Raw genomic sequence first — 64050 nt, forward strand, 5'->3', positions numbered from 1 at the left:
GGGATCTCCCGCTGGGGGATGTAGGTCCCCGCCTCCAGCCGGCGGCACAGGCCCGAGTTCCAAAAAACCCGGGCGTCGTGGGTGCTGCCAGGCCAGCCCACGTAAATGTCCTGGAAACGTCCCCGGCTGTCCACCAAGGCCTGCAGGACGACAGAATGGTAGCCCTTCCGACTGAGGTATCGTCCTCCACTGTGATGCGGGGCGCGGATGGGGATGTGAGTCCCATCCAGAGCCCCGAAGCAGTTGGGGAAGCCCAGGGTGGCAAAGGCGGCGACAGTGGCATGTGGGTCCCCCAGCCTCACGAGCCTGTGCAGGAGCATGGTGTTGATTGCACGCACAACCTGCAGAGAAAGCACATGGGACAGCCCCAGTGAGGGGTGAGCAGGGTGTGCGTGGCCCTGCCCTGCTCTGGCCCCCCTGCCCTGCCCTGCCCTGCCCTGGCCCCCCTGCCCTGCCCTGCCCTGCTCTGCCCTGCCCTGCCCTGCCCTGGCCCCCCTGCCCTGCTCTGGCCCCCCTGCCCTGCTCGGCCCTGGCCCCCCTGCTCTGCCCTGGCCCCCCTGCCCTGCTCTGGCCCCCCTGCCCTGCCCTGGCCTCCCCATGTGGGTTCTCTTACCTCCATGAAGACAGCCCCGACGGTGGCCTTTCCGACACCAAACTGCTGCCCCATGGATCGGTAGCTGTCCGGAGTGGCCAGCTTCCAGACAGCGATGCAGACCCGTTTCTGCACTGTGAGGGCACGCCGCATGGCAGTGTCCCGGTGCCTGAGTGCGGGGGTGAGCCACTGGCACAGCTCCAGGAATGTCTGCCTGCTCATCCTGAAGTTCCTGAGCCAGTGGTCGTCGTCCCACTCCCCAAGCACCAGCCGCTCCCACCAGTCGGTGCTGGTGGGGTAGCTCCACAGCTGCCGGCGTGTGAGGCGGGAGGTGGAGCGGGGTGCTGCAGGGGTAGGGGCAGAGAGAGTGAAAATGGTGTTTAAAAATTTCTGTTTCTTAGTTGTTAAAAGAATTTTATCCTTTTTTGATGTACACACACATTTCCTTTGTTACACTATGCTGCAATCTTCACGTGGGGACCTGGTTCTGCTTTTCTACACTTTTCTCCGTGGGTGGCTGAGTCTACACCACAGAGTGGTGTCATAAGGCAAACTTTCCAATGCCACCTTCTGACAGATCAGCTTTTGAAAGCGAGCGTCCACACGCCCCAAGCGAAAGGAGATTGTGAGCCGCTCTTTGAAAAGACCAGGCCCTTGGTTTGCAAGGAAGCAGCCACATGTCACCGGGTGCTCTTTTGGGAGAAAAGGGCCAGAAAATGCCGTGGCTGTGCTAGCAAGGCAGATAAGCCCTTCTGGGGGCTGCAGCCTGGTGCTCCTTTAAAGGGCTCCTCCAAAACACACTCATTCTTCACATGCCAAGGGCTGGTTTGCACCCAGAGCACAGAAAACTCAACCACATGGAGAAGCCACTTGGTGGCCCACAATGGCCCCCAAAGACTCCCTGATGCCCGACCCATCCAGCCCATGGTCAGCCTGTAGGCACTGCTCCGAGCTGCCGCCCTCCAGCAGCGAGTGATGGGACAGGCTGGTTCTGGGGGACTGGAACGACACCCGCTGGCCCCACAACTTCAGTATGACAAAGAGGCTATTTCTGGAGCTAAGTCATTGGCCCTCCCCGGCCCCCCAGCACCATGACACACATGTGCAGCCCACACTCCCCTTGCACAAGGGGGTAGCCATTGCTACGTGGAGGCTCACTACCCTGGACAGCCACCAGTCATTTGGCCACCAATTGGGGGTGGGCAGGGCCACCACTCCGGCTGTTCTGCTGGAGGTAGGGCATGCTTGGGGCACCTCCCCACCACGGGGAGGAGGGCTGCCAGGCAAGGGGGACCCTCAGAGACAGGGGAGAGGGACAGGGTGGGGTGGCTGGGACCCGGTGGGGGGAGGGGAATGGGATGCATGGAGCACTCCACCACGCACACATGGACCTGTTCTCCCCACACACCATTCAGGTCTTCTGGGCAATCAAAAACAACCTACTTTACTGGGTTGTCCATGTCTGGGATCTGCAAGTCACCCTAATGGGGGCTGAGAAGCTGGACTTCCCCAAGTGCTTCAGAGCTCTGGATGGGACCCACATTGCTATCCATGCCCCAGAATGCAGCACAGGCATCTTCATCAATTGCAAGGGGTACCATTTTGGGGTGCTCCAGACCTGCATGGACACCAAGGGGCAATTTATGGCATTCTGTGTGGGTTTGTCTGGGTGAGCCCACAATGCAGGTATCTTCCAACTCATGGCTCTGCTGCAGCAAGCAGGAGAAGACATCCATCCCAACCTGGGAACTACCAAATGGGGACACCACTAGCCCCCCGATATAATGCCCAATGCCATTTACCGCTTGCATGAGTGGCTGATGCAGCCCTACATGGGACACACTGAGTCCAGCCAGGGCGTTTTTATTTTGTTCCTAAACTGGGCTTGCAATATTAGGTGGCTGAAGGGCACGTTCAGGGCCCCCTCAGGATACTGGAGGTCATCCCACGCAATGTACCAGATGTAGTGGGTACATGCTGCTCCCTCCACAACACTGTGGAGGTAAAGCAAGAGCCGTTCATGCAGGGGTGGGTTTTGGGTCTGGCCACAGCTCCAAGCAGCTGGCTGCTTTCCCATGCTGTCAGGCACAGAGGGTCAGGCTGCAGGTCAGTAAGTTGCTCTGGGAGGCCTTTGTGCGGGGGCCCATGTGACCCCCCAACATACAGCCAGCACCACAACTCCCTTCCCACGCACCCACCTCTCATTATCAACCCCCCCCAACACTCCCATACCCTCCCGGCCTCCCAGTAGACACCAGGGACACGGGAGTGTTGCTAAATAAAGTATTTCATGAAACTCTGGCAATGGATTCCAAACTGCATAATCAGAAGTGTAAACGATTGACAAGAGGGATGGGGGACTATAGACAATGGGGTCCTGGGGTGGGCAGTGGGGTCAATGGAACTTAGAGGAGGTCTTGGAGAGGGGGTGGGGTAACAGAACTCAGAAAGGGCTCTGGGGAGCGGGTGGGAGGCCACAGTCCATATTCTCACAAGGCTGGGATGGATCTGGGACCATCAGGAGGTAGGGACAAGGAAGGGGTCCAGTGGGCTCAGGCTTGGGCTCACTGGGGCTACAGGAAGGGAGGGAGGGGATGGGGGAAGGTTGGGGGGAGCAGGGCAGCAATGTCAGGGACTGTGGGTGGAGGGGTGGGGGGAACTGTGGGACACTGTGGATACGTCTACACGTGCAGCCAACATCGAAATAGTCTATTTCGATGAATAACGTCTACACGTCCTCCAGGGCCGGCAACGTCGATGTTCAACTTCCACGTTGCGCAGCACCACATCGAAATAGGCGCAGCGAGGGAACGTCTACACGTCAAAGTAGCACACATCGAAATAGGGATGCCAGGCACAGCTGCAGACAGGGTCACAGGGCGGACTCAACAGCAAGCCGCTCCCTTAAAGGGCCCCTCCCAGACACAGTTGCACTAAGCAACACAAGATCCACAGAGCTGACAACTGGTTACAGACCCTGTGCCTGCAGCATAGATCCCCAGCTGCGGCAGCAGCAGCCAGAAACCCTGGGCTAAGGGCTGCTGCCCACGGTGACCATAGAGCCCCGCACGGGCCGGAGAGAGAGCGTCTCTCAACCCCCCAGCTGATGGCCGCCATGGAGGACCCGGCAATTTCGACGTTGCAGGATGCGGATCATCTACACGGTCCCTACTTCGACGTTGAACGTCGAAGTAGGGCGCTATTCCTATCTCCTCATGAGGTTAGCGACTTCGACGTCTCGCCGCCTAACGTCGAAGTTAACTTCGAAATAGCGCCCGACATGTGTAGCCGCGACGGGCACTATTTCGAAGTTAGTGCCGCTACTTCGAAGTAGCGTGCACGTGTAGACGCAGCTTGTGAGGGACATGTGGAGGGAGGAGCTGCAGGGGCTGTGGGAGGGACTTGTGATGGGGTGGGAGGCTGAGCCAGGCATGTGGGCACAGCCTGTGTGAGGGTGTCCAGGCTGCCTGCCACCCAACCCCAGGCTTCCTGCTCCATCACCATCCTCTCCTGCGTGACAGCAGTCACGTCCTGCAGGGGGGTGGTGTGAGCAGTGACAGCAGCAGCTTCCTCCTCCCCACAGTGGCACCAGCACATGCCCCAGCACTGGCCCCATGTGGGCGCTCTTAGGGGTGCAGTTCCAGCCCCCTCGCCCTCTGGTGTGGGCCTTTCTGGCTTGTGTACAGGCCTTGTCTGGCCCCTGGACGGTGCAGCTCTGGAGACAGAAGGGGACCCAGGGAAAGGCCATCAATACCATGACCTGGCCCTGGGGGCTGTGTGCCCCACTCCACCTTGTCCCCCCATCTGGCCCGGGGTCTCTGAGGCATATGTGTGGCTGGGGGGTCCCTGCGTGGGTGGGACATATGCAGTGTAGCTCAGCCTCCCTCCCTGGGCATGCAGCCTGTGGTGCTGTCCACAGGGGCAGGTGCTGAGTGTTGCATGAGGCCCCCATTGAGGCTGAGGGAGCACAGCCATGTGGGGTGCATCCAGACTGGAGCTGGTGGCTGTGTGAGTGGGCCACTGCTGGCCTCCCCTCCCCTTGTGCCAGGCATCCAACATGCACGAAACCGACCTTGGTGTACCTAGAGGAACTGAAGGGAGGCCCAGGTGGAGGGGGCCCAGATGGAGACCTCTGAGGACACAGAGATGATGAGGGCCCCATTGCTGGAACCCCTGTCTTGGCTCTGGGCTTCTGTTCCTGTGCCTGTTGGGTGGGAGCTGCTGCCTGCTACTGGTTCTGACACCTCCTGCAGCCCCCTGGCAAGCGCCATCTGACCTGGTGGTGTGTAGGACGTGGGGGGTCAGTGCTGCCTCCTTGCGTCCCAGGAGGCCGTTGAGCTCCTGGAAGTGGGGCAGGTAGGGGCCACTGCCCTTCGAGTGGCTGACCTCAAACTGGGCCTGGCAGTTGGCCTGCCACAGTTCCTTCACTTTTCTCCGCAGTAGTTCAGCTGTTCAGGTGGGGTGACCCTTGGAGCTTAGGCCAGAGAACAGGTGGCTGAAGGCTGCAGCATCCTGGCACCAGCCAGTCATGTGGAGCAGCAGCTCCTCATTCCCCAGAGTGTCAGAAGTCCTTAAACTCAGTCTCACTCCAGGAGGGGCCCTCGTCTGTGTCCCCTGGCTGAGCTCCTGACACACCTCAGATGGGTTGAAGGGGGCTCTGGAGGATACAGGGCTGTGGTCATTGGCCATGGATTGCCCCATGGAACTTTCAGCGGGGCAGAATGATCCCCTCCCTCACCATCTGCTGCCCCAGGGCCACAGTTCCCTCGAATGCTCCCTGGGGACGTAGAATACATTTTGCTCTGTGCACCAAGGCCTGGGCAGATGTGCACCTCCAAGCGAAACACCGGCTGCTGCCTGTGGGGCTCTGCTAATTAGCCAGGCAGCACCTGCATCTCTCCCGAGCAGCTGCCCAAGTACACAGCTTCCAGGGACACTGCCGGGGCCGGGGCTGAGGAAATCCAATCTGACCAGCCTCGGCCCACTGAGCATTCACCAGTGTGTGTGGCCTAGGAGGAGAGATGGTCTCAAAGCTGTGATGTCTGAGCGGTTAAGGTGTTGGACTAGAAATCCCGTAGGGTTTCCCTGCGCAGGTTCAAATCCTGCTCACAGCAAGGCCTCTGTTTTAGCCACATCCTGTAAGCAGGACGCTACAGCAGCACGCGCCCTGAGACACTGCCCAGGGGCTGTCTGTGACCAGTGTGTGGAAGAGGCCAGGGGAGTCTGTGCCTGGGGGAAATGCTGACCCTGGGGTGTGGTCACTGCTCTGGCTGCTGCTGGGCCCAGCCTGTCTCCTATGTCAGCCCAACAGTGCTACACTCACCTGTGTAATGCCCTGGGAAGGAGGGGGCAGCCCTGGTTCAGTTGCAGCCAGTGAGAGGGCAGCTACCTCAAAGGGAAGGGCCTGTTCCCAAGGCTGGCTCAGGGGCTCTGGTCTCTCCCAGCTCCTGAGCTGTGCAGTACACAGCTGGGAAAGGGACAGACACTTGCCCAAGGGGGAATGAATGTCACAATCTCCTCTCTGCCCCAACAGCAGTAGACTGATCTGCAGAAGCAGACACAGGCCAGCCTCCCTTCCTACGGTTCTCCCACAGGTTGTGGGGACCAGCTCAGTGCAGGGACAAAAAGGGGGCACAGCATAAAAACTGTCATCACCCCTGTTCTGGGGCAGCTGCCACAGCTGGGAGCCCCCAGCTCCTCTGCTCTCTGGGGCAGTCAGTGATGCTCCTTTGCATACCCACAATGCATTGCGTGGTGTGTCCAGAGTCCCTCATCCACACGCTGCCTTTGCTCCTGGAGCCTCTGGTTCTGGTGCTGAAATTCGGCTGGAAGCACCTGTGGGCAATGGGCTGCACAAAGGGGAGGCTTTGTGGGTTGTCTGTGTCATCACTGTGATGTGAGAAGAACTTGCTTTCCCCCCCCTCCAGCTCCTTCAGTGGGTTTGGTGTGTAATTTCTTCCTCACTCATATAATTTCTTTTTGTGTTTTTGTAAAGCTGTTTGTGCAGAGAGATATGTGAGAGTTTTTATTCCTTTTGTGGTTGATGTGTATTAACTGCTTGATTTTTATGTGTATATTCTTGAATGTTTCTTGCTGTTTAATACTTTTTTTTCCAAATGTACTTGCTGTGCTGTGTGGATGATTCTGTGATTTTATTTAACTTTTTGTTTGTTCTATAATTTTTGCCTTTTTAAGCTGAGGGTCACTGTATTCTGGAGGAGCAGCGTGGGTAGGTAGTAGGCTGAGGGCTCTATCCGTGTGAAAGGAGACACATTGTAAAAGAAGCCAGAGGGTTCAGTTTTTCTAGGAGAATGAGGCATTTTCAATCACAGAGAATGTGTCTTATGTAGAAGTGCAGCAAAAGACAGAACCATCTGCTTCCCAGCTGAGGCAACTCCCCCAGCCTTTTCCAATGTGGGCTTCTTTAACATTGTACATTCCTCTAATGCTGCCCTGACGGCACTTGTGTCCAAGGCCAAAAGGAAAAGCCCCTTTTACCAGCAAAAGTTGGATGAGCATCAGGCTCTTAATCTGGCAGTGCCGGGCTCAAGCCCTTCTCTGGGCAGCTGGCTGTTAATTTGCCTTGTGCCCCTGGAGCCCAAAGGCCGTGTCTACATGTGCCACGAGAAACTTGTTCAACATAATTTTGTAGTACAGACATAGCCAGCAGCATTTGAACCAGGCTGAATGGGATTTCTCGGGTGCCACGCAAGTCTCTGCTAAAGTGTGTCTGTGTTTGTTTGGCTTTGGTAGTGGATTCCTGTTTCTATAACTTTCTTGCTTCCTCTCGAGGGAGGTCTTGAGGCCAGAAGACCTGGCAAGGAAATGAGAAGCAGAGAAAGCCAATGGAGCTGCTGTGGAGTGCTGGTGCCCTTGGCAGAGTGATCCTGCCGCTCCTACCTGAGTAAGGAGTGCTGTGCAGTGAGGGCTGGTAGCTCTGGGAGGCTGGGTCCAGGGATGTCCAACCCTCACCTGCTCTGCTTTCTTCCTCATTGTTTTTTTTTCCCTTTCATGAAACTTTAACACTTGAGGGATAGTGGGGAATAACAGCCGAAAAGGATCTGGGAGTTGGAGTGGACGAGATGCTGGACAAGAGTCAACACTGTGCCCTTGTAGCCAAGAAAGCTAATGGCATGTTAGGTTGCGTCAAGAGGAGCGTTGCCAGTAGATCCAGAGACGTGATTATTCCTCTTTATTCGGCTTTGGTGAGGCCGCATCTGGAGGACTGTGTCCAGTTCTGGGCCCCCTTTTACAGGAAGGATGTGGATACACTGGAGAGGGTCCAGTGGAGGGTGACCAAAATAATTCGGGAGCTGGAGCAAATGACTTTTGAAGAAAGGTTGAGGGAATTGGGACTGTTTAGTCTGCAGAAGAGAAGACTGAGGGGGGACTTGATAAGAGCCTTCAGCTTACTGAAGGGAGGTTGCAAAGAGGCTGGAGAGAGGCTGTTCACAGTGGTCACGGATGGCAGAACACAGAACAATGGACTCAAGTTGCGGTTGGAAAGGTCCAGGTGGAACATTAGGAAAAACTTTTCCACTCGGAGGGTGGTGAAGCATTGGAATGGTCTCCCCAGGGAAGTCGTGGAGTCTCCATCCCTGCAGGTGTTTAAGTCTCACCTTGACAAAGCCCTGGCAGGGCTGATCTGATGGGTTTGGTCCTGCTCCAAGCAGGGGGCTGGACTCGATGATTTTTTTAGGTCTCTTCCAGCTCTTTTGTTCTACGATTCTGTGATTCTACGACCACACACACTCAGAGCCTCCTACACTCACACGTTTACCCAGATGAACCCCCACTGCTCTTAGTGACAGCTCTGTGGGAAGCTTTACGATATATTTCAACAACAGAGAACAATTTTTCTCTTCTGAGCTGTGAAAACTTCGTCTTTCTAAGGCTACGTCTGCACAAGCCAAACACTTTGAAATGGCCATGCAAATGGTCATTAACAAAATGGCCCACTCCATTAAAGTGCCGGCTGACAGCTCAGCAGCTCCAGCTCTAGCAAGAGCTTATCAGATTCACACTGGTGTGCCAGTTCGAGGGGACTGTAACTACTACCTGCTGAGTCGCATGGGAGGGAAACCGGCATCCATTGCGTCTGTGAGCTCCAGCTCAGACAGAGAACTTCTGCCTGGTTCTTCTTTCTGCTGCAAGTTGTTCAGGGACAGAGCTCATCAGCGCCCTTGGTAAGAAGCTGTAACATTTGCAAGTTCACCCTGGTTGTTGACACAACTTTTTCTTTGTGCCGCTGCCTAAAGCAGGGTCAGCCAGTCAATCAACTGCTCTGGGACGCTGCCAATAGGGCTGCAGAAAGGAGTCTCAGCTCGGGGCTGGACTTCATGGCGAAGCGGACAGGGAGCTGCACATGGGGCCTTTAAGAGGGAGTGTGACAGAGGGAGGACAATGGTGGTTAGGAAGACCCCCAACACCTGTGTCTGCACAACTCCTGTCTCCTCCACCTGCGCCTGTAGCCAGACAGACTGCCTGGCCATGGATGCCTCTGCCCAGATGCTGGTGCGGCTTTGCAGGGACTGTGGCTTGCAATTCCCACTCACTGATACCCAGGCTGGGGGCACCTTCCAGTGTGAAAGGTGCCTGCTGCTGGAATCTCTCAGGGGGCAGGTGGAGGAGCTACAGGAGGAGGTGGCCAGGTTGAGGAGTACCCGACTCCACGAGCAGCTCCTGGACAGTATTCATGTGGAGACAGCTGAGGTCACTGTCCCAGGACACAGGACGGCTGATAAACCACTGGTGGCGGAGGAGACAGATCGGGGGGACACTGGCAGCTGGTTACTGCTGGCAGTAGGCAGTGTTCCACCCCTGCTCCGAACCCTCCCGCCGTGGTACTAGGAAACCGTTACGCGCTGTACTTGATACAGGAGACAAAGAATCGCCCCACACAGCAGACGAGAAACCTCGTGCCCCCACGGCTGGGAAGTCTGCTGCCACCACTGCGAGGAGGAAGTGCAGATTAGTGGTGCTTGGGACTCTCTTCTAAGGGGGATGGAGATGCCCATCTGTCGCCCTGACATTTCATCTCGGGAGGTGAGCTGCCTGCCGGGGGCCCGGATCCAAGACATTACAGAGGTGTTGTCGAGGATTATCCGTCCCTCTGACTACAATCCTGTGCTTCTTATCCATGCGGGCCCTAATGAAACGGCAAGGTGTGTTGCTGAGCAGGTCAAGAGTGACTTCAGGGCTCTGGGGGTACGGGTGAGGGAGTTTGGGGCACAGGTGGGTTTCCTTCAGAAGATCCCCGCAGGCCGCACGTCTGCACGTGTACTTCGGAGTCAGGAAGAGCTTCTTCTGGACTCCAAACCATGTGCTGATATGCTAATGAGGTGTGGAAATTTGCATCCATGCCTCATTAGCATTTTCCAGATCACTCATGAGCCTGGGGCTTCCAGAAGATGCGGCACGTGTCGACACAGCCAAAGGCTATGTCTGCACAGCAGCATTATTCCTGAGAGAGGTATTCCAGAAGAGGTATTCCAGAATAGCCGATTCCAACATAGCACAGCTGCACATAATATGGATTTCAAAATATGGCTCAGCTATTTGGACATACAGCAGCTGCAGACACCGAAGCCTATTCTGAATACAGTCATTGGAAGGACTGTGGCTTATTTTGAACGAGGCGCTATTCCCTCTCTACACAGTCCCTTTGTCAAAAGAGCTTTTTGAAATATTCAAAATAGCTGTAGTCATGACCCCAAGACACACTCAGCCAGGGCTCTGCTCTCTCTCTGGTTCTGTTTCCTTTGACATCCTGGCTTAGGCAGGAAAAGTCTCTTCTTGTGCTCAGCTCTCGTAGAAGTGAAGAGAGGAGAAATTGGTGTTTCCATCATCCTCAGAGAGTGGAAGAGGATTTTCTTCTCTTCAGTTCTATCCCCACCTGCCCAGAGAGGAGAGAAAATAACCCTTCCCCAGCTGACTGTCCCCCTCAGCACCTCTGGGGCACCTGGCGTTGGCTACTGTCAACAGACAGGACACTGGGTTAGAGGGACCTTTGGTCTGACCCAGTATGGCCGTCCTTATGTCTTATGTCTTTCCACATCAGCTCCATCTGTGCACTGGGCCTAGACATGAATTACGTATATCCAGGGGACGGTAAGGAAATGGGGAGCTCAGCATTCGTGTTCCTCACTTACACAAGGACAAAAGATGGAGGGTCAAAAAGGTGATGGGAAAAGTGTTACTGAGAAGGGGAGGGGATGGTGTGTGTTGAAGGGCTGGATGGAGATTTCTGCTTGGAGAGTTCTGATTCTTCACACCTGACACTTGTCTAGCCAGGGCAGTCGGGGCAGGTGAGCATCAGTCACGAGATTTTTCTCACATGAAAGGGCACCAGAGGCTCTCTGTAGGTATTTGGAAATAACAGAAAGAGGGGAACTGCTGGCTGGGTATTAAATATTCAGGAGTTTTCTGCTGCCAGTTTTCTTGAGAAGCCGGCAAACACCCACAGCCTGGTGGTGACGGCATTTCTACCACTACTCCACTGGAGCAGAGCAGCCCCAGGAGGCCTTGAGTTGCCTCAGCCCCCAGGAGGCAGCTTGATTTCACTCTTCTCCTCCCACTTCTCATTTCCGTGTGGGTAGGTCTGTTTGGAGACACCTGAAGCTCCTGGTGACCAGCTGCTTTGCTCTCCCCTTGTTCTGGGCCCCTTTGACCACATTACAGGGGTTGCACAAAAGCTGCCTGAAAGCTTTGGCCAACAGATCTTAGCTCACACCAAGCACCACAGGTTAAAACTCCAACACCCCCCATCTCACCAAGGAGCAAATCATCCCTACTCTCCAATTCCAACAGAGCACTTGCTGGGGGGAGAGGAAGTAAGAAGCAAAGCTGTGAATTGAACCCAGGCCAACTGCATGGGAAGCAGCCATGCAAACCACTACGCCACCAGCACCTTTTTTTTTTTTTGGGGGGGGGGCTAAAAGGGCAACATGCAGAAATATGAATTACTGACCATGTGGTTTCCATCCCACCCTGGCTCTTTTTTCATTAGTTGTAGGCATCCTTCGATCCCAAGGGATCCTGGGTTTGCGCCCCAGCTGGACTGATCCGCGCAGTGTCTCCTGTGGCTGTGCAGTCCAAGGCGGGAGTGGCAGTCCTTTCCGCACAGTGAGCAGCAGGAGGCAGACGTCGCTCTGGGGTCACGGGCACGGACCTCTCTGAGGGCTCTCCTGCCTTCCGCTTCCTTCACCAAGGTAGTTTCATACATAACAAGCACTTCCTTCACTCCCTGTTTCCAGACATGCCTGTCTGAGGCGAGCGAATGCCAGGTGTTCGCACTGATAGAGAGAGCACTGAGGTCACACTTGCACGTGTCCTTGTAGCGCAATTGAGGTGGCCCTTTCGGCCTCTTTCCAGATGCCAGTTGGCCGAAGAGGAGGCGCTTCGGTATTCGGCCATCCGTCATGCGTGAGACGTGTCCAAGCCAGCGCATACGCCTCTGTTTGAGAATGGTGAACATGGAGGCGGCGCCCTCTCAAGCACTGCGCGACTGGGGACCTTGTCCTGCCATGAGACACCGAGTATGCGCCTAAGGCAGCGCATGTGGAATGTGTTGAGCCGCTGCTCTTGTTTTGAGTGCAAAGTCCATGTTTCACCGGCGTACAGCAGTGTGCTCAAAACACAGCTATCAAATGACAAGTTGCCCCAGGGCCAGTGAACCTCCTTCTCCCCCACCGAGCATTCACCAGGGTCTCTGGCCTTCAGAAAAAAACAGCCTTGGAGCTGTGATGGCCGAGTGGTTAAGGTGTTGGACTTAAAATCCAATAGGGTTTCCCTGCGCAGGTTCAAATCCTGCTCACAGCGAGGGCTGTGTTTTAGCCACATCCTGGAACCAGGACAATACAGCAGCACACACCCTGAGACACTGCCCAGGGGCTGTCTGTGACCAGTGTGTGGAAGAGGCCAGGGGAGACTGTGGTTGGGTCACTGCTCTGGCTGCTGCTGGGCCCAGCTGAAGGCTCAGCAGGTCGGTTTGGCCATGCCCATGCACATAACCCTGAGGCTTCCAGGTTACATGTTGGGCAGCTTGTGGCTGGGACAGAGGAAACACAAGCCACATATCACCAGGAAGGTCAGAGGGAGGCTGCACCTCTCCCAGGTTCCTGCTCCTCCCCTCTGGGGTCACCTTTTGACAAGCAGAGCTCTGAGAAAAGCACTGAATGACCCGCCCCAGCTGGGGGTGTGTTGTAGAGGGAATATCAGGCCTGCAAACTCCCCAGCACGGCGTGGAAGAAGGCTTCTGAAGGCTTTGTATGTCTGTGACCTGCCTTGTAACACCTCCCGTCCTGTTCCTTTGTTTTCTCTTGGTCACAAACTTTTCTTTCCCACACTGCAGGGGTGGGCGGCAGGGGGCCTATTGGGGTCAGAAGAGCCCTGTGTACATGCGAGTGGGGAGTTTAAATCACTTCTCTCTGCACCAGAGCCTTCAGCAGGAGAGACACGGCATTTCCAGGGAGGGCTGCCCCAGGCTCACAAGATCACACCAGCATCAGGACTCCAGGGAGCTCTGGGCACACTGCCAAGTTCCAGTGCACCAACCGATTGCCTGAACCCTTCCATCCGGCTGGGCCAAAGACCTGGCTCCAACAGGCGCCAGTCACCCCACTCACTCTCGTGCAGGACAGGAGAAGGAAGCAGCTCAGAGAGCTTTAGGGCTGTGCCTCAGTAAGGCAGCCCCAGCAGGTGCCTCTGACATTGAACTCAGACTGGAGGAAGCAGAGCCGTGAACAATGGCTCCAGCCCTCCCCACCTGCCCCTCACCCTTTGGGGCTGGCTGGCATTGCCCTCTGGACACCTCTCACCCTCATCTGTCAGCATGGACTGTGTCCTCATTGCTTCTCTGGAGATCCTGTGTCTCCCAGGACTCCCTCTCTCTGCCCAGGGCTTTCTCAGCACCTGGCCCCACAAAGCTTCCACCAGACAGATAATCTGCTTTCCAGGCCCATTCCTGTGGCTATGGGCTTAGAACCACAGAATCCTGGGGCTGGAAGGGACCTCAGGAGATCATTGAGTCCAGCCTCCTCCCCAAAGCAGGAGCAACCCCAACTAAATCATCCCAGCCAGGGCTTTTTCAAGCCAGGGCTTAAAAACCACCAGGGATGGAGATTTCACCACCTCTTCAGGTAACACATTGCGGTTCTTCACCGCCCTTTTGGGGAAAATAAAAGCAGTAGCAGCCCTGTGCTATCACTGCCATGACTTGGATTTGAACCAAGGTTTCTACAGAAACAATGCAGAGTACTAACCACTGTACGATCATGGCCAGCTAGAGAAGCCCTTAGCCCAGGGCTTCTGGCTGCTGCTGCTGCAGCGGGGGATTCATGCTGCATGCACAGGGTCTGCAAATCGTTGTCGGCTCTGTGTATCTTGTGCTGTTTAGTGCAAGTGTGTCTGGGAGGGGCCCTTTAAGGGAGCTGCTGGCTGTTGAGTCTGCCCTGTGACCCTGTGTGCAGCTGTGCCTGGCACCCTTATTTCAATGTGTGCTACTGTGGCGTGTAGACGTTCCCTCGCTGCACCTATTTCGATGTGGTGCTGCGCAACGTGGATGTTGAACATCGACGTTGCCAGCCCTGGAGGACGTGTAGATGTTATTCATCGAAATAGCCTATTTTGATGTCGCAACATCGAAATAGGCTACTTCGAAGTAGGCTTCACGTGTAGACGTAGCCAAAAATTATACAACACACAAAAAGTTTAACAAAATCACAGCATCATCCACAGAGCACAGCAAGTACATTTGAAAAAAATGGTGTTAAACAGCAAGCAATATTCAAGAAAATACACAAAAAACTGAAACTATTAACACACATCAACCACAAACTGGAAAAAAATTCTCACATGTCCTTCTGCATAGACAGCTTAAAAAACAAACAAACAAACAAAAATTATACAAGCAGGGAAGAGAAAATTACAGGGAAAATTACACACCAAACCGGCTGAAGGAGCTGGAGCGGGGGGAAAGCAAGTTCTCCTAACATCACAGTGATGACACAGACAACCCACAAAGCCTCCCCTTTGTGCAGCCCATTGCCCAGAGGTGCTTCCAGACGAATTTCGGCCCCAGAACCAGAGGCTCCAGGAGCAAAGGCAGCTTGTGGATGAGGGACTCTGGACACACCACGCAATGCATTGTGGGTATGCAAAGGAGCATCACTGACTCTGCCCCAGAGAGCAGAGGAGCCGGGGTCTCCCAGCTGTGGCGGCTGCCCCTAGAACAGGGGTGATGACAGTTTTTATGCTGTGCCCCCTTTTTGTCCCTGCACTGAGCTGGTCCCCACAACCTGTGGGAGAACCATAGGAAGGGATGCTGGCCTGTGCCTGGTTGTGTAGATCAGTCTATTGCTGTTGGGGCAGACAGGAGATTGTGACTTTCATTCCCCCTTGGGCAAGTGTCTGTCCCTTTCCCAGCTGTGTACTGCACAGCTCAGGAGCTGGGAGAGACCAGAGCCCCTGAGCCAGCCTTGGGAACAGGCCCTTCCCTCAGAGGCAGCTGCCCTATCACTGGCTGCAGCTGAACCAGGGCTGCCAAACTGCTTCCCAGGGCATTACACAGGTGAGTGTAGCACTGTTGGGCTGACATAGGAGACAGGCTGGGCCCAGCAGCAGCCAGAGCAGTGACCACACCCCAGGGTCAGCATTTCCCCCAGGCACAGACTCCCCTGACCTCTTCCACACACTGGTCACAGACAGCCCCTGGGCAGTGTCTCAGGGTGTGTGCTGCTGTACTGTCCTGGTTCCAGGATGTGGCTAAAACACAGCCCTCGCTGTGAGCAGGATTTGAACCTGCACAGGGAAACCCTATGGGATTTCTAGTCCAACACCTTAACCACTTGACCATCACAGCTGTGAAACCACCTCTGCCCCCTCAGGCCAGAGACCCTGGTGAATGCTCGGTTGGCCGAGACTGGTGAGGAACACGGCCGGACAGCTGGGGGGGTTTGCTGCCCTCCGCTTTCTTCAGCCCCGGCCACCTTCAACCCGTCTGAGGTGTGTCAGGAGCCCAGCCAGGGGACGCAGACGAGGGCCCCTCCTGGAGTGAGACTGAGTTTAAGGACTTCTGACACTCTGGGGAATGAGGAGCTGCTGCTCCACATGACTGGCTGGTGCCAGGATGCTGCAGCCTTCAGCCACCTGTTCTCTGGCCTAAGCTCCGAGGGTCACCCCACCTGAACAGCTGAACTACTGGGGAGAAAAGTGAAGGAACTGTGGCAGGCCGACTGCCAGGCCCAGGATGAGGCCAGCCACTCGAGGGGCAGTGGCCACTACCTGCCCCACTTCCAGGAGTTCAACGGCCTCCTGGGACCCAAGGAGGCAGCACTGACCCTCCATGTCCTACAAACCACCAGGTCAGATGGCGCTTGCCAGGGGGCGGCAGGAGGTGTCAGGACCTGTATCAGGCGGCAGCTCCCGCCCAACAGGCACAGGAACAGAAGCCCAGAGCCATGACAGGGGTTCCAGCAATGGGGCCCTCATCATCTCTGTGTCCTCAGAGGTCTCCATCTGGGCCCCCTCCACCTGGGCCTCCCCTGAGTTCCTCTAGGGACACCAAGGTCGGTTTCGTGCATGTTGGACGCCTGGCACAAGGGGAGGGGAGGCCAGCAGTGGCCCACTCACACAGCCACCAGCTCCAGTCTGGATGCACCCCACATGGCTGTGCTCCCTGAGCCTCAATGGGGGCCTCATGCAACACTCAGCACCTGGCCCTGAGGACAGCACCACAGGCTGCATGCCCAGGGAGGGAGGCTGAGCTACACTGCATATGTCCCACCCTCGCAGGGACCCCCCAGCCACACAGATCCCTCAGGGACAAGGTGGAGTGGGGCACACAGCCCCCAGGGCCAGGTCATGGTACTGATGGCCTTTCACTGGGTCCCCTTCTGTCTCCAGAGCTGCACCATCCAGGGGCCAGACAAGGCCTGTACACAAGCCAGAAAGGCCCACACCAGAGGGCGAGGGGGCTGGAACTGCACCCCTAAGAGCGCCCACATGGGGCCAGTGCTGGGGCATGTGCTGGTGCCCCTGTGGGGAGGAGGAAGCTGCTGCTGTCACTGCTCACACCACCCCCCTGCAGGACGTGACTGCTGTCACGCAGGAGAGGCTGGTGATGGAGCAGGAAGCCTGGGGGTGGGTGGCAGGCAGCCTGGACACCCTCACACAGGCTGTGACCACGTGCCTGGCTCAGCCTCCCACCCCATCACCAGTCCCTCCCACAGTCCCTGCAGCTCATCCCTACACATGTCCCTCACAGTGTCCCACAGTTCCCCCCACCCCTCCACCCACAGACCCTGACATTGGTGCCCTGCTCCCACCCAGCCTTCCCCCATCCCCTCCCTCCCTTCCTGTAGCCCCCAGTGAGCCCAAGCCTGAGCCCACTGGACCCCTTCCTTGTCCCCACCTCCTGATGGTCCCAGCCCCATCCCAGCCCTTGTGAGAATATGGACTGTGGGCTCCCACCCGCTCCCCAGAGCCCTTTCTGAGTTCTGTAACCCCACCCCCTCTCCAAGACCTCCTCTAAGTTCCATTGCCCCCACTGCCCACCCCAGGACCCCATTGTCTATAGTCCCCCATCCCTCTTGTTAATCGTTTACACTTCTGTTTATGCAGTTTGGAATCCATCGCCAGAGTTTCATGAAATACTTTCTTTCTCAACACTCCCTGTCCCTGGTGTCTATTCGGAGGCCGGGAGGGTATGGGAGTGTGGGGGGGGGGCGTTGATAGTGAGAGGTGGGTGCGTGGGAAGGGAGTTGTGGTGCTGGCTGTATGTTGGGGGGTCACATGGGCCCCCGCACAAAGGCCTCCCAGAGGAACTTACTGACCTGCACCCTGACCCTCTGTGCCTGACAGCATGGGAAAGCAGCCAGCTGCTTGGAGCCGTGGCCAGACCCAAAACCCACCCCTGCATGAACGGCTCTTGCTTTACCTCCACAGTGTTGTGGAGGGAGCAGCATGTACCCACCACATCTGGTACATTGCGTGGGATGACCTCCAGTATCCTGAGGGGGCCCTGAAAGTGCCCTTCAGCCACCTAATATTGCAAGCCCAGTTTAGGAACTAAATAAAAACGTCCTGGCTGGGCTCAGTGTGGCCCATGTAGGGCCCACTCAGCCACTCATGCAAGGGGTAAATGGCATTGGGCATTATATCGGGGGGCTAGTGGTGTCCCCATTTGGTAGTTCCCAGCTTGGGATGGATGTCTTCTCCTGCATACTGCAGCAGAGCCATGAGTTGGAAGATACCTGCATTGTGGACTCACCCAGACAAACCCTCACAGAATGCCATAAATTGCCCCTTGGTGTCCACGCAGGTCTGGAGCACCCCAAAATGGTACCCCTTGCAATTGATGAAGATGCCTGTGCTGCATTCTGGGGCCTGGATAGCAATGGGGGTCCCATCGAGAGCTCTGAAGCACTTGGGGAAGTCCGGCTTCTCAGCCCCCATGAGGGTGACTTGCAGATCGCAGACACGGACAACCCAGGAAAGTGGGTTGTTTTTGATTGCCCAGAAGACCTGAATGGTGTGTGGGGAGAACATGTCCATGTGTGCGTGGTGGGGTGCTCCATGCATCCCCTTCCCCTCCTGCCACCAGGTCCCAGCCACCCCACCCTGTCCCTCTCCCCTGTCTCTGAGGGTCCCCCTTGCCTGCTAGCCCTCCTCCCCGTGGTGGGGAGGTGCCCCAAGCATGCCCTACCTCCAGCAGAACAGCCGCAATGGTGGCCCTGCCCACCCCCAATTGATGGCCAAATGACTGGTGGCTGTCCAGGGTAGTGAGCCTCCAAGTAGCAATGGCTACCCACTTGTGCAAGGGGAGTGTGCGCTGCACCTGTGTGTCATGGTGCTGTGGGGCAGGGGAGGGCCAATGAGTTAACTCCAGAAATCGCCTCTTTGTCATACTGAAGTTGTGGGGCCAGCAGGTGTCGTTCCAGTCCCCCAGAACCAGCCTGTCCCATCACTCGCTGCTGGAGGGTGGCAGCTCGGAGCAGTGCCTACAGGCTGACCATGGTCTGGATGGGTCGGGCATCAGGGAGTCTCTGGGGGCCATTGTGTGCCACCAAGTGGCTTCTCCATGTAGTTGAGTTCTCGGTGCTCTAGGTACAAGCCAGCCCTTGGCATGTGCAGAATGAGTGTGTTTTGGAGGAGCCCTTTAAAGGAGCACCAGGCTGCAGCCCCCAGAAGGGCTTATCTGCCTTGCTAGCGCAGCCACGGCATTTTCTGGCCCTTTTCTCCCAAAAGAGCACCCGGTGACATGTGGCTGCTTCCTTGCAAACCAAGGGCCTGGTCTTTTCAAAGAGCGGCTCACAATCTCCTTTCGCTTTGGGCGTGTGGACGCTCACTTTCGAACGCTGATCTCTCAGAAGGGGGCTTTGGAAAGTTTGCCTTTTGACATCACACTGTGGTGTAGACTCAGCCAGCCACAGGAAAAAGGGTAGAAAAGCAGAACCAGGTCCCCACGTGAAGATTGCAGCATAGTGTAACAAAGGAAATGTGTGTGTACATCAAAAAAGGATAAAATTATTTTAACAACTAAGAAACAGAAACTTTTAAACACCATTTTCACTCTGTCTGCTTCTGAACATTTCATGGAAAAGCAGTTAACGCAATTCTCCTCACTCTCAAAACTTCTTTTAAACTTTACAATAAGAACCAACCACTCAGACTAGGTTCTCTTCTTCTTGTTTCCAAGAGAAAACAAGAACAGTCATCAAAAGCAAACAGCAGCATTGCCTGCTTACCTCATGCTCAAAAGAGAACACTTCAATTCATCATCATGGTTGACAAGACCAAGAAAACCCACATGCTCTTCTCTAGCTACACACTACAGAAATGATCCCTAAAAGTACAGTCTTAACCACATACTCCTCAGCTGCACACCCAGCAGAACACGCACAAGCTTCCTGCCCATGGGGAACATTTTCAAACAGCTGCTTCCACCCTCCTCGAACTAAGGGACAAAAGTCTAAAACCAACCACACCTTTCACTGAAGCCCAATTCACCTGCTTTGGGACGCAGTGTATCAGAGGTGGTCGCATGTGGCTGTTTGCAGACACACCCTTCCTGATTAGCATACAGCGTCCTTTGGAGTCAATCAAACCCTCTCACTTTTACTTCCCCAATCTGCCACTTTTCTTACAGGCTCTCATGTGACAGGTATCAGGCACAGAGGACTCTGACAGGTTAGTTCCTTCTGGCCAGCTGTGCAGGTGATGTAAAAGGAAAGTAGAGAGGCACTGAAATCAACAGGCACCAATTGAAATGAAAACAAAAAAGCAGTCCAGTAGCAGTTTAAAGACTAACAAAAGAATTTATGAGGTGAGCTTTGGTGGGACAGACCCACTTCTTCAGACCAGAGCCAGCCCAGAACAGACTCAATATTTTAGACACAGAGAACCAAAAACAGAATTCAAGGTTGACAAATCAGAAACAAACTATCAATGTGAGCAAATAAGAGAGCAGAGTGGCAAGGCGGGGCGAGGGTCAAGAATTAGATTAAACCAAGTATGCAAAAGAGCCCCTAAAATGTCCCAGAAAATTCGCATCCTGGTTGAAACCAAGTGTTACTGTGTGGAATTAGAATATGAAAGAGAGTTCAGCAGTTTCTCTTTCAAAAGCAGACTGAAAATTCTTCTTCAAGAAGACGCAAACTCTTCACTCATTAACAGAATGGCCCACTCCATTAAAATGTAGACTAACTGTTTTGTGGATCAGGAGTGTTTTGATGTCTGTTTTGTGCCCAAAAACTCTTTGTCGCAGAGAGTTTGAAGTCTGTCCAATATACAAAGCACCCGGGCATTGTTGGCACATGATGGCATAAATGATGTTAGCAGAGAAACATGAGAATGTGCCTGTGATTCTGTGAATAATCTGGTTAGGTCCAGTGATGGTATCTCCAGAATAGATATGTGGATAAAGCTGGTAGTGGGGTTTGTTGCAAGGAAAAGTCCCAGAACTGGTGTTCCTGCGGGCTAGACTGTAGATATTGGTCAGAATCCTCGTAAGGTTGGGAAGTTGTCTGGAGAAGAGAACAGGCCTGTCACCAAGGGCCTTCTGGAGTGTGGCATCCCGATTAAGGATAGGTTGTAAGTCTTTGATAATGCATTGCAGTGGTTTGAGTTGGGGGCTGTAGGTGATGACCAGTGGTGTTCTGTTCTTGGCTTTTTTGGGCCTGTCTTGGAGTTGCTGGTCTCTGGGTATTCGTCTGGTCCTGTCAATTTGTTTTTTTTTTTTTCTCCTGGTGGGTAATTCAAGTTTATGAATATTTTGTAGAGATCTTGTAGTTTTTGGTCTCTGTCAGTTGGATCAGAGCAAATGCGATTGTATCTGAGGGCTTGACTGAAAACAATGGATCTCGTTATATGTTCAGGATGGAAGCTAGAAGGGTGTAGGTAAGTATAGCGATCTGTGGGTTTCTGGTACAGTGTGGTACTGATCAGACCATCCTTGATTAGTACTGCAGTGTCCAGGAAATGTATCTCTTGCGTGGAGTAATCGAGGCATAAGTTGATGGTGGGGTGGAGATTGTAAAAGTCTCTGTGGAATTCTTCTAGAGTCTCTATACCATGAGTCCAAATCATAAAAATGTCATCAAGGTATCTTAAGTAGAGGAGGGTTAATAGGGGATGAGAGCTGAGGAATCGTTGTCACTTCCACAGCTAGGTCAGTGCAGGGCAGCCGACGTTAACCTAATGATGTAATATAGACAAGGTCTTAGTCTCACTTCCCAGGTGGTGTTTCCAATTCAGCCGAAGCTGCTGGTGGTGGTGGTATTTGGCTAAAATCAAGGCACCTCATCTTTTAGGCTCTTGTGGACCCAGCTCAGGCATCCTGATGCTCATGGTCTTCCGGCCCCAAATGGTGAAAGCCTGGTCTGTGCCCTTTGCCTTGGGCTGTAAATATTATTTATTAAGCGATGATCCGGCTCTTTCTGGTCCAACCCAATCTGATGAGGCCATTTTTCAGGGTTGGGATGAAAATGGTGTCAGGTCCCAGGAGTTGGGGGTCAATGTTCCCTCTGACCTTTTCCATCCAGGTGTGGAATGCATTTTATGCACACTCGTGACTGAGCAAATGTGCACCATCAGTAGAAACAAGAAACCGAGCTGGGGATGCTCTGCTAACGGGCTGGGGAGCTTTGGAAACTCTGCTGAGCACTCGCATGAGCCCACAGCTCACAGGGAACACCGACGGCGGCTGCAGCACAAAGATGGAACTTGCTCAAGTAGGTGATTTTTCTCCCCAAGTCTCTTTTTGTAAGGCAGCAAAAAGGGAACGGTGGCTGGGACCCCCCAGTCGTTTGTCTGCCAACTAGGCCTGATTTGGGACAGAACAATTGTGGTGACTTAACATGGAGTCTTGGCCAGGGGCCTGAGACAGGGGAGCGTAAGAGGGGGAGCAGCAGAAGGCGCTGCTGGAGAGGTGCCAGTGAGTGCACTGTTGTTTGGTGGGAGTGAAGTGAGTTCGCTGGGTGTTTGCCGTTTGATGCTGATTGCAGGTGATTTCTGTGATGGTGTCAGGTGGGATTGTGTGTCTGGGAGGGTTTGATCCCTTGTTCCCTTGGTTGCCTTTGATCAGCCTGAGGCTCAGCCTGCCCCTGTGTGGCTAAGGAGGGGGAAGGCCTGAGCTGGGTGAGCAGCTTTAAAAGCCACAGGCAGAGCAATAGGGGAGGGATGGAAACAGGGAAGTGTAAAAGGGAGTTTGATGGGATCAAGTTAATGCCTTTGGCTCTTTCTGAGCCCCTTGATGCTATTGAAATCTCCACAGCAGTTCCCATCCCCTGTGTGAGCAGAGAGGGACTCAGCTTGTTTTCTTTTCTCCCTTCCCTTCCACACCCCCAGGGCGTTGCAGGCACCACAGACAGGTGTGTATCTCCCTCCCCTTCCCGTGGCATCCTTCTGGCCACAGGCTGAGACCAGCCAACTAACCCAAGGCTCAGCTACCAGGTGGAGCTGGTGACACAGCTCCTGTGCTGCAATACAGAGCTGGTATTCATGCAGTTCTCAGAGCAGAGAAGAGAAGCCTGGTGCAGATGGTGGGTGTTGGCCCCTTGACGTAAAAAGCCCCTCCCCCCACTTACTAGGAGGCTGATCAAGTTTTACTATAGATGCTTGTAGTGCATAAAGTGCTTGTAGTTCCTTCTCTGTATCTGAGTCTAGGTACTTGAGTAAGATCGGCACTCTCTGCTTGATAACAGCAGTGTCCACACGGAAACTAGAAGAATCCACTGGAGGGAAAAAGAATCAGGGTTACTTTTGGTGGATCTGAGCCAGGGGCAGGTATTTCGTCTTATTGATTTAATAAAAAAGAAGAAAAGTCAAGGTCAGGTTAGTTAGAAATGGAAAGAGGACTAAAACAGAAGGTACACAAAAAGCCGTCACTCCCCTCAGTGCAATAACTATCATGCTTCAAGATGTGTGTCCCCGTGAGCTCCACTGTAGGTGCTGGGCTTGTCCTGGCGCTGCAGATTGTAGACTCTTCCAGCTGCATCTAGCCAGTCTGCATGGGCACTGCCGCTGCACCTCTGTTTGCACTCTTCAGATCACGTGTGCAGACTGGCTCAAGCCCGTTCCTTACAACCGCCCCAGAATCTGAAAACCAGGCAGACAAGGCAGACTCTGAAGCAGGGAGGTGGGTGGGTAGTGGAGCACCTGGGGGACATACATCGCAAAGAACGGTAGTTACTCCACAGAGGTGAGTCACTCAGCTTTCTTCTTTGAGTGATGTCCCCAGGGTTGCTCAACTGTAGGTGACTGAGAAGCAGTTCCCAGCCGATGAGGAGGAGGGTGAAGGAGTCACCAGTAATTGACGTGGAGAGGACTGCTGAGGCCAGTGAAGTGTCTGCTGCCCATCGGTTCTGGATCACGTAATGCCTCATGAAAGTGTCATGGGATGATCATGCAGCCGCTCTGCAGATGTCTCCGAGGGGAACTCCCTGCAGGAAGGTCTTAGAAGCTGTCACTGCTCTCGTGGAATGAGCTCATGGCTGAGTCGGAAGAGGCGCTCCAATGGAAGTGTAATACTGGACGACGCACACTGTGATGATACATATTAGGTGTTGGGATGAGAGGGATTCACCCTTGGAGCATTCTGCTAGGGAAATTAGCAGTGGGTCTATTTTCTGTAAAGATTTGTTTCGGTCTACGTGAAAGGCAAGTGCTCTGCGCACGTCCAAAGAATGCAGCGCCGTTGCCTGCGGCAATGCATGTGGCTTGGGGTAAAACACAGGTAGGACTATTTGTGTGTTAACATAGAAGGCTGAACAAACTTTTGGAATGAAACCTGGATGATGTCTGAGGGTTACTATGTCCTTAGTAAAAATAGTGTATGGAGGTCCTGCCATCTCGCTAACTCTACGTGTGGATGTAATAGCAAAGAGGAATGCCATCTTCATGGTAAGAAACCTGAGGGAAATAGTAGCCAGTGGTTCAAAAGGCGGCTTCATTAATGCCCAGAGCACTAAATCCAGACTCCAAGGAGGAGTTGGTTTACATAGGGGATACATATTTGTGAGCCCCTTAAGAAATCTTTTGGTGATCAGGTAGGTGAATACCTAGAACCCTTTGATGTGTCCTCTAAATGCCATAATGGCTGCCAGACGCACTCGCAGGGAGGTTAACGCCAGTCACGAATCTTTTAGATGCACTATATAGTCTAGAGAACACCAAGAAGTCTTGTGGCACCTTATAGACACACAGATATTTTGGAGCATAAGCTTTCGTGGGCAAAGACCCACTTCATCAGATGCATGAGTGGGGGTGGTGGTTTCAGAGGGGTATTTAAAGAGTGGGGTCCCAGTAAGAGGGAGGGCCAGAACGGACAAGGTGTATTCAGCAAGATGGAAATGGCCCAGTATCAACAGTCCTTATCAAAGGAGGAAAAAACAAGTTAGATCAGATGGGGATGTGAGCCATTGTCAACGTCTAATGGGGAGATATTAACACCCAGAGCAGAGAAACTGTCTTTGTAAGATGCGAGCCACTCCCAGTCTCTGTTTAATCCATGGTTAATGGAGTCAAATTTGCAAATAAATTGCAGCTCAGAGATTTCTCTCTCCATTTGACTTTTGAAATTTTTTTGTTTCAGAACTGTCACCCTTAAATCTGCCACTGAGTGTCCAGGGAGATTGAAATGTTCTCCCACAGGCTTCTGTACATTACCGTTCCTGATGTCTGCTTTGTGTCCATTTATTCTTTTACGGAGAGACTGTCCAGTTTGGCCAATGTAAACTGCAGTGGGGCATTGCTGGCATACGATGGCATATATTATATTAGTAGATGTGCAGGTAAAGCAGCCCCGATGGCATAGTTGATGTTAGGTCCTGTGATGATGTTACTGGTGTAGATACGAGAGCAGAGTTGGCAGCGAGGACTGTTGCAGGGGCTGGTTCCAGGTACCTTTTACTGAGACCCCACTCTTTAAATACCCCTCTGAAACCACCACCCCCACTCATGCATCTGATGGAGCAGGTCTTTGACCATGAAAGCTCATGCTCCAAAATATCTGTTAGTCTATAAGGTGCCACAAGACTTTTTGTTGTTCTCAAAGCTACAGACTAACACGGCTCCCCCTCTGATACTTGTCACCATGCAAAGCACTACATCTAGCCGCAATGAGTGGAAATCCATCAACCTCATGAAAAAACTTGTGCAGATACAGACAGACATCATCTTCCTCTCCAAATGCAAACAGAATGACATAGTACCAAAAGGACTGAAGGTGAAAAACCCACTGAAATCAACATAGTACACAGATTACAGTGAGAGATTGTGCCACACACTCCCTAAGAAACTGAGGAACCACCTGATCAGCATCTTGTACAACAAACAGGGCAACATCAAGAGAGAGCTCTCAAATCTGGAGACCCTCATAAATGAACAACCTTCCATGCACGTGCAACCTCCACATGGCTGGACTTTACTAGAACCAGACAGAAAATTTACAACACACATTTCTCTCTTCTACAGAAGAAAAAGGACTGTAAACTATCTAAACTACTTTACACATGGGGCTACAATAGTGGTACCCCTAACTCACCCAGCAATACTGTCAATCTATTCAACTACACACTCAGCCTGGCAGAAGAATCTGCCCTCTCTCGAGGGCTCTCTCTAGCTACGTCTACATGTGAAGCCTACATCGAAGTAGCTTATTTCGATGTAGCGACATCGAAATAGGCTATTTCGATGAATAATGTCTACACGTCCTCCAGGGCTGGCAACGTCGACGTTCAACTTCGACATTGGGCAGCACCACATCGAAATAGGCGCTGCGAGGGAACGTCTACACGCCAAAGTAGCACACATCGAAATAAGGGTGCCGGGAACAGCTGCAGACAGGGTCACAGGGCGGACTCAACAGCAAGCCGCTCCCTTAAAGGGCCCCTCCCAGACACACTTGCACTAAACAACACAAGATCCACAGAGCCGACAACTGGTTGCAGACCCTGTGCATGCAGCATGGATCCCCAGCTGCAGCAGCAGCAGCCAGAAGCCCTGGGCTAAGGGCTGCTGCACACGGTGACCATAGAGCCCCGCAGGGGCTGGAGAGAGAGTGTCTCTCAACCCCTCAGCTGATGGCCGCCATGGCGGACCCCGCTATTTCGATGTTGCGGGATGTGGATCGTCTACATGTGCCCTACTTCGACGTTCAACTTCGAAGTAGGGCGCTATTCCCATCCCCTCATGGGGTTAGCGACTTCGACGTCTCGCCGCCTAACGTCGATTTCAACTTTGAAATAGCGCCCAACACGTGTAGCCGTGACGGGCGCTATTTCGAAGTTGGCGCTGCTTCTTCAAAGTAGCGTGCATGTGTAGACGCGGCCTTTCTGCCCCACCACCCCTACAAACTTGATACAGTTCTGTGGTGATCTGGAAGCCTTCTTTCGCCGTCTACGACTCAAGGAATACTTCCAAGATGACACAGAACAGTGCACTGACCCACAGGTACCCTCTCACCTACAGCACAAGAAAAAGAATTCCTCATGAACTCCCCGATGGTCCAAGTGACAAACTGGACCTATACATAGAATGCTTTCGCCAGCATGCACAGGCAGAAATTGTGGAAAAGTGGCATCGCTGACCCCATAACCTCAGCTGTGTAGAACGCAACGCCAGCTACAGCCTCAGAAACAACTCTGACATTGCCATCCAAGAGGCTGACAAGGAGGCGCTGTTGTCATCATGAATAGGACAGACTACCAAAAGGAGGCTGCCAGGCAACTCTCCAATACCACATTCTACAGGCTTTTGTCCGAGGATCCCACTGAGGAATGCACAAAAAAACTACAGCATCTGCTCAAGACTGCTCCCTCTCCTGCCCTGCCCAGGCACAGAGCCCCAGAGCTGGGAGGACCAGCCTCTCTTCTTGCAGCTAGAGGAGTCACCTTCCCAACATCAGTTCCAGCTGACTTTGCCTGAGCTCTAGTCTGTGAGTGGATGCTTTCCTAATGCCCCTCTCCCATCAGCCTTTACCTTCCCCAGCAATGACTGGGATTGCCAAGGGAGGGCTCTTCTGTTCCCCAGACAGATGGAGGAAAACATTGCCACAGACGTACAGCAAGGCACCACTGGGAGTTGAACGCAGGATCTCCTGTTTACTAGACAGGCGCTTTAGCCAGCTGAGCCATGATGCCCCCATGTTGTTTGAGCTGTCGGTCCTGACAAAGAGGTACCTGCATAAGTCTGTGTCTTCAACCAGAAAGCCGTCCTGCAGCACTTTAAAGGTTACTGACCTAATTTATCCAGTGCTGAGCTTTTGTGGGGCTGAACCACTGTGATGAACTGCCCACAACCAGCCCTTCCCATTCCCCAGCACAGACATTGTGCCTGAGGGAAGCCTCCTCTCTCCCCACCTGCCCCAGTGCAGGATCCCACCAGCAGAGCCTGGAGTCCTGCCCCTCCTTTGCTCCCCCAGCCTGAGTCCCCCCCTCACTTTCACTCTGTGCTCCCCACTCCCTCCTTTCTCCCTGTTCACACCCCAGGGGTGGGGCGAGGAGGGCCCAGCTGTGGGGCACAGTTATCTCCTGTCTCTCACGGAGGGGGGATGGGCTGCGCTGCCCCAGCTGGAGCTCGTCAGGGGGAGTGTTTGATGCAGCGTAACGAGAAGAACATTTTGCCTTTCTGTCTCCTTCTGCCCTTCAGCCCCACTTGTGACCCTCCACACAACCCCTTTGCTCTATTACCAGCCCAGTGCAAATCCCTGTGCCCTGGGGGTGGGGCTGACTTTACAGCTTTCCCTGTGTGAAACCTTTGAGCAGGGCCGGGGACTTGGCAGCCAGTCAATGGCCTCCCAGGGGCTCTTGGCTTTTCCAGGAGATCCCACAGGCAGCCCTGGCCCAGACTCCTCTCACAGGGACCAGCTGCCCTTTGGATCCTCTTCACAACAGTCACTCACCTGCAGGGAGTGTGGAGCTGTGTAGACAGGACTGGCACTGGGGGCCCAGCTCAGAGGTGCCCTCGAGCCCAGTATCCGGACAGCGTGTGGGAAGTGAGGGGCACCACAGAGCTGGGCTGGTAGGGGCTGCAAGTCATGAGTAAGAGGCTTCCCAGGGCTGATAGGGGCTGTAGGTCAGGAGTGGGGGGCACCACACGTCTGCACTAAATACGAATCAACAGGGTGATGCTGTAGCACAAAAAGCAAACGTGATTCTGGGATGTATGAACAGGAGAGTTGTGATCAAGACGCGAGAAGGGGCACAGTACATGCTGTGCTGTGCAGGTACTTCTCTTCCCACAGCCCACACCTCCATGTGCTTCCCCACCATCTTGGCCATGTTCTGCCTCGGCTGGAGGTGTGAGAGGAGGGCGCAGGCAGGACTGGCAGGTACCAGCGCTCTGGGGCTGGGGCTGGGGCTGGGGCTGGGGCTGGCTGCTGTTGGTGCCTGCAGGGTACCGCTGGTGCCAGTGCGTCAGACCCCTGGGCACAGGTTGTAGTTCCCGGAGTCCTCTTCTGGCTGTGGCTGATCTGTGACGTGCTGGCTTCTGCCAGCGAGAGGGGCTGGGCTGTAGGGTGGAGGGAGGGTTCATGAGGCAGTTCACACTCTGTGGGGGTAGATCTGTGGTAGATACACAAGAGCAGAGCTCTTCTTGCATTTCAGGCACCACACTTGCTCTCGGGATATTTGTGTTGAATTCCCTGTCCTGACACAGATGGCCTGTGTGCCCTTGGGCAAGTCACTTAGACCTGAAAAAGGTGAAGGAGGGGCACTGTCAGAGTTACTCACACCACACACACACCCAGTGATGGGGAATATGCCCCTCAGACTGTTGGCAGCATCTCTGCCTCCCCACATGGTGCTTTGCCTCATGGGTGGTGTTACACTTCCCCCCACGGCCGCGCCCTCCTGACAATCTAACCTAATGGGAGTGTCCATCACACACTGAGAGGAGCAAAGCTCCTCCGGCCCCGTGTCAGCCCCTAGACCTGGACAGGTTTAAAAGTGCCATAGGATCAGAGACTCCCAGGGTTGGGAGGAACCTCTTGAGGTCATGGAGTCCAGCCCCCTGCCTGAAGCAGGGTCACCCCTAACTCAATCGACTCAGGCAGGACTTTGTCGAGCTGGGACTTAAAAACCCCTAGGGATGGAGAATCCACCACCTCTCCAGGCAACGTATTCGAGTGATTCACCACCCTCCTGGGGACATGATATCCAACCTTCTGCTCTCCTGCTGTAACTTCAGACCATTGCTCCTTGTTCTGCCATCTGACACTGCTGAGAACAGCCTCCCTCCAGCCTCTTTCGAGCCCCCGCTCCGGAAGCTGAAAGCTCTCCTGAAAACCAAATAAGCACAAGTCCCTCAGCCTCTCCTCACAGGTCACCTGCTCCAGCCCATGAACCATTTTCATTGCCCTTCACCAGACTGGCTGCAAGGTATTCACATCCCTTGTGCACTGGGGTCCAGACCTGGACACAATACTCCAGACGTGGCCTGCCCAGGGCCGAGTAGAGGGGAATAATCACTTCCCCAGAGCATCTGGAAATGCTGAAATACAGCCTGTTCCCCTCCGCAGCTCACAGCTGGCTTCAGCCGCTGGATCCCTGTGTGGCCTTCAGTACAAATCAGTGTCACACCCTGCATGGGGCAGGGCCCTCCAGCCACTCAGCACGAGCCCATGCTGAGTACCCACTGCTATGGCTGCTGCCCTCACCCCGCCCTCTCGTGGGCCCAGTCACAGCTCCCAGCTTGTGCCAGGCAGTGAAAGCGGCCAACCCTAGTGGGGTGGGTTCTGAGCAGGAGGCAGACACTGACTGGCTGGTGCAGAGGAGTGACTGGAGGGGACAAATCAAGTGGGTAGCCTGGGCTGGGATCAGGGGCCGGGGCAGACAGGCCGGGCTGGGGGCTCTGGCCAGCATGTACCTTCCCCTTTCTGCCCAGGAGGCAGCAGTTCTCCGGCAGAGCAGCTGCTTTTAATTGCAGGGCACATTGCTGCTGGCAGCTCAGACATTTCCTTCAGCACTATCAGCTGTGTGGCTCTGGCAGGCTCCTTCCACATCCCTGGACTCCTCCTTGCAGGGGGAGGAAGGGAAGCCTGGATATAACACAGGAGTTCAACAGTTGCTGCTCTTTAGACCGTCCCACATGCTGCAATAGCCTATTTTAAAGTATGCCTAGTGTGAGCTGAGGCTGCTGTGTGGCCATAGCTTTGTTTTTACACGAGATAGACGCGTCTTACGAAACTTTTGGCTTTTATTGCACAGCAGCCACCTCTGAGCTGAGGATTGAAGGGCATCTTAGGCTCATTGCAGGGCATTTTTAGCTGCCACCTTCCAGACACTTCCCAAGCGGTGCAGAGGAGCTGCTGTGTGAAGGCGAGTCAGTGCTGCAAAATGCCATCCCCCCAGGAGCCGTGTTGTCAGATGAGGTTTGCAGAGTTCAGCCAGTGAAAGCCGACAGACACGGCCCTGACTCTGCGCTCGGCTCCAGCTCGAAAAGGAAAAGCCTCTTTCACCAGCAGAAGTGGGAACAACAACATCAGGCTCTTAATGTGAGACTGCTGAGCAGCCGGCTGTGAATTTCCCTTGTGCCCCAGGAGCTCGATGAGCCCTGGCACTGCCCAGAGCGACACAACAGTTCCCAAGCCAGGAAACTCCCTTTCCTTGGTAAGACCTGAGGCAGACGGATGGAGGCTCCAGTCCCCAGGTACCCGACTGGTAAGTGCAGGCTCTGGCCTGGGGAAGCACTGCAGGGCCTGGTGCTGAGAAAGCCAAGGGAGACAGAGCAGCTGGAGAGCAGTGAAAAGGGCAGAGTGGAGCCCGACAGCTCAGGGTGAAAAGTGGCAGGCAAAGGCCAGCAGCTGGCCCCAGGGTGTAATGGTCAGAGCCCAAGACTCTGAGCCCTGCAAGCTGAGTGGGAATTGCAGTGGGACCTACTGGTGCTGAATGGCCAGACCATGGGGTTCTACAGGGACTCTTCCCCCTCTCCTGGCGTGACTGACTTCCCCCCCTCCCTCTGCAGGGCAGACTCCCCCCACTGGCGCTGGGGCTGTGCTCTGGCTGGCTGGAGGGCAGGGCTGCAGTCGGCTGGGGCTCTGGAACTTGAGAGTCTGTCTAGAGAGCCCTGTAGTCCTCATGCCACCTTGCCTGGGCAGCGCTTCCTGACTCTGCTGCTTCTCTCTGCCACTGCAGACGCTGGGGTGTCCAGGTGCTCTCAGGGCGCTCACACTGCAATGGAGACACATCTCTGCTGTTCCCCTGACTGGAACATGGCTGCCGGGGGCATCTGCCTGGGCTCATGGGGGCGAATGCCTGGAGCTGAACACTGCAGTGGGACATTGGAGCCATGGCTGGAGCCTGGGCTCACAGACCCTTCCCCTGCGTGTTACCCTGGACCCCCTGGCATTTCTCCCTGGGGGTGGCTGCTGTGGAGCCGAGACACTGGCCCATTCGGCTGCAGTCGTTATTCCATGGGGGGGTCATTTTCTGACACACACAAAGCAGGGCCTTGGCCTCACTGGAGGAGCCGCCCACAGTCAGGCAGCCCCCATGTGCCGTTTGCTGCGAGAGCTCAGACCTACCCCTTTCCCACAGGGACAGGATTGTCCGTGGGGTGCTGGAGCCCTGACCCCTCAGCAGGTGTTGTCACTGCACGTAACCTCCATTGGGGTCAGACCAAAGGTCCAGGCCTGTCTTTGGGCAGTGGGCAACACCAGCTGCCCCAGACGGCCAGTCCCCAGGCACCGCTGGGAGCTGAGCCCAGGATCTCCTGTGCGCTAGGCAGGCGCTTTACCCAGCTGAGCCCTGGTGCCTGCCTGCCTCCCGGAGGCTTTTGCTGTCTGCCCCACCTGACTCCTGCCAGCCCCGCCTGGGCCTGCCCAGCTCTGCTGGTGTTCGGACCCTGTCAGGCAGAGGAGCTGGAGACATTTACTCCCAAGCGGGGGTGACTCTTCGGCCAGGTCTGGGCTAGAAAATGTGCTGGTGTCACTCCATGACTCGGGGTGTAAATATTATCCCCCCTCCTGAGCAGTGCAGTGGTACTGACCCAGCCCCGTGCACAGGCAGCAAGAATCGGAGGCTGACAGCTGCTGGGCCCCAGCCCCCCGTCCCTGGCAGAGGCAGAAGTGCTGGAGACAAGAGCTCTGTGCAGAGCTCCCCTGGCGACAGCGCCTGCTGCGTGTGAGACACGGTGGCCTTGTGCCCTGCGCTCTCCAGTCAGTGCTCTGGTGCGGGAAGGTTCGTTACTTTCCTCCTGACCCAACTCGAAAGCACCAGCCATTGGACACCCCCCCCCGGCTCCTCCACACAGGCTGGCTGGCTGGCAGAGAGTGCCACGGCCGGGCACAAGGACTCGGCTCCCTGGGATGCACTGAGCAACGGAGCAGGTGGGGAGGCCTGGGGGGATAGCGGAGAGAGCAGCAGATGGGTGGGCCGGTGGGAGCAGAGGTGAGAGCAGCAGGCAGACTGCAGTGGAAGAGGCAGAGCAGGGATGGGAGGAGGTGAACCGGGAGTAGGGGGAGAGCACAGGTGGGGCCTCAGAGGGAGGAGGCCGAGCGAGGAGTGTGGAGGGGACGGGGCCCAGTGAGCAAACGAGTGCCCCCCACCCCCCGACTTCTACAGAGCTCCAAGTGCTCAAATGAAGGTTCCACTTCTCGGGAGCTTCCAGCGCTGGCAGCAGCTGTTTGTGAAGAAGGGCTTTGGGAGCCTGGGGGCCCCAGTCTGCGTGTGCAGCCTGCACGTCCAAAGCGGCACTTTCACAAACTGCATGTCCACCATTATGCTAATGAGGCTCTGCATATTCATGTCAGCACCTCATTAGCATCTGCCAAAATCCCTCATTGTCCTGTCTGTTCCCAAGGGAGGGAGTCGTGGAGATGTGCCCTGTTTGTGCCTCTGCTCAGGGCTGTGAAAGTGACCTCTGGCATGAAGGGTGTCGTCACTGGCAGAGCCTCATCTCAACAGAGCTGAGCCATCCAGTGGCAAGTCCGTGATCCACTGCACTGAGCAAAGGAAGAAGAAAGACACAGCTGAAGATTTGGGACCCCAACTGCACATGTGAGTTATCAGAGAAAGGCAGAAGAAGGGCTTGTCTGGGACTTTAACCCAGGACCTCTCCCCGCCCCCGAAAAAGAGAATCATACCCATAGTCCAACAAGCCACCCTTAAAGAGCTTCTTCCAGCAACAGGTTTGAACAAACAGCCAGTGCTCAGCTAAGTGCTGCTCCCAAATTCACCTTTCCAAGGTCTCTTCACAGTCCTGAAGCAAGAAACCAACTTCACACTCTGGACAGTTCACAAACAAGACCGTGTGGGAGAAACACATGGGGACCTATCCAGGAATTATACAGGAAGATACCCCCAAGAGACCCTGCTCCAGAAGGTTACACAACGGAAGTTACAGCTGTTTGGGTGGATCTGCAGAATGAACGATGAACCAGCAATCACGCCCCTGGTATTTGCAGTATCAGACTGTTTCTGTAGGAGAGGCAGAGCCCACAGAGATTGGGTAGATGACACAGTAGATGGGTGCAGAGGTCGTTACACAAACTGAGCCACTCCGCACTGGACAGGGAAAGATGGAAGGAAATCGTGAGGGAGGCGTCGGACAGCAACGGGCGCTGAGCTCATGGCTGTTGTTGATGATGACGGGCTCTATGAATTAGCTGGTTAAAGCAGGTGCCTTGTAAAGAGGAGACCCTACGTTCCACTCCCAGTGCTGCCTGGGTGTTGGGTTTTGCTGCACTTGGCTTTGGCCACTATAAGGCCACTTGCCTTTCTGATCCTTTTCTGTGACCCCTAAGGGCTGTTCTGATGGTTTACATCAGGCAGGAGCAAACGTTCGACATCAGGACCCACTTTTTCTCCCTGCAGTCAGCTGAGACCCCCACCCTGGAAGGGATGAGCTGCGCTCCCTTGTTGAGCACAGGGGGGCTGGCAGGGGAGGCAGAGGACGCCGGCTGTGTGTGATTGCCTGGGTCAGTGTTTCCCAATTTTACTTGGCCACAGAACCCTTTCAAACTTCAAAGAATTTCACAGAATCCCTAATAACCCCTTAACCCCTCTAAGCCCCAAATCTGCGCCCCCATCCCCAGGCTTAACCACTCTCAGCCCCAAATCTGCCCCCCCCATCCCCAGGCTTAACCCCTCTCAGACCAAATCTGCCCCCCCCCATCCCCAGGCTTAACTCCTCTCAGCCCCAAATCTCCCCCCCCATTCCCAGGCTAAGCCCCTCTCAGACCAAATCTGCCCCCCCATCCCCAGGCTTAGCCCCTCTCAGACCAAATCTGCCCCCTTCTTCCCCAGGCTTAACCTCTCTCAGCCCAAATCTGCCACCCTCATCCCCAGGCTTAATCCCTCTCAGCCAATATCTACCCCCTCATCCCCAGGTTTAACCCCTCTCAGCCCAAATCTGCCCCGCTCATCCCCAGGCTTAATCCCTCTCAGCCCAAATCTGACACCCTCACCCCCAGGCTTAACCCCTCTAAGCCCCAAACCTTCCCAAATACCTCACCCAATCTGAGGCTTGAATGTACCTCTGCTCCTCCAACTCAAGTCCGGGGGGCCCGACTTAGGACAACGCAGAACCTGCCTGACTCCCCTTCCAGCAGTGGCAGCAGCCAGACCTGCAAATATTGCGTTAAGCCCCGTGCAGCTCTGGAGCCACAGGTTGCTGACCCCGACCGGGGAACCCTGACTGTCACTTTGGGAACACCGATTGGGGAACACTGGCCGTGTGAGAGGTGACAAATAAAGACACATCAGTGACAAGACTGGAGCTGAACTGAGATCTTTGGGAAGTGGGTGGAAGACGTCTCTGGCGAACCCCAAAGTTGCAGTGCTGGGACTTGAAGCCTTTCATCGGAGCAGGTGTTTACTCCCTGGTGTGTGAGGGTTGCAACCTGGCACTTAGGGAACTGGCCTTGGGAGGGATAAAAGGTCTTAGTGTGTGGAAGTTGGTGTCACGCTGGAGAAGTGGTTCCGTCTAAGGGTGGGCAGTTTGGACTCCCCGGAGACGGAGTAGAGGCAAACTGGGACAATGTAGAAAGGGAACTCCAGAGAGTGACCACATGGCCCTATGGCAAACACCAGACACCAGTCTCTGGGGATAGGGGAGCTGCTCTCATGTGTCAGGCCTTTTCCGTGATGGGGGGCTGCTGCCTCATGATGAGGCCCCAGAGATAGAGGTGCCACAGCGAGATGAAGGGGTGCAGAGAATGGGGGATCCACAGCCCCCTCGTGGGGGTGTGTGCTGAGAATAGGGGCCCTGAAACCTCCCAGGAGAGGGGCCAGGGAATGCAGCAGCCACCCCATGGCAGGGGTCCCTGGAAGTGGGGCTGTCATGTTGGGTAAATGTGCGGCTGTCCCATGGAGGAGATTCCCCATAGCAGGAGCTGCCCCCTGAGTTGTGCCATGCCGGTGAATGAGGCAGCTGGCCCATGGAGGAGTTTCCTGGCAGCAGAGTGACTGGCGGAAATAACAGCCTAAACATGTGACAACTATGGCAGCACCAGTAAGGGAGTGTACAGAGCTGAGGTCTCTGGGGAGTAGCTCAGTGCTGTGTGAAGGACCTGCCCTTCCATCTTCCCCAGCCCTCCCAACAGGCAATGCGTATTACAGTGACTCTGGTGGCATTTCAACCCACAGCCTTTGAATGACTGGCCTTAACTCCACACAACCATGGCAGCTTAGCAGTCCAAAATGTTTTCCATTGCACCCCAGAGCCCTGTGTGCTATACAGCACATCCTCTCCTCCGGCACTCAGATGCCAGGGGCACCCAGCACATGGGGTCTCCTCACTGACAGTCCTGGCTAAGAGCCATCAACGCACCTCTCCTCCGGGGACTTAGCTCATTCTTTTAGGTACCCAGCTGGGGTTGTGCCCTTCACAGCACAGTGACACACCTCTGAGACCCCAGAATTTAGGAAAACTATTCAAAAATGAGATTGATCCATGCATGGCCTAAAATTTTCAAGAGACAGACAGACAGACAGACAGACAAACAGATTATTTTTTATGTTCCTTTATTGTTCCAGAGTCTTAGGGTGGATGACTTTGTTTCGGTCTTCACTGACAAGTCAGATGAAGGATTGCCTAACATAGTGAATGCTAGTGGGAAAGGAGTAGGGTTAGAAGTTGAAATATGAAAAGAACAAATTAAAAATCACTTCAAAATGAGATGTCTGCAAGTCACCAGGGCCTGATGAAATGCATCCGAGAATACTCAAGGAGCTGATAGAGGAGGTATCTGACCTTTAGCTATCATCTTTGGAAAAATCATGGGAGACAGGAAAGATTCCAGAAGACTGGGAAAGGGCAAATACAGTGCCCATCTATAAAAAGGGGAATAAGAATAACCCAGGAAACTACAGGCCAATCGGCTTAAATTCTGTTCCAGGAAAGATAATGGAGCAGGAAATTAAAGAAATCATCTGCAAGCACTTGGAAGGTGGTAATGTGATAGGAAACAGTCAGTGTGGATTTGTAGACAACAAATCACGTCAAACCAATCTGATAGCTTTCTTTGATAGGATAATGAGCTTTGTGGGTAGGGGAGAAGGGGTAGATGTGGTATACCTAGACTTTAGTAAAGCATTGATACAGTGTCACATGATATTCTTATAAAAAAACTGGGCAAATACAACTTTGATGAGGCTTCTATAAGGTGGGTGTATAACTGGCTGGATAATCGTACTCAGAGAGTATTTCTTAATGGTTCTCAGTCCTGCTGGAAAAGTATAACAAGTGGGGTTCCGCAGGGGTCTGTTCTAGGACTTGTTCTGTTCAATATCTTCATCAATGATTTAGATATTGGCATAGAAAGTACACTTATTAAGTTTGCAGATGATACCAAGCTGGGAGGGGTTGCAGCTGCTTTGTGGGACAGGGTCCTAATTCAAAATGATCTGGATAAATTGAAGAAATGGTCTGAGGTAAACAGGAGGAAGTTAAATAAGGACAAATGCAAAGTGCTCCACTTGGGAAGGAACAATCAGTTTCACACACACAGAATGGGGGAGACTGTCTGGGAACGACTGCAGCAGAAAGGGATCTAGGGGTTCTAGTGCACCACAAGCTAAATAGGAGTCAACAGTGTGATGCTGTTGCAAAAAAACACCACACATGATTCTGGGATGTGTTAACAGGTATGTTGTGAACAAGGCACGAGAAGTCATTCTTTTCCTCTGCTCTGCGGCGGTTAGGCCTCAGCTGGAGTATTGTGTCCAATTCTGGGCACCGCAGTTCAGGAAAGGTGTGGAGAAATAGGAAAGGGTCAAGAAAAGAGCAACAAGAATGACCAAAGGTCTCGAGAACATGAGCCATGAAGAAAGGCTGAAAGAATTGGGCTTGTTTAGTTTGGAAAAAAGAAGATTAAGGGGGGACATGATAGAGGTTTTCAGGTATCTAAAAGGATGTTATAAGGAGGAGGGAGAAAACTTGTACTTGTTAACCTCTGAGGATAGAACAAGAAGCAATGGGCTAAAACTGCAGCGAGGGAGGTCTAGGTTGGACATTTGGAAAAAGTTCCTCACTGTCAGGGTGGTCAAACACTGAAATAAATTGCCACGGGAGGTTGCATAATCCCCATCTCTGGAGATATTTAAGAACAGGTTAGATAAGTGTCATCAGGGATGGTCTAGACAGTACTTGGTCCTGCCATGAGGGCAGGGGGCTGGACTCAATGACCTCTCAAGGTTCCTTCCTGTCCTAGCACTCTATGATTCTATGATCAGTAGATGCCAGTAAATATCCATTTCACTCCAGAAACTGATGTTTCTTTTCCGATTTGGAATTACTGAAGGGCACAGACAGGGCCCAGAGGGATGAGGCGATGGGAGCCCTTGGCAGAGTTGGATTTCAGGCTGTGGAGTTCTGAGGGTTCCAGATCTGCTCTTGACAGTTTTGGTTTTAACGGTTACAAAGTTTGAAGTTTGGAGTGGGTGTCTGCTGCCATTCAGTAAATACTGTCTGAGCACCGTATTGTCTCACCTCCTGCAATGCAGAGCTTCCCACGGCTCTGCCCATTGACATGGATAAAACCTTTGTAGCTGGGAGCGTGTCAGGAGATAAATGTAAAATACTGTAAATATTAATTCTGTCAGAACTATGGATTAAATTCACTGAATTCTGCCTAGGGCTGAATATCACCCCTTAGACACACCCAGTTCTGGCAGCTTATCAGGAGTGGGGGATTCTCGTGTCCAGGTGCAGCCCCAGTGACCTGCCACAGCAGCACAAGTGGCAGATTGCAGGCTGGGCGCCCAAGTGTGGTCGGCTTTTCCCCAAAGCCCCCAGGGCTGCAATGACACCAGCTGACTCTGCCCACTCCAGCCAAGAGCCGAGTCAGTTCCGGGAAGGGGAATGCCCAGTATTTGCTGCAGGCCGGGCCTAGTCTGAACTGAGGAAGCTGAAACTAGCCCTGTTCCCCAGCCCCGAGGGCGCCAGGGCTGCAGTGAGCCCTGCGAAAAGTCTCCAGGAGGAAGCGACGTGTCCCGTCTGTCTGGAGCAGTTCAAGGACCCCATGATTACAGAGTGTGGGTACAACTTCTGCCCAGCCTGCCTCAGCCAGTGCTGGGGGGGCCCGATCCATCCCCCTCCTGCCCTCAGTGCAGAGAGACTGTGTGGCAGAGACACCTCCGGCCCAACAGGCAGCTGCAAACGAAGTGGAACTGCTCAGAGGGCTGAGTTTGCTGGCAGTGAAGGGAGCCGGAGGGGACGGGGTGTATGGGGAGCATCAGGAGGCTCTGAAACTGTTCTGTGAAGAGGATCAAAGCCCCATCTGTGTGGTCTGTGACGGACCCTGGGCTCACCGCGCTCCCACGGTGCTGCCCACAGAGGAGGCTGCCCAGGAGCACAAGGGCGGGAAATTCAGTCTTACATTTAAATCGAATCACTGGCTAATTTGATTGGCACTTTCCTGACGCACTCGTCATTCAGCCCGTGAAGCCTTCCTGGCACAGGAGAGGCTGTAAGGAAATAACGGATCTCTCAGTGCGGGAACAGAGGCAAACGCTCCAGTGTCAAAGGAGAGCTGGTGTGGGGCACTTCCTGTGAGGTACTAAACCCTTCTGCAGGGCAGCCCCCGCTGGGGAACTGGGCCACTTGGGACCGAGGGGAAGGGGTTAAGGGACAGTGAGGCTAAATGCTAAGGGCTGGGGGGTGGTTTATGCCAGAGTGCTGCCTTTGGGCTGGAGGAGAGGGAATTGGGAACTGGAGTTGCTATCAGTGACTTATATCATAGAATTTCCTGATATTACCTGTGTTTCCATCGCAGTACTTGTGAGAGACCCTGAGGAGACCTGGACTTTGTGCAACACACTTATACACACCTACACTTATACACCCTTGACTCCATCTGCTGGGCAGCAGACTGTGAGGTAAATTGGGGTAGTGACTGCAAATTCTGGTACATGGTGAGAAGGCTTCCACCCTCCCCCAGTGTCATGGGTTCACATCACATCCCCTCCTAGGCAGTTTCTTTCTTGCATTGATATTGATTTTCTCAGCCAATACAGCAGCTCTCTCCCAGCTTGCACTGGTGTCTTGGCCTTTGGTAGCACACGGCTGTTCTTGTTCTCCGATTTGGTCGAAGCAAAGACAGTGCAAATGGATAATTTCATCCTCTTTGGAGTGTGGCAGAGGATTTTCTTCTCTTCGTTTCTATCCTCACTTGCCCAAGGAGGAGAGAAGAAAACTTTTCCCCAGCTGACTGTCCCCCTTCAGTGCTCTGCAGCTTCAGGGCTTTCTGCATTCGCTCCAGCTGTGCACTGGGCATGTACATGAGCTATGATTACCCAGGGGACGGTGAGAAATGTGGAGCTCGGTGCTCACCCGACTCACTTACACAAGGACAAGAGATGGAGAGTTCAAAAGTGTGATGGGAAAAGTGTCATTGAGAAGGGGAAGGTGATGGTTTGTGTTAAATAAACCTGGGGCTGCCGGAGGGGAGGTGGCAGCCTGGCTGGGGTGTCTGTGGCTGTCTGCAGGGCAGGCATGACGGTGACCCCCTGAACAGTATGGAACATACGTGCTATTGGGAGAAAGCTTTTGCACACGCTGGGGACAGGAGCGGAGCAGTCACTGAAGCAGGCAGCTTGTGCGCCATTACCTGTGCAGGGGCTCAGAGCTGGGTAGAGCAGTAAAGGTGGAACAAGCCTGCACTGCTGTGAGGAAGGGACACTGAGGCAGTCCTACTGAGGAGTTTAACTCAGATTGCAAGAGGCAGAGTCCTGAGCTCTGTGCTTTACACCAGAGGACCGGCTGCTTGTGTATAACTGACTCTTCTCTCCCCCAGCTTACACGCTGCACTCTGCCTTTAGGGCTTGTTTCCATCTGCTCCCTCTCCTGGGCCTGGCAGGGCTGAGACTGTGCTGCTGGACCTCCTGTGCACTGGGGCTGGAGCCTGGGAACACCATGTCTGCCTCTCCTAAGTGCTGTGGGTGCAACCAATGGCAAGAAGAGAATCCATTGAGGGTCTTGCATTTTGCTTTCCTGGTTTGTTGAAGGGGTCCCTGGGCGGTGGCAGGAAACATTGAGCAGATATGAACATTGTTGGTTGGAAGGTTTGTCTCTGTTTCTCCTCCTTGTGAGAAAGGCGAATTGGAGAAGCTGTTGCACCACTGCTACTGATGAAGTTTTTAGAAGTTCTTCGTACCCTTTGCTTGCCCGTTCTTCGAAGGGAAACTTGCTGATGCACTGGCTCCCGAGAACACTTCAGAAAAGCACCAAAACACCAGTGTGTATTTTCTGCAGTGTACTGGTTAGCACATGGGTCTAACTTGTAACTAGTCGCTTGTTCTAAGCCAGGTAGAAACAGTCCTGCTACCTCTTCTGTGGGGCCAGCTCATTTCTGGAAGAATCCTTAAGAGCTCTGCCTTCTTCCTCATTGGTTATTTTTTTCCTTTCATGAAACTTTAATATCTAAGGATGGGGGAGAATATGAGCCAATGGCTATGTATACACGTGCAGCCAACATCGAAATAGTCTATTTCGATGAATAACGTCTACACATCCTCCAGGGCCGGCAACGTCGATGTTCAACTTCGATGTTGCTCAGCCCAACATCGAAATAGGCGCAGCGAGGGAACGTCTACACGTCAAAGTAGCACACATCGAAATAGGGATGCCAGGCACAGCTGCAGACAGGGTCACAGGGCGGACTCAACAGCAAGCCGCTCCCTTAAAGGGCCCCTCCCAGACACAGTTGCACTAAACAACACAAGATCCACAGAGCTGACAACTGGTTGCAGACCCTGTGCCTGCAGCATAGATCCCCAGCTGCCGCAGAAGCAGCCAGAAGCCCTGAGCTAAGGGCTGCTGCCCACGGTGACCATAGAGCCCCGCAGGGGCTGGAGAGAGAGCATCTCTCAAACCCCCAGCTGATGGCCGCCATGGAGGACCCAGCAATTTCGACGTTGCGGGACGCGGATCGTCTACACGGTCCCTACTTCGACGTTGAACGTCGAAGTAGGGCGCTATTCCTATCTCCTCATGAGGTTAGCGACTTCGACGTCTCGCCGCCTAACGTCGAAGTTAACTTCGAAATAGCGCCCGACGCGTGTAGACGCGACGGGCGCTATTTCGAAGTTGGTGCCACTACTTCGAAGTAGCGTGCACGTGTAGACGCAGCTAATAAGAGCTCCCATCACTTGGGTGCTTGGTTGCCCCCTATTTAGCAAAGATGATAGAAGAATTCCAACCCTCAGGGTGGCAAACTGGCAGTTTCTCCTTCATCCATTTCTTTTCAGCTAAAGTCAAAGCACGTCCCAGCATTAGGTCAGGGTGACTGTGTCTAAAAACCTGTTGTGCTGGAGAATGGCTGTTTGGTGTTGAAAGAGTTGTGCTACAGTTGTGTATGGAAACTGTCTGCCTGACTCATAAAATATTAAAGAAAATTAGTGGCTCAAGAGCATTCTTTCCAGCAGTGTCGAGACAGCTGCGTGGTCTAAGGTGCCAGATGTAAGACACTGTCTTTCCTTTCCCTGGATGTTCTGGCCTCCAGAAGGAAAGGTGGGTTCAAATCCATTTCCTGAGGCGAGTGGCTTTCTCCACATGCTGAACTGGCCTTGATTCAATGCCTCACCGAACAGCGCACCAGTGGTTGCTTTCGATTTCTGTTAGAGCAGGGGCAAGACTGAGGCAGAATTCAGATATGAACCTCTCAGGAGAGTGAAGGTGAACCTCCCACTCTGGCAGTGTGACCACACAGTCAAGGGGCCAACACCCACCATCTGCACCAGGCTTCTCTTCTCTGCTCTGAGAACTGCATGAATGCCAGCTCTGTATTGCAGCACAGGAGCTGTGTCACCAGCCCCACCGGGTAGCTGAGCCTTCGGTTAGTTGGCTGGTCTCAGCCTGTGGCCAGAATGATGCCACGGGAAGGGGAGGGAGACACACACCTGTCTGTGGTGCCTGCAACGCCCTGGGGGTGTGGAAGGGAAGGGAGAAACGAAAACAGGCTGAGTCCCTCTCTGCTCACACAGGGGTTGGGAACTGCTGTGGAGATTTCAATAGCATCAAGGGGCTCAGAAAGAGCCAAAGGCATTAACTTGATCCCATCAAACTCCCTTTTACACTTCCCTGTTTCCTTCCCTCCCCTATTGCTCTGCCTGTGGCTTTTAAAGCTGCTCACCCAGCTCAGGCCTTCCCCCTCCTTAGCCACACAGGGGCAGGCTGAGCCTCAGGCTGATCAAAGGCAACCAAGGGAACAAGGGATCAAACCCTCCCAGACACACAATCCCACCTGACACCATCACAGAAATCAGCTGCAATCAGCATCAAACGGCAAACACCCAGCAAACTCACTTCACTCCCACCAAACCACAGTGCACTCACTGGCACCTCTCCAGCAGCGCCTTCTGCTGCTCCCCCTCTTACGCTCCCCAGTCTCAGGCCCCTGGCCAAGACTCCATGTTAAGTCACCTAAATTGTTCTGTCCCAAATCAGGCCTAGTTGGCAGACAAACGACTGGGGGGTCCCAGCCACCGTTCCCTTTTTGCTGCCTTACAAAAAGAGACTTGGGGAGAAAAATCACCCACTTGAGCAAGTTCCATCTTTGTGCTGCAGCCGCCGTGGGTGTTCCCTGTAAGGTGTGGGCTCGTGCGAGTGCTCAGCAGAGTTTCCAATGCTCCCCAGCCCATTAGCAGAGCATCCCCAGCTCGGTTTCTTGTTTCTACTGATGGTGCACATTTGCTCAGCCCAGAGTGTGCATAAAATGCATTCCACACCTGGATGGAAAAGGTCAGAGGGAACATTGACCCCCAACTCCTGGGACCTGACACCATTTTCATCCCCACCCTGAAAAATGGCCTCATCAGATTGGGTTGGACCAGAAAGAGACGGATCATCGCTTAATAAATAATATTTACAGCCCAAGGCAAAGGGCACAGACCAGGCTTTCACCATTTGGGGCCGGAAGACCATGAGCATCAGGATGCCTGAGCTGGGTCCACAAGAGCCTAAAAGATGAGGTGCCTTGATTTTAGCCAAATACCACCACCACCAGCAGCTTCGGCTGAATTGGAAACACCACCTGGGAAGTGAGACTAAGACCTTGTCTATATTACATCATTAGGTTAACGTCGGCTGCCCTGCACTGACCTAGCTGTGGAAGTGACAACGATTCCTCAGCTCTCATCCCCTATCAACCCTCCTCTACTTAAGATACCTTGATGACATTTTTATGATTTGGACTCATGGTATAGAGACTCTAGAAGAATTCCACAGAGACTTTTACAATCTCCACCCCACCATCAACTTATGCCTCGATTACTCCACGCAAGAGATACATTTCCTGGACACTGCAGTACTAATCAAGGATGGTCTGATCAGTACCACACTGAACCAGAAACCCACTGATCGCTATACTTACCTACACCCTTCTAGCTTCCATCCTGAACATATAACGAGATCCATTGTTTTCAGTCAAGCCCTCAGATACAATCGCATTTGCTCTGATCCAACTGACAGAGACCAAAAACTACAAGATCTCTACAAAATATTCATAAACTTGAATTACCCACCAGGAGAGAAAAAAAAAACAAATTGACAGGACCAGACGAATACACAGAGACCAGCAACTCCAAGACAGGCCCAAAAAAGCCAAGAACAGAACACCACTGGTCATCACCTACAGCCCCCAACTCAAACCACTGCAATGCATTATCAAAGACTTACAACCTATCCTTAATCGGGATGCCACACTCCAGAAGGCCCTTGGTGACAGGCCTGTTCTCTTCTCCAGACAACTTCCCAACCTTACGAGGATTCTGACCAATATCTACAGTCTAGCCCGCAGGAACACCAGTTCTGGGACTTTTCCTTGCAACAAACCCCACTACCAGCTTTATCCACATATCTATTCTGGAGATACCATCACTGGACCTAACCAGATTATTCACAGAATCACAGGCACATTCTCATGTTTCTCTGCTAACATCATTTATGCCATCCTGTGCCAACAATGCCCGGGTGCTTTGTATATTGGACAGACTTCAAACTCTCTGCGACAAAGAGTTTTTGGGCACAAAACAGACATCAAAACACTCCTGATCCACAAAACAGTTAGTCTACATTTTAATGGAGTGGGCCATTCTGTTAATGAGTGAAGAGTTTGCGTCTTCTTGAAGAAGAATTTTCAGTCTGCTTTTGAAAGAGAAACTGCTGAACTCTCTTTCATATTCTAATTCCACACAGTAACACTTGGTTTCAACCAGGATGCGAATTTTCTGGGACATTTTAGGGGCTCTTTTGCATACTTGGTTTAATCTAATTCTTGACCCTCGCCCCGCCTTGCCACTCTGCTCTCTTATTTGCTCACATTGATAGTTTTTTTCTGATTTGTCAACCTTGATTTCTGTTTTTGGTTCTCTGTGTCTAAAATATTGAGTCTGTTCTGGGCTGGCTCTGGTCTGAAGAAGTCGGTCTGTCCCACCAAAGCTCACCTCATAAATTCTTTTGTTAGTCTTTAAACTGCTACTGGACTGCTTTTTTGTTTTCATTTCAATTGGTGCCTGTTGATTTCAGTGCCTCTCTCCTTTCCTTTTACATCACCTGCACAGCTGGCCAGAAGGAACTAACCTGTCAGAGTCCTCTGTGCCTGATACCTGTCACATGAGAGCCTGTAAGAAAAGTGGCAGATTGGGGAAGTAAAAGTGAGAGGGTTTGATTGACTCCAAAGGGCGCTGTATGCTAATCAGGAAGGGTGTGTCTGCAAACAGCCACATGCGACCGCCTCTGATACACTGCGTCCCAAAGCAGGTGAATTGGGCTTCAGTGAAAGGTGTGGTTGGTTTTAGACTTTTGTCCCTTAGTTCGAGGAGGGTGGAAGCAGCTGTTGGAAAATGTTCCCCATGGGCAGGAAGCTTGTGCCTGTTCTGCTGGGTGTGCAGCTGAGGAGTATGTGGTTAAGACTGTACTTTTAGGGATCATTTCTGTAGTGTGTAGCTAGAGAAGGGCATGTGGGTGTTCTTGGTCTTGCCAACCATGATGATGAATTGAAGTGTTCTCTTCTGAGCATGAGATAAGCAGGCAATGCTGCTGTTTGCTTTTGATGACTGTTCTTGTTTTCTCTTGGAAACAAGAAGAAGAGAACCTAGTCTGAGTGGTTGGTTCTTATTGTAAAGTTTAAAAGAAGTTTTGAGAGTGAGAAGAATTGCGTTAGCTGCTTTTCCATGAAATGTTCAGAAGCAGACAGAGTGAAAATGGTGTTTAAAAGTTTCTGTTTCTTAGTTGTTAAAAGAATTTTATCCTTTTTTGATGTACACACACATTTCCTTTGTTACGCTATGCTGCAATCTTCACGTGGGGACCTGGTTCTGCTTTTCTACCCTTTTCCCCGTGGCTGGCTGAGTATACACCACAGTGTGATGTCAAAAGGCAAACTTTCCAAAGCCCCCTTCTGAGAGATCAGCGTTCGAAAGTGAGCGTCCACACGCCCCAAGCGAAAGGAGATTGTGAGCCGCTCTTTGAAAAGACCAGGCCCTTGGTTTGCAAGGAAGCAGCCACATGTCACCGGGTGCTCTTTTGGGAGAAAAGGGCCAGAAAATGCCGTGGCTGCGCTAGCAAGGCAGATAAGCCCTTCTGGGGGCTGCAGCCTGGTGCTCCTTTAAAGGGCTCCTCCAAAACACACTCATTCTGCACATGCCAAGGGCTGGCTTGTACCCAGAGCACCGAGAACTCAACCACATGGAGAAGCCACTTGGTGGCACACAATGGCCCCCAGAGACTCCCTGGTGCCCGACCCATCCAGGCCATGGTCAGCCTGTAGGCACTGCTCCGAGCTGCCACCCTCCAGCAGCGAGTGATGGGACAGGCTGGTTCTGGGGGACTGGAACGACACCCGCTGCCCCACAACTTCAGTATGACAAAGAGGCGATTTCTGGAGCTAAGTCATTGGCCCTCCCCGGCCCCCCAGCACCATGACACACAGGTGCCGCCCACGCTCCCCTTGCACAAGGGGGTAGCCATTGCTACGTGGAGGCTCACTACCCTGGACAGCCACCAGTCATTTGGCCATCAATTGGGGGTGGGCAGGGCCACCATTGCGGCTGTTCTGCTGGAGGTAGGGCATGCTTGGGGCACCTCCCCACCACGGGGAGGAGGGCTACCAGGCAAGGGGGACCCTCAGAGACAGGGGAGAGGGACAGGGTGGGGTGGCTGGGACCTGGTGGCAGGAGGGGAAGGGGATGCATGGAGCACCCCACCACGCACACATGGACCCGTTCTCCCCAAACACCATTCAGGTCTTCTGGGCAATCAAAAACAACCTACTTTACTGGGTTGTCCGTGTCTGGCATCTGCAAGTCACCCTCATGGGGGCTGAGAAGCCGGACTTCCCCAAGTGCTTCAGAGCTCTCGATGAGACCCACATTGCTATCCAGGCCCCAGAATGCAGCACAGGCATCTTCATCAATTGCAAGGGGTACCATTTTGGGGTGCTCCAGACCTGCGTGGACACCAAGGGGCAATTTATGGCATTCTGTGTGGGTTTGTCTGGGTGAGCCCACAATGCAGGTATCTTCCAACTCATGGCTCTGCTGCAGCATGCACGAGAAGACATCCATCCCAACCTGGGAACTACCAAATGGGGACACCACTAGCCCCCCGATATAATGCCCAATGCCATTTACCCCTTGCATGAGTGGCTGAGTGGGCCCTACATGGCTGAAGGGCACGTTCAGGGCCCCCTCAGGATACTGGAGGCCATCCCACGCAATGTACCAGATGTGGTGGGTACATGCTGCTCCCTCCACAACACTGTGGAGGTAAAGCAAGAGCCGTTCATGCAGGGGTGGGTTTTGGGTCTGGCCACGGCTCCAAGCAGCTGGCTGCTTTCCCATGCTGTCAGGCACAGAGGGTCAGGGTGCAGGTCAGTAAGTTCCTCTGGGAGGCCTTTGTGCGGGGGACCATGTGACCCCCCAACATGCAGCCAGCACCACAACTCCCTTCCCACGCACCCACCTCTCACTATTAACGCCCCCCCCCGACACTCCCATACCCTCCTGGCCTCCGAATAGACACCAGGGACAGGGAGTGTTGAGAAAGAAAGTATTTCATGAAACTCTGGCAATGGATTCCAAACTGCATAAACAGAACTGTAAATGATTGACAAGAGGGATGGGGGACTATAGACAACGGGGTCCTGGGGGGGGCAGTGGGGGCAATGGAACTTAGAGGAGGTCTTGGAGAGGGGGTGGGGTAACAGAACTCAGAAAGGGCTCTGGGGAGCGGGTGGGAGGCCACAGTCCATATTCTCACAAGGGCTGGGATGGAGCTGGGACCATCAGGAGGTGGGGACAAGGAAGGGGTCCAGTGGGCTCAGGCTTGGGCTCACTGGGGGCTACAGGAAGGGAGGGAGGGGATGGGGGAAGGTTGTGGGGAGCAGGGCACCAATGTCAGGGACTGTGGGTGGAGGGGTGGGGGAACTGTGGGACACTGTGAGGGACATGTGGAGTGAGGAGCTGCAGGGGCTGTGGGAGGGACTGGTGATCGGGTGGGAGGCTGAGCCAGGCACGTGGTCACAGCCTGTGTGAGGGTGTCCAGGCTGCCTGCCACCCACCCCCAGGCTTCCTGCTCCATCACCAGCCTCTCCTGCGTGACAGCAGTCACGTCCTGCAGGGGGGTGGTGTGAGCAGTGACAGCAGCAGCTTCCTCCTCCCCACAGTGGTACCAGCACATGCCCCAGCACTGGCCCTATGTGGGCGCTCTTAGGGGTGCAGTTCCAGCCCCCTCGCCCTCTGGTGTGGGCCTTTCTGGCTTCTGTACAGGCCTTGTCTGGCCCCTGGATGGTGCAGCTCTGGAGACAGAAGGGGACCCAGGGAAAGGCTGTCAGTACCATGACCTGGCCCTGGGGGCTGTGTGCCCCCCTCCACCTTGTCCCCCCATCTGTCCGGGGTCCCTGAGGGATCTGTGTGGCTGGGGGGTCCCTGCATGGGTGGGACATATGCAGTGTAGCTCAGCCTCCCTCCCTGGGCATGCAGCCTGTGGTGCTGTCCACAGGGGCAGGTGCTGAGTGTTGCATGAGGCCCCCATTGAGGCTCAGGGAGCACAGCCATGTGGGGTGCATCCAGACTGGAGCTGGTGGCTGTGTGAGTGGGCCACTGCTGGCCTCCCCTCCCCTTGTGCCAGGCGTCCAACATGCACGAAACCGACCTTGGTGTCCCTAGAGGAACTCAAGGGAGGCTCAGGTGGAGGGGGCCCAGATGGAGACCTCTGAGGACACAGAGATGATGAGGGCCCCATTGCTGGAACCCCTGTCATGGCTCTGGGCTTCTGTTCCTGTGCCTGTTGGGGGGGAGCTGCCGCCTGATACAGGTCCTGACACCTCCTGCCGCCCCCTGGCAAGCGCCATCTGACCTGGTGGTTTGTAGGACATGGAGGGTCAGTGCTGCCTCCTTGGGTCCCAGGAGGCCGTTGAGCTCCTGGAAGTGGGGCAGGTAGCGGCCACTGCCCCTCGAGTGGCTGACGTCATCCTGGGCCTGGCAGTTGGCCTGCCACAGTTCCTTCACTTTCCTCCCCAGTAGTTCAGCTGTTCAGGTGGGGTGACCCTCGGAGCTCAGGCCAGAGAACAGGTGGCTGAAGGCTGCAGCATCCTGGCACCAGCCAGTCATGTGGAGCAGCAGCTCCTCATTCCCCAGAGTGTCAGAAGTCCTTAAACTCAGTCTCACTCCAGGAGGGGCCCTCGTCTGCGTCCCCTGGCTCGGCTCCTGACACACCTCAGACGGCTTGAAGGTAGCCGGGGCTGAAGAAAGGGGAGGGCAGCAAACCCCCCCAGCTGTCCGGCCGTGTTCCTGCCCAGCCTCGGCCCACCGAGCATTCACCAGGGTCTCTGGCCTGGGGGGGGGGGGTGGCGGCAAAGGTGATCTCACAGCTGTGATGGTCAAGTGGTTAAGGTATTGGATTAGAAATCCCATAGGGTTTCCCTGTGCAGGTTCAAATCCTGCTCACAGCGAGGGCTGTTTTAGCCACATCCTGGAACCAGGACACTACAGCAGCACAGGCCCTGAGACACTGCCCAGGGGCTGTCTGTGACCAGTGTGTGGAAGAGGCCAGGGGAGTCTATGCCTGGGGGAAATGCTGACCCTGGGGTGTGGTCACTGCTCTGGTTGCTGCTGGGCCCAGCCTGTCTCCTATGTCAGCCCAACAGTGCTACACTCACCTGTGTAATGCCCTGGCAAGGAGTGGGCAGCCCTGGTTCAGCTGCAGCCAGAGATAGGGCAGCTGCCTCTAAGGGAAGGGCCTGTTCCCAAGGCTGGCTCAGGGGCTCTGGTCTCTCCCAGCTCCTGAGCTGTGCAGTACACAGCTGGGAAAGGGACAGACACTTGCCCAAGGGGGAATGAATGTCACAATCTCCTCTCTGCCCCAACAGCAATAGACTGATCTACACAACCAGGCACAGGCCAGCGTCCCTTCCTATGGTTCTCCCACAGGTTGTGGGGACCAGCTCAGTGCAGGGCCAAAAAGGGGGCACAGCATAAAAACTGTCATCACCCCTGTTCTAGGGGCAGCCACCACAGCTGGGAGACCCCGGCTCCTCTGCTCTGTGGGGCAGAGTCAGTGATGCCCCTTTGCATACCCACAATGCATTGCGTGGTGTGTCCAGAGTCCCTCATCCACAAGCTGCCTTTGCTCCTGGAGCCTCTGGTTCTGGGGCTGAAATTCGTCTGGAAGCACCTCTGGGCAATTGTCTGCACAAAGGGGAGGCTTTGTGGGTTGTCTGTGTCATCACTGTGATGTGAGAAGAACTTGCTTTCCCCCCCTCCAGCTCCTTCAGCTGGTTTGGTATGTAATTTTCCCTGTAATTTTCTCTTCCTTGCTTGTGTAATTTTTGTTTGTTTGTTTCTTTTTTAAGCTGTCTATGCAAAGGGACATGTGAGAATTTTTTTCCAGTTTGTGGTTGATGTGTGTTAATATTTTCAGTTTTTTGTGTATTTTCTTGAATGTTGCTTGCTGTTTAACACCATTTTTTTCAAATGTACTTGCTGTGCTGTGTGGATTATGCTGTGATTTTGTTAAACTTTTTGCGTGTTGTATAATTTTTGGCTACGTCTACACGTGAAGCCTATTTCGAAGTAGCCTATTTCGATGTTGCAACATCAAAATAGGCTATTTCGATGAATAACATCTACACGTCCTCCAGGGCTGGCAACGTCGATGTTCAACATCGACGTTGCGCAGCACCACATCGAAATAGGTGCAGCGAGGGAACGTCTACATGCCACAGTAGCACACATTGAAATAAGGGTGCCAGGCACAGCTGCACACAGGGTCACAGGGCGGACTCAACAGCCAGCCGCTCCCTTAAAGGGCCCCTCCCAGACACACTTGCACTAAACAGCACAAGATACACAGAGCCGACAACGAGTTGCAGACCCTGTGCATGCAGCATGAATCCCCCGCTGCAGCAGCAGCAGACAGAAGCCCTGGGCTAACGGCTGCTGCACACGGTGACCATAGAGCCCCGCACGGGCTGGAGAGACAGCGTCTCTCAACCCCCCAGCTGATGGCTGCCATGGAGGACCCCACTATTTCGACGTTGCGGGACGCAGATCGTCTACACGGTCCCTACTTCGACGTTGAACGTCGAAATAGGGCGCTATTCCGATCCCCTCATGAGGTTAGCGACTTCAACGTCTCACCGCCTAACGTCGAAGGTAACTTCGAAATAGCGCCCGACGCGTGTAGCCGCAACGGGCGCCATTTCGATGTTAGTGCCGCTACTTCGAAGTCGCGTGCACGTGTAGACACAGCTTTCGCCTTTTTAAGCTGTGGGTCATTGTATTCTGGAGGAGCAGGGAGGATAGGTAGTAGGCTGAGGGCTCTATTTGCGTCAAAGGAGACACATTGTAAAAAGCTCGAGGGTTCTCTCTTTCCAGAAGAATGAGGCACTTTCTAGCACAGAGAACGTGTGTTATGTAGAAATGCAGCAAAAGACAGAACCATTTGCTTCCCACCTGAGGCAACTCCCCCAGCCTTTTCCAATGTGGGCTTCTTTAATATTGTACATTCCTCTAATGCTGCCCTGACTGCACTTGTATCGAGGGCCAAAAGGAAAAGCCCCCTTTACCAGCAGAAGTTGGATGAGCAGCAGGCTCTTAATGTGGCAGTGAAGGGCTCAAGTCCTTCTCTGGGCAGCTGGCTGTTAATTTGCTTTGTGCCCTGGAGCCCAACAAGTCCTGCCTACAGCTGGAGAAGTGGTCCACGCTCCAGACTGTGGGGTGATGCCCTAGAAAGGAAAGCTCACTAGAAAACTTCCCTAGCTGGCCGTGATTGTACAGTGGTTAGTACTCTCCACTGCGGCTGCAGAAACCTTGGTTCAAATCCAAGTCATGGCAGTGATAGCCCAGCACAGGGCTCTGCTACTGCTTTTATTTTCCCCAAAAAGGTGGTGAAGAACTGCAATGCGTTACCTGAAGAGGTGGTGAAATCTCCATCCCTGGAGGTTTTTAAGCCCTGGCTTGACAAAGCCCTGGCTGGGATGATTTAGTTGGGGTTGCTCCTGCTTTGGGGAGGAGGCTGCACTCAATGATCTCCTGAGGTCCCTTCCAGCCCCAGGATTCTGTGGTTCTAAGCCCATAGCCACAGGAATGGGCCTGGAAAGCATATTATCTGTCTGGTGGAAGCTTTGTGGGGACAGGTGCTGAGAAAGCCCCAGGCAGAGAGAGGGAGTCCTGGGAGACACAGGAGCTCCAGAGAAGCAATGAGGACACAGTCCATGCTGACAGATGAGGGTGAGAGGTGTCCAGAGGGCAATGCCAGCCAGCCCCAAAGGGTGAGGGGCAGGTGGGGAGGGCTGGAGCCATTGTTCAGGGCTTTGCTTCCTGCAGTCTGAGTTCAATGTCAGAGGCACCTCCTGGGGCTGCCTTACTGAGGCACAGCCCTAAAGCTCTCTGAGCTGCTTCCTTCTCCTGTCCTGCACGAGAGTGAGTGGGGTGACTGGCGCCTGGTGGAGCCAGGTCTTTGGCCCAGCCAGATGGAAGGGTTCAGGCGATCGGTTGGTGCACTGGAACTTGGCAGTGTGCCCAGAGCTCCCTGGAGTCCTGATGCTGGTGTGATCTTGTGAGCCTGCGGCGGCCCTCCCTGGAAATGCCGTGTCTCTCCTGCTGAAGGCTCTGGTGCAGAGAAGTGATTTAAACTCCCCACTCGCATGTACACAGGGCTCTTCTGACCCCAATAGGCCCCCTGCCGCCCACCCCTGCAGTGTGGGAAAGAAAAGTTTGTGACCAAGAGAAAACAAAGGAACAGGACGGGAGGTGTTACAAGGCAGGTCACAGACATACAAAGCCTTCAGAAGCCTTCTTCCACGCCGTGCTGGGGAGTTTGCAGGCCTGATATTCCCTCTACAACACACCCCCAGCTGGGGCGGGTCATTCAGTGCTTTTCTCAGAGCTCTGCTTGTCAAAAGGTGACCCCAGAGGGGAGGAGCAGGAACCTGGGAGAGGTGCAGCCTCCCTCTGACCTTCCTGGTGATATGTGGCTTGTGTTTCCTCTGTCCCAGCCACAAGCTGCCCAACATGTAACCTGGAAGCCTCAGGGTTATGTGCATGGGCATGGCCAAACCGACCTGCTGAGCCTTCAGCTGGGCCCAGCAGCAGCCAGAGCAGTGACCCAACCACAGTCTCCCCTGGCCTCTTCCACACACTGGTCACAGACAGCCCCTGGGCAGTGTCTCAGGGTGTGTGCTGCTGTATTGTCCTGGTTCCAGGATGTGGCTAAAACACAGCCGTCGCTGTGAGCAGGATTTGAACCTGCTCAGGAAAACCCTTTTGGATTTCAAGTCCAACACCTTAACCACTCGGCCATCACAACTCCAAGGCTATTTTTTCCGGAAGGCCAGAGACCCTGGTGAATGCTCGGTGGGGGAGAAGAAGGTTCACTGGCCCTGGGGCAACTTTTCACTTGATAGCTGTGTTTTGAGCACACTGCTGTACACCAGTGAAACATGGACTTTGCACTCAAAACAAGAGCAGCGGCTCAACACATTGCACATGCGCTGCCTTAGGCGCGTATTCGGTATCTCATGGCAGGACAAGGTCCCCAGTAGCGCAGTGCTTGAGAGGGCACCGCCTCCATGGTCACCCTTCTCAAACAGAGGCGTATGCGCTTGCTGGGACACGTCTCACGCATGACGGATGGCCGAATACCGAAGCACCTCCTCTTCGGCCAACTGGCGTCTGGGAAGAGGCCGAAAGGGCCACCTAAATTGCGCTACAAGGACACGTGCAAGTGTGACCTCAGTGCTCTCTCTATCAGTGCGAACACCTGGCATTCGCTCGCCTCAGACAGGCATGTCTGGAAACAGAGAGTGAAGGAAGCTCTTGTTATGTATGAAAGTACCTTGGTGAAGGAAGCGGAAGGCAGGAGAGCCCTCAGAGAGGTCCGTGCCCGTGACACCAGAGCGACGTCTGCCTCCTGCTGCTCACAGTGCGGAAAGGACTGCCACTCCCGCCTTGGATTGCACAGCCACAGGAGACACTGCGCGGATCAGTCCAGCTGGGGCGCAAACCCAGGATCCCTTGGGATCGAAGGATGCCTACAACTAATGAAAAAAGAACTGGGGTGGGGTGGAAACCACATGCGCAGTAATTCATATTTCTGCATGTTGCCCTTTTAGCCCCCCTCCCAACCCACAAAGAGGTGTGGGTGCTGTAGGGGTTAGCATGGCTGCTTCCCATGCAATTGGCTTGGGTTCAGTTCCCAGCTAGCACAGCTTTGCTTCTTACTTCCTCTCCCCCCAGCAAGTGCTCTGTTGGAATTGGAGAGAGGGGATGATTTGCTCCTTGGTGAGATGGGGGGTGTTGGAGTTTTAACCTGTGGTGCTTGGTGTGAGCTAAGAACTGTTGGCCAAAGCTTTCAGGCAGCTTTTGTGCAACCCCTGTAATGTGGTCAAAGGGGCCCAGAACAAGGGGAGAGCAAAGCAGCTGGGGTCACCAGGAGCTTCAGGTGTCTCCGAACAGACCTACCCACATGGAAATGAGAAGTGGGAGGAGAAGAGTGAAATCAAGCTGCCTCCTGGGGGCTGAGGCAACTCAAGGCCTCCTGGGGCTGCTCTGCTCCAGTGGAGTAGTGGTAGAAATGCCGTCACCACCAGGCTGTGGGTGTTTGCCGGCTTGTCAAGAAAACTGGCAGCAGAAAAATCCTGAATATTTAATACCCAGCCAGCAGTTCCCCTCTTTCTGTTCTTTCCAAATAACTACAGAGAGCCTCTGGTGCCCTTTCATGTGAGAACAATCTTGTGACTGATGCTCACCTGCCCCGACTGCCCTGGCTAGACAAGTGTCAGGTGTGAAGAATCAGAACTCTCCAAGCAGAAATCTCCATCCAGCCCTTCAACACGCACCATCCCCTCCCCCTTCTCAGTAACACTTTTCCCATCACCTTTTTGACCCTCCATCTATTGTCCTTGTGTAAGTGAGGAACAGGAACGCTGAGCTCCCCATTTCCTTACCGTCCCCTGGATATACGTAATTCATGTCTAGGCCCAGTGCACAGATAGAGCTGATGTGGAAAGACATAAGACATAAGAACGGCCATACTGGGTCAGACCAAAGGTCCCTCTAACCCAGTGTCCTGCCTGTTGACAGTAGCCAATGCCAGGTGCCCCAGAGGTGCTGAGGGGGACAGTCAGCTGAGGAAGGGTTATTTTCTCTCCTCTCTGGGCAGGTGGGGATAGAACTGAAGAGAAGAAAATCCTCTTCCACTCTCTGAGGATGATGGAAATACCAATTTCTCCTCTCTTCACTTCTACGAGAGCTGAACACAAGAAGAGACTTTTCCTGCCTTAGGCCACGATGTCAAAGGAAACAGAGCGAGAGAGAGAGAGCAGAGCCCTGGCTGAGTGTGTCTTGGGGTCATGACTACAGCTATTTTGAATATTTCAAAAAGCTCTTTTAACATAGGGACTGTGTAGAGAGGGAATAGTGCCTGGTTCAAAATAAGCCACAGTCCTTCCAATGACTGTATTCAGAATAGGCTTCGGTGTCTGCAGCTGCTGTATGTCAAAATAGCTGAGCCATATTTTGAAATCCATATTATGTGTAGTAACAGAGAGTAAGCCGAGCTAATCTATACACTATCAAAACAAAAAGCAGTCAAGTAGCACTTTAAACTATTTTGCTAGTCTTTAAAGTGCTACTTGACTGCTTTTTGTTTTGATATTGTGTGTAGCTGTGCTATGTTGGAATCGGCTATTCTGGAATACCTCTTCTGGAATACCTCACTCAGGAATAATGCTGCTGTGCAGACATAGCCTTTGGCTGTGTCAACACGTGCCGCATCTTCTGGAAGCCTCAGGTTCATGAGTTATCTGGAAAATGCTAATGCGGCATGGATGCAAATTTTCCACACCTCATTAGCATATCAGCACATGGTTCGGAGTCCAGAAGAAGCTCTTCCTGACTCCGAAGTACATGTGCAGACGTGTGGCCTGCGGGGATCTTCTGGAAGGAAACCCACCTGTGCCCCAAACTCCCTCACCCGTGCCCCCAGAGCCCTGAAGTCGCTCTTGACCTGCTCAGCATCACACTTTGCCGTATCATTAGTGCCCACGTGGATAAGAAGCATAGGATAGTAGTCAGAGGGACGGATAATCCTCGACAACACCTCTGTAATGTCTTGGATACGGGTCCCTGGCAGGCAGCTCACCTCCCGAGATGAACTGTCAGGGCGACAGATGGGCACCTCCTTCCCCCTTAGAAGAGAGTCCCTGAGCACCACTAATCTGCACTTCCTCCTCGCAGGGGTGGCAGCAGACTTCCCAGCCGTGGGGGCACGAGGCTTCTCCTCTGCTGTGTGGGGCGATTCTTTGTCTCCTGTATCAAGTACAGCGCGTAACGGTTTCCTAGTACCATGGTGGGAGGGTTTGGAGCAGGGGTGGAACACTGCCTGCTGCCAGCAGTAACCAGCTGCCAGTGTCCCCCCGATCTGTCTCCTCCGCCACCAGTGGTTTATCAGCCGTCCTGTGTCCTGGGACAGTCACCTCAGCTGTCTCCACACGAATACTGTCCAGGAGCTGCTCGTGGAGTCGGGTACTCCTCAACCTGGCCACCTCCTCCTGTAGCTCTCCCACCTGCCGCCTGAGAGATTCCACCAGCAGGTACCTTTCACGCTGGATGGTGCCCCCAGCCTGGGTATCAGTGAGTGGGAATTGCAAGCCACAGTCCCTGCAAAGCCGCTCCAGCATCTGGGCAGAGGCACCCATGGCCAGGCAGTCTGTCTGGCTACAGGCGCAGGTGGAGGAGACAGGAGTCGTGTTCGCACAGGTGTTGGGGGTCTTCCTAACCATCGTAGGCCTCCCTCTGTCACACTCCCTCTTCATGTCCCAGTCTGCAGCTCCCTGTCCCTGTCTCTCCCCTGGTCGCCCTTGCCTCTGACTTTCAAAGCCGACTGGCCTGCGTCAGGCTCTCCCCCCTGGGAGTCACACAGGGGAAGGCTGATGAAGGCAATCAAGGGAACAAAGGTGACGCAGGCATCCCACCCGCCTCAGAAACTGAAACTGAAACTCACCCACTGAAATCAAAATGGCAGTTCAAATTCAAACAGTTAAGCACACGCACTCACTCACTCACTCACTCACTCACCCGCCCCAAAAGCCAGCGCTCTCACCTGGTAGCTTCTGCAGCGGCAGGATCACTTGCTCTGCCTCCGAAACTCCCCTGTCTGCAGCTCCCTGTCCGCTTCGCCATGAAGTCCAGCCCCGAGCTGAGACTCCTTTCTGCAGCCCTATTGGCAGCGTCCCAGAGCAGTTGATTGACTGGCTGACCCTGCTTTAGGCAGCGGCAGAAACAAAAAGTTGTGTCAACAACCAGGGTGAACTTGCAAACGTTACAGCTTCTTAGCAAGGGCGCTGATGAGCTCTGTCCCTGAACAACTTGCAGGAGAAAGACGAACCAGGCAGAAGTTCTCTGTCTGAGCTGGAGCTCACATACGCAATGGATGCCGGTTTCCCTCCCATGCGACTCAGCAGGTGCAGTTACAGTCCCCTCGAACTGACACACCAATGTGAATCTGATAAACTCTTGCTAGAGCTGGAGCTGCTGAGCTGTCAGCCGGCACTTTAATGGAGTGGGCCATTTTGTTAATGACCATTTGCATGGCCATTTCGAAGTGTTTGGCTTGTGCAGACGTAGCCTTAGAAAGACGTAGTTTTCACAGCTCAGAAGAGAAAAATTATTCTCTGTTGTTGAAATATATCGTAAAGCTTCCCACAGAGCTGTCACTAAGAGCAGTGGGGGTTCATCTGGGTAAACGTGTGAGTGTAGGAGGCTCTGAGTGTGTGTGGTCGTAGAATCATAGAATCGTAGAACAAAAGAGCTGGAAAAGACCTAAAAAATCATCAAGTCCAGCCCCCTGCCCGAGGCAGGACCAAACCCATCAGATCAGCCCTGCCAGGGCTTTGTCAAGGCGAGACTTAGACACCTGCAGGGATGGAGACTCCACGACTTCCCTGGGGAGACCATTCCAATGCTTCACCACCCTCCGAGTGGAAAAAGTTTTTCCTAATGTTCCACCTGGACCTTCCAACCGCAACTTGAGTCCATTGTTCCGTGTTCTGCCATCCGTGACCACTGTGAACAGCCTCTCGCCAGCTTCTTTGCAACCTCCCATCAGTAAGTTGAAGGCTCTTATCAAATCCCCCCTCAGTCTTTTCTTCTGCAGACTAAACAGTCCCAATTCCCTCAACCTTTCTTCATAGGTCACATACTCCATCCCCCTAATTATTTTGGTCACCCTCCGCTGGACCCTCTCCAATGTATCCACATCCTTCCTGTAAAAGGGGGCCCAGAACTGGACACAGTCCTCCAGATGCGGCCTCACCAAAGCCGAATAAAGAGGAATAATCAGTTCTCTGGATCTACTGGCAACGCTCCTCTTCACGCAACCTAATATGCCATTAGCTTTCTTGGATACAAGGGCACACTGTTGACTCTTGTCCAGCATCTCGCCCACTCCAACTCCCAGATCCTTTTCGGCTGTTATTCCCCACTATCCCTCAAAGTTTCATGAAAGGAAAAAAAAACCAATGAGGAAGAAAGCAGAACAGGTGAGGGTTGGACATCCCTGGACCCAGCCTCCCAGAGCTACCAGCCCTCACTGCACAGCGCTCCTTACTCAAGTAGGAGCAGCAGGATCACTCTCCCAAGGGCACCAGAACTCCACAGCAGCTCCATTGGCTCTCTCTGCTTCTCATTTCCTTGCCAGGTCTTCTGGCCTCAAGAACTCCCTCTCGAGGAAGCAAGAAAGTTATGGAAACAGGAATCCACTACTCAAGCCAAACACAGCCACACTTTAGCAGAGACTCGTGTGGCACCCGAGAAATCCCATTCAGCCTGGTTCAAATGCCTCTGGCTATGTCTGTACTACAAAATTAGGTTGAACAAGTTTGTCATGGCTGGTTTTAGTAAGAGGGAGGCCAATGTTGCAGAACAGAGAGACATTTGCAGGCTGACAATTCTGGGCTCCTGGGAAAGGAAAACCAGCAGTGGGAGGATATGGACATGGAACCGATTCTCGCCTCACCTGAAAGAGGAGGAGATACCACTTGAGCTAAGCCCCCATATATGCAAGCCGTTTGAGGCACCAGCCAGGGAAAGTGAACGCTCCAGAGTTTGAAGTGGAACAGGGTCAGATGTGTGTGGTGGGAGGGGAATATGTACATTTGGGGAAAGGGTCCTGAGTCCTGGATCCCAGCCACATGCCTTGGCACAAAGAGCAACGGCTCCTGCATGAGGTGTGATGTTGGGCTAAGAGTTCCACCCCCCCCCAAAAAGCACCATACCCCAGAAGAGAAAACCACTGTGATGTAAACCAACAAACCCAGCCGCACACCCAGCTCGGAAGCCCCAGCTGGCCTTCCCAAAATTCCCACTGAGGTCCATCACACTATGACCAGCCCTCCCTTCACCTTGCTGGACACCCACAGACAATGTCCCGTCCAGCCTTTTCCATCGAGGGCTGGATTCTCCCCTGGAGCTTGAGCGGAGGCGACAGGAGAGCAACAGGGGCTCAGCTGCAGCTTTGGCGCTGGGTCTTGAGCCGAAAGCCACGCCATCTTTCTTAGTGGCACTTGCTTCTTTCCTCTAGTTCCTCTTTGGCAAGTATAGGAAAACAGGCTGGGGGGAAAAGCTGGCCTCCAAGGGCAGAGGAGGCCAAGCTTGAAAGCTGTTTAAAAGAGCTGATTGGCCTTTTGCCTCTAGTTTGCCCCGATGGCACCAAGGGGCGTTCTCTTGGGCCGGGAGGTGATGGTAGAGCACAGGCCCGCGGGAGAAACAGAAGCGCCTCCCAGAAGAGAAACGGGATGAGCAAGGATGAGATGCTGTGTTTCTGTCTGCTTTCAAGCGGGAGCCATTTTGCAGGCCTGGCTAACACGAGAGCCCAGTGGGCTACAGAATCTCCACTTTCTTCTTTTGCCTCTTCCCTGAAATGCCATCCGCTCGGGAGGCGCTCGCCCCGACGCATGCAGACGGGCCTAGCTGGGCAGAGTGGACATGACCGGATGGGAATAAGGGGAGTTCGAAGTAGGCGGGGTCCCTTCGAAAAGCAGCCCCGTCTGGACGAGACGCGTGGCAGCGAGGCGCGTCAATTTCGAAGTGCCGCGGCTGCCCGCATGCTAATGAAGTGCTGATTATGCGTTTCAACGCTTAATTAGTAAACTTCGAAAAGGCCATTTGCGTGGCCATTTCGAAGTTTGGGGCACATGTAGACGTAGCCATGAGGAGACGCTAGAGAGATTGGGACTTTTCAGTCTTGAAAAGAGGAGACTGAGGGGCGATATGATAGAAGTATATAAAATCATGAATGGTGTGGAGAAAGTGATTACAAAAATGTTATTTACTTGTTCCCATAATATAAGAAGTAGAGGACACCAAATGAAATTAATGGGTAGCAGGTTCAAAACTAATAAAAGAAAGTTTTTCTTCACACAGCGCACAGTCAACCTGTGGAACTCCTTGCCAGAGGACGCTGTGAAGGCCAGGACTCTAACAGAGTTTAAAAAAGAGCTCAATAAATATTTGGAGGTTAGGTCCACAAATGGCTATCACATGTCACAGTTTTAGACAAAAGCCAAACCAACCACTCCCCTCCCACACACACACCAGCTGCACTTGAGTTCTCTTTGCCAAAGCCTTCCCCACACTTCCTCCTGCCTGGAGGGAGATTCATGATCTGCAGGGGGGCTGGTGCTACTGGGCTCAGTCATTCACAGCTCTGCCTGGTCTGTGTGACTCCACCCAGCACAAGTTGAGCTTCCTCCGGTGCCTTATAAGATCTAAACACCATCAAAGCTGGGCAGCCCCAAGTGTGGGGGCTGGCAGGGGGTCAGCTGTGGGCAGACAGCAGAGCTTTATCTGATATTTCGAGGAAAAAGGTAGAAAAATTAGTGGTACAACTAAAGAAAAACAAATGCCCTAGAAATGATAAGATCATGGGAGAGATGATCAAATACAGCAGAGAAAGTATGAGTCAGGAAATACACCAACTATGTAACGTAGCATGGAAGGAAGGAAAGTCCACTAAGGAAAGGACAACATCCGCGCTGGTGACAATACACAAGAAGGGAAGTGCACAGAAGGATTCCCTAACAAGTCATCGACGCAAGCTGCTGCTGCTGGTACTGACGGAGAGACTGAGACCAAAGATAAAGGAACATCCAACAGGCAAGTAAGTGGGATTTGGAAAAGATAAAAGTACCATAGAGCATATTCAGACACTAAGATTAATAGCAGAGAACGCTCGCTGAAAGACCAAGGACATCTACAACTGCTTCATTGGTTGGGAAGGAGGCGCTTGAAGAGTTCCACCAGGATTTCAACAGTTTCTACCCCACCATCAAACTTAGTCTGGACCAGTTCACACAAGAGATCCACTTCCTGCACACTACTGTGCAGATAAGCGACGGTCACATAAATACCACCCGATACCAAAAACCCACAGACCTCTATGCTTATCTACACGCCTCCAGATTCCATCCAGAGCAGACTACACGATGCATTGCGCACACCCAGGCACTAAGGTACAACCGGATTTGCTCTGATCCATCAGAGACAAACATCTACAAGACTTTTACCAAGCTTTCCTCAAACTACAATACTCACCTAAGGAAGTGAGGAAACAGATTGACAGAGCCAGACGGGTACCCAGAAGCCACCTGCCTCAAGACAGGCCTTGGAAAGAAAACAAGAGAACACCACTGGCCGTCACATAGAGCCACTGCTGAAGGCCTCTCCAATGTATCAATTGTGATCTGCAAACCATCCTGGACAATGAGCCTTCACTCCCACAGCCCTTGAGAGGCCTGTCCTTGCCTGCAGACAGCCTGCCGACCTGAAACAAAATGTCACCAGCAACTAACAAAAGGTCACAACACAGTAACTCTAAACTGGGAACCAAGCCCTGCAACAAACCTTGCTGCCAATTCTGCTCGCAAATCTACACCATAAATATCATCACAGGACCGAACAGCAAGCACACTTTCAGGGGTTCCTTTAGCTCACATCTACTAATATAATATATGCCATCATGCACCAGCAATGCCTCACTGCGATTTACATTGACCAAACTGGAGACTCTCAATGGCCGTGTCTACACTAGCCAAAAACTTCGAAATGGCCATGCAAATGGCCATTTTGAAGTTTAGTAATGAAGCGCTGAAATACATATTCAACCCCTCATGAGCATGCGGGCGGCCGCGGCACTTCGAAATTGACGCGTCTCACCGCCACACGTCTCGTCCCGACGGGGCTCCTTTTCGACAGGACCCCGCCGACTTAGAAGGCCCCTTATTCCCATCTGCTCATAGGAATGAGCAACTGAGCGAGCCGGCCTGCACAGTGACAGCTCACAAGGGCCCTTTCAGAAAGGAGCAACAGGGAGCTGCAGGGTCACGGGGGCTCTGGAATTAGCTTGCTACCCCTCCCCCACTGCTCAGAATCCCAACTGGGCATCCCCTCTGCCCCTCCCCCACCACCCTGAACCCCACCCTGGCATCCCTCCCTCACACTCTGTCTTCCATTCCCCACTACCCTGAGCCCTGGCTGGGAATTCCCTCTGACCCTGCTGCCCCTCACCCCCTGTCCCAGGCCCCTGAGAGATGTCCCCACAGACCCTGCCTATCCCCTCCCTCCGCTGCCCTGATCACGAGATTAACACAGCCCATGTTCCCTGGCAGAGGGTAACACCATCACCCCCTGCTGCAACGTTCTTCCCATGGAGGGACCCCAACATGCTGCCTGCTCCTGAGTTCAGCTGCTCCAGCTCACCCAGAGCACATGGCCTTGCACCAGCAGCTGTCCTGTCTGCTCTCCTACCCACAGGCACAGAGCCCAGAGGAGCAGACCCCACAGCTGTCACCCCAACTCCAGAACCTTCTGCGTGTGCAGTGCTGAGCCTGCCCACCACAATGACTGACCTACAACTCACTGCTACCCGCTCTGGGGCATCACCATATTAGGTACATGGCTCACATGTGCATCACCACTTTCTCTCACCTGAGGCAGCCCATGGCCATGGCTTCCTCCTTCAAATTCAGCCTCCAGGTCAGAGCTGTTCTTCTCAGCAGGTGGGAGAGAAGGTGTTCAAATGCTCTTTTGTGCCATTGCACACAGCCAAGCAGAGACAGCTCCAAATGCCCCCTCTACACTGAGAGCTTCCTGGGGAGCAGCCAAGCAGAAGGAAGGGAGCCTGGTCTCACATTGCCTTGCAAGAAAAGGCTGCAGAAAAGCCACTTTCAGTGGAGAATGTGGGTATCGATACCACTACCTCTTACATGCTAAGCAAGCGCTCTGCCACCTGAGCTAATTCCCCTCTGGGTAAGTAGGAGCTTTGCCCCCATCACCTCTTTGTTGAGTCCATCTGTCCCTGCCGCTCCCTTGGCTCCTTTCCTAAGATGACACTTGTAAAACCAGTTCCTATCAGCTGGCTGAGCTCTTTAGACACAGATGCTGATAAGGCCACGGTGGCGGTTTCATGCTCTAGGTGAGCCCTTGATGCATCTTGACTAAGTGGCCTGGCTGCTATGGATGGGGAGGTTCCAGCAGGCACAGGGAGCTGTGCAGCTCCAGTCTTGTGGGAGGGCTGTAAGGGAGTCCCTGCCTGCATCACAATACCACTGCCTGGGGGTGCTGGTGCTTGGCAGCAGGGCTTTGCAGAACCTGGTGTCCTGTGACCAGGTATCACCTCCCTGGGCTCAGACTTTCATTGAGCTGCATGGGCAGGTGATCTACATGCAACAGGGGTGGCTCTGTGAACTGCAGAGGTCTGTAGCATGCGCTGCTTTGACAGATGCTTCATTTCTGAGAGCAGCTGCAGAGGAGATGATGGACAGTCAGTGTCTGTGGGAGGAGGGGTTCACATTGGGGCTCTAGGGCATATTTTTATGCTTTTAATTACTGGCCATTTCTGTGATTTATTTGTGGAGCTGTTTTCGGAGTGCCCCACCCGGGTGTGTTCATGAGCCAGAGCTATTTGAAAGCACCCACCCGGGCTGAGGGGTACAACCAATGAACGAGCAGCACCCACCTGGG

The 64050-nt window shown here is 53.6% G+C and overlaps 6 non-coding genes and 2 pseudogenes across 6 annotated transcripts; 4 read left to right on the forward strand and 4 right to left on the reverse strand.

Moving 5' to 3' along the window:
- The first annotated feature begins 5624 nt into the window (after positions 1 to 5624).
- On the forward strand, positions 5625 to 5706 carry TRNAS-AGA (transfer RNA serine (anticodon AGA)). Its single transcript has one exon. It is a non-coding gene; the product is annotated as a tRNA-Ser (tRNA).
- Positions 5707 to 12330: 6624 nt separating this feature from the next.
- Positions 12331 to 12412, forward strand: TRNAL-UAA (transfer RNA leucine (anticodon UAA)). Its single transcript has one exon. It is a non-coding gene; the product is annotated as a tRNA-Leu (tRNA).
- Positions 12413 to 15370: 2958 nt separating this feature from the next.
- TRNAS-AGA (transfer RNA serine (anticodon AGA)) lies at positions 15371 to 15452 on the reverse strand. The gene has a single exon. It is a non-coding gene; the product is annotated as a tRNA-Ser (tRNA).
- Positions 15453 to 19252: 3800 nt separating this feature from the next.
- LOC142016221 (small nucleolar RNA U3) lies at positions 19253 to 19452 on the reverse strand (annotated as a pseudogene).
- A 7705-nt stretch (positions 19453 to 27157) lies between these two features.
- TRNAT-AGU (transfer RNA threonine (anticodon AGU)) lies at positions 27158 to 27231 on the reverse strand. Its single transcript has one exon. It is a non-coding gene; the product is annotated as a tRNA-Thr (tRNA).
- An 18206-nt stretch (positions 27232 to 45437) lies between these two features.
- On the forward strand, positions 45438 to 45637 carry LOC142016218 (small nucleolar RNA U3; annotated as a pseudogene).
- A 3762-nt stretch (positions 45638 to 49399) lies between these two features.
- On the forward strand, positions 49400 to 49481 carry TRNAS-AGA (transfer RNA serine (anticodon AGA)). Its single transcript has one exon. It is a non-coding gene; the product is annotated as a tRNA-Ser (tRNA).
- Positions 49482 to 53256: 3775 nt separating this feature from the next.
- TRNAS-UGA (transfer RNA serine (anticodon UGA)) lies at positions 53257 to 53338 on the reverse strand. The gene has a single exon. It is a non-coding gene; the product is annotated as a tRNA-Ser (tRNA).
- Positions 53339 to 64050: the final 10712 nt, after the last annotated feature.

The sequence above is a fragment of the Carettochelys insculpta genome, chromosome 7 (assembly GCF_033958435.1).
Source record: "Carettochelys insculpta isolate YL-2023 chromosome 7, ASM3395843v1, whole genome shotgun sequence".
Taxonomy (NCBI): Eukaryota; Metazoa; Chordata; order Testudines; family Carettochelyidae; genus Carettochelys; species Carettochelys insculpta.